Source organism: Pieris brassicae, chromosome Z (assembly GCF_905147105.1).
Source record: "Pieris brassicae chromosome Z, ilPieBrab1.1, whole genome shotgun sequence".
NCBI classification, from domain to species: Eukaryota; Metazoa; Arthropoda; class Insecta; order Lepidoptera; family Pieridae; genus Pieris; species Pieris brassicae.
Window position 1 is genome coordinate 10,485,458 of NC_059680.1, and position 67,284 is coordinate 10,552,741.

Sequence of the window (67,284 nt, forward strand, 5' to 3'; positions counted from 1 at the left end):
GCTGAGATGTTTGGATAAAATCCAGAACAAATTCGACGGTTTATTTTCATAATCTGAAAAATCGATGATAAACTGAAAAGTACAATTCGAAATTCAAATTAGATTCGAAAAAAAATCAATGATTATTTAAGTTGAGTTTAACTGTCTAATGATGCCTCATTCAGTGGGCGAATAAATGCCTTTTAAATCTGATGAAGAGAGCACTTCATCCAACGTTAAGTACGTTGCAGTTTCAGCAGTTTCAAATCTGATTTCCAACGCTAAAAGTCTAGTTTTAATAATTTCTTTTGATTGTGTAAATTATGTTCTACGTAGTGGCAATAAGGTTCAGGTTAGAAATACGATACAAATCCGCAGACTACAGCCGTGAAGGGTATACTTGTAGGGATAATTCTAAAAGCTTGTAGTGCGCTACAAGTGTTGCCCTAAAATAAAAATGGAACACTTTGTGGTAAGTATCTACTAATGTTTATTTATAAATTGAAATTTTAGTTCCATAGTATGTTGTGTAAACATCAACTTGTAATGTAACTTTTTTATCACTTCATTGACACAAAAATAGGTTATTTCTGAAATTTCATTTGCACTTATACCCCTTGTTTGCGCAGAAAATGTTTTGACAAGAATTGGGAATTTGTGTGACATTGAAGCTGGCAACATCATTCTTAGTCAACAGCAGTAGCATTTAGTTGTCGTCGCGAAGCATCGTTCGTATTATATACAATATTCGGGTACATTTACGCTTTTATATCCACGTAACTATTTTACGACAGTTTTAAACTTTATTACCACGTTCACATGATTGAAATACGCCACTATAATGTTGCAAATAGTTTAAAGGCTTTAACCCACAGTTTTAAGCTTATATGATATACTTTGAAATGCGATATTAAGACTTGTTTTTATTTCTTTATTTATGACTATTGAGTTTTACATGTCATTTTCGTTTATATTATGATAATTATTGTAGTATGATTTTTTATCTCTTGGTAAATATAGTGTTATTACCATATTAAAACATCTGAATTAAAACTACTTTCTAAATTTTGTTTCTTCAAATAATATTCAGTTAAATATAACTAATATTTGAAAATAAATATTTAATTAATTATAACACCATACTATGCGACCTAAAATTAATTATAGAGAACTATAAATGTCCCCTGTGCCTAATGCTTAATTATTTCGAATAATTAAAAATATGATAGGAAATGAAAAATAAACGTTACCACAACATACGTGCGTCAAGGTCACGGCTTACGTCGCGAGGAATTGGCACCGGCGCGTGCGCGTCGCTTGTGACGCTGGCTGGGACGAGACGTCCAGTTACTCAGTAACCGCTGGACATGACCAAATTATGGATTATCAGTGCGTCGTCGTATATACGGTCATCAATATCGCGCCGCCCAAACTTGCAGCCCAAACCTCCGAGTTGGGCGGCTGCGTCGACTGGATTAAAAACAAGATTAAAAGGTATTTTTTTATAGTAATCGCATTTTTTAATGTATTATTTCTCTTAGTTGCTGAAAGAGGTTCGATATTATTGCCTACCGTTGAGAGTAATTTTGTCTTTTAGTTTATTATTGAATTAAAATGAAACACACGAGGTGTTTCATTTTAATTAGTTGGAAAAATACCGAATATTAACAAGTGAATTTGCCGATTACAAAAGTTTTTAATAATTTCGCTTTGTTGTTGATTTATATATAAAATATATGATTAGACTATACTTTAAAGCGACTTATCCAAATCAATAAGTTAATGTTATGCATGTATCTGTCCAACTAAAGCTAATTCAATAAAAAATATATTACGAACTCCATCGAACTTATTATGACCTAAACATAAAGAATAATAATTCAAGGCTTTTTGAGCTTAAGACTAATACATGATTCGATATCAGCTGTCGTTAATGTTATACGATACTCTAGAAAACGATTTTATACATATTTAATGCTAATCAGCCATCATTCGTAAATGCTACAATTGATAAAGAAAGAAAATTATTCAACAGCATTTTTGTTTACAATATAAATTTTTAGAAAGATTCATAGCTTCAAGTCTTATTAAAATGTATATTTAAATAATACCTTCATTTTCTCTTGACATTACTGCACTCATGTGCAGTGGATCATTGTTAAAGAAACAGCTAAGTAATTTATATTAAATTCATTAAATTATACCAAGAAAATTATAATTAATAATTTATTTACAACAGTTACTTGATTCATATCGATAATATTTTGCTAACAGTTAATTATTTTTATTAATAATTTTACTTTATCTGAAAGCTTTCAGATATTGAGATGTTGAAAATTATAAATTTGCACATTTTAAGTTCCTGAGCGAAAATGATTATAATATTCGTTTAATATTTCGTTACTCTATAAAACATCATAAAATACATATAATACTAGAATAATTAATTTAATAAATTAATCTTAGGAATAATTAAAGTAATGCAATATTTATGACGTACCTACCTACGCATAGATAAAAAATCAATGTGAATCAAAATTTGTAAAGTAGATCAACTATAAAATACGCCCTTCGCACCTAACATGACACTTGTTAATACTAACACATCAAATCATGTAAAATTTGTTTATAATTCCAGAGCGGTAGCAGTATATCTTCAATCTTTGAAGTTAACGCCAAACAATGGTATCATACACGGCAATCTGGCATGTTTATACTATAAACAAGGCTTCATAGATCTCGCTATAGAAACGTATAGGAAAGCTATTGAACTTCATCCGAATTTCCCTGACGCCTACTGTAATTTAGCTAATGCTCTGAAAGAAAAGGGTCTCGTGATTGAGGCTGAGGAATGCTACTCGAAGGCATTGATTTTGTGTCCCACGCACGTTGACTCACTCAATAATCTTGGAAATGTAAAGAGAGAACAGGGAAAAATAGAAGAAGCCACAAATTTGTACACAAAGGCTTTGGAAGTTTTCCCTGACTTTGCAGTTACACATAGTAATCTCGCATCGCTTTTACAGCAACAAGGTAACTTTTTCTTTTTTTAAACTAACATTGGTTTAACACGATTGTATAGGTTTTAACCTTGTAAAGTAATAATTAATGTAATAAATGTTTAAACATGCGAGCTCAACGTCAGTTTGACCTTTTTAAATTTTTTATTACAATAGCTTAACTTGCGACGGTTATATATTTAAGTTGTGCAACTACAAAATATCCTTTAAACATCTATAAATTAGCTCTGCGAAATATTATTTTATGTTAGTCATACAAAACTAACTGTAAGTCCCCAATAATCGATAACAGTTCACTAATTAGAGACGCACTCAGCCGTAGTAAGCACTTTGATTAATCGATTTCAGGTAAACACGGCGAGGCGTTAATGCATTATCAAGAAGCTATTGCTATTCAACCGCAGTTTGCTGATGCCTATAGTAATATGGGAAACACGTTCAGGGAATTACAACAGACCGAAGGAGCTGTTATATGTTTTAAAAAAGCAATAGAAATTAATCCTTTATTTGCTGATGCGCATTGTAATTTAGCTAGTATTTACAAAGACATAGGTGATATAGTAGAAGCTATAAAATCCTATCAAAATGCTCTTTTGATTAGAGAAGATTTTCCTGATGCTTATTGTAACTTAACACATTGCCTTCAAATAATCTGTGATTGGGATGATTACGAGCAACGGATGAGGACAGTTATAAAAATTGTTGAAGAGCAGTTACAAAGCGATAAATTAACATCAGTACACCCACATCATTCCATATTATATCCGTTAACTAATCAATGTAGAAAAGAAATTGCTGCAAGGCATGCCAGATTATATATAGAAAAGGTAGAGGTGTTTAACAAGGCAAATAATTTTATTAAAAAAGACAAAAACCGTTTACGCATCGGTTACGTAAGTAGCGACTTCGGTAATCACCCGACATCGCATTTAATGCAATCCATTCCCGGGCTTCATGATAATTCGAAGACAGAGATTTTTTGCTATGCGTTAAATCCGAATGATGGTTCAACATTCCGTAATAAAATAGAAAATGACTCAGAACATTTTATTGATATATCCAATATAAAGTCTAATGATGAGGCGGCAAATATTATACGAAACGATGGTATTAATATATTAGTAAATATGAATGGATATACAAAAGGTTCAAGAAATGAAATTTTTGCTTTGAAATCGGCACCAATTCAGACAATGTGGCTTGGATATCCAGGAACAAGTGGAGCCACATATATGGATTATATAATTTGTGACAATGTCTCGTGTCCAATGGATGCTGAAAACGATTTTACCGAAAAGTTTGCTTATATGCCATATACATACTTTATCGGCGATCACATGCGAATGTTTCCACATCTAAAGAATCGATATAAACTGAGGACCAATAATGATAGTATATTAAATGAAAATGTAGCTATAATTAATTATATTGAAGATTTGGATGAGTGTTGTATTGATAAAACAAAAGAAGTACTAGTTTTCAGCAACTGTGAACCAATAGAAGTATTAGAAAAAATTATTAACATTCCTAAGTGTGCCATTGAGTTTGCGTCAGACTCTAACCAAACACAGGTAAAACCGTTCGATATACTATAAATACGTTTTGAAATTAAGCAGATGCATTAATTTATTTTTAATCTACTTTTCAGATGAATATCGATAATATATCTATATTAAATGGATTATCAGTGTTGACATATGATTCTAAAATAGCAAGTGGAGAAAAAATTTGTGATAAAGTTGTTATAACTACAAGATCTCAATATGGTTTGCCAGATGATGCAATAGTGTATTGTAATTTTAATCAATTATATAAAACCGATCCCAGCACTTTAAAAACTTGGATCAAGATTTTACAAAGCGTGGCTAATAGTCTGCTCTGGCTGGTGAGTTTTCCAGAGGCAGGAGAACCTAATATTCACAAGTTTGCCCAAAAATTAGGTAAATATTTAAAAAAATACTTTTTTTATTATTTCCTATAGGAATATCTAGTGACTTCATGTTTATCAATACTCTGCTTATTAATTCCTCTATACAACATTTTCATTTTAGGTTTAGACCCAAAACGAATAGTTTTTTCAAGAATAGCATCCAAGGAAGAACATGTACGGCGAGGGCAATTGGCAGACGTCTGCTTAGACACTCCATTATGTAATGGACACACAACCACTATGGATATGCTATGGGCTGGGACGCCTGTTCTTACCCACCCGGGTGAGACTTTAGCTTCAAGGTAATTATCTTATTTTCATCCATGTTTATTTCTCGATGATATTAATAAATCACGTGTAATTTTTATACAACTGAACTAAGATATGACAATCCATTTACTCCGTCAAAGGCCTGTTACGTATCTAGAGCGGTAGAAGCTGTTTATGATCCAATGTTTCCTCACAAGATATTCCTTAACCATACAAGAGGAAGTAAATGCCGACATAGAAAGAAAGGTTCATAAGTGCACAACCATGATTCGAAACCGAGACTTGACATCCACCGCTCACATGTCATAATTTTTATAAAATGTTTCTTTTTATGTTTGAATCTTAAACGAATTAACCTTTTTACAGATTACCTATAAGTAATTGAAAACTGTTGTAGAGCTAAGGCAGTAATCTTCTCCTTTATTGGTTACAGAGTAGCTGCATCACAGCTTGCTGCACTTAATTGCCCGGAACTTATAGCTCGCGATATAAATCATTATGAACAAATGGCTATAAAAATGGGAACAGATGTCAACTAGTAAGCATTTAATCAATTTGGGTAAACGCGAGACGTTTAAAACTTACGGAAAACTAGAGTAATACAGTGTTAAATAATAATTAACAAATTAATCTTAAAAAGTTTACAATTAATTTTTTAAAACTTTAGCGTCTAACTTTTTACGTCGTAGATTATTAATATTCGATTTCTTCCAACCGAGAATCTTAACCTAAATTAATGAGAAATAATTATTGATACAATGCATCTAAAAGCTGGAAAAACCTGCCCAAACCACGACTTTCGATGACTTTCGATGTTTGTTAAACCTTGACTTATTTAAGCTATCCCGGAAATTGCTTATGTAGTATTAAGAATATCCATAGCTCTATATTACCTGCATCAAGAGCACATTCACACCCTCACGTATATACCATCACTTTTAGACCAAAACTACACACAGCCTATTACTACTTAGTTAAATATATTAGTTACTTAGTTACTTTTTGTAAATATATGCATCTTTGGCTATATAGTTAGTGCAATTTGTTTTTTATTATGTTAGCAGTGGAAGATAAAGAAATAATAAATACAATTTTTATTTTGAGATGTCAGTCGGCTGGTCTGTGAATTTAGATGTATTGTCTCATATTTTAAATTATATGTGTGTTTGTGCTTATAATTAGACTTTATTATTCCGTTTTTAAATTGTAAAATTTTTGTTTTGTTCAGTTTATATAGCTGTCACTTCAAGAAAGTATGGGTCCACTGAATATCAATGTTTCTGGTGACAGCAACTTAACTCTGAGTTTGACCCATTTTTGATTAGAGTGATTGTGTTTGTATTCCTTATGTATGTATGTAAAGTAACTTTGCACATATGATGGTAGCTGAAAAAAGTCTTAAAGAACGTTGCATATGAAGTATGAAGTGATGAACACGGTTTTGGTGAATTCATCTTTATTTGGACACATTGTTACTTTCTGCTGTTCAAGTAATTTCGAATTTAAATTAGTTTGACTTTTCGAACGTTCTGAAAATTTTAATATTTTTAATACAATAATGGGAGTTTTTTGAATTTTCATTCCCCGTATCTACTTTTCAGTCGGAAATATATACGAGCTAAAGTGTACAAAGCCCGCGTGGAAAGCACACTCTTCGATTGTAAGCAATATACAAAAGGATTGGAAGCACTGTATGCGAAAATGTGGCAACTTCACGAAGACGGAAAAATACCTGAACATATTGGCGTATAAATGAAAGCTATTCAATAGGTATTTCAAAGGTCTTTTAGAAAGTATTTTTACAAAATTGGAATAGCATTGCAGTATAAAGAATGCATTTTCAAGAAACTGTATTAGCTTTACAGTATAAATATCATTTATATAGAATTGTTGGCACAGGCTTAAGCGTGCAACTCGGTCGTAGGTTTGATACCAGGCCGTGTACAAACGGATTTTTTGCCTATGTGTATTCGTACGTATGGTGAAGGAAACATCGTGAGGAAATTGACATGCCTCAAGTCATAAAAATTGTCAAGAAATATTTTACTACCCCGCAAATATTTATACATTTTTAAGAACACGTCCCGACAAACAAATTACTTCTATTAAAAAACAAATGCGAATCTATTACCTTCCTTATAATTGTTATATCTATAGTCTGGGCTCAACCTACCAGTATTTTTCTTTCCCAGGAAAATATATCGCATTATCACTATTTATTGAAAACAACCCTCGTACTAAACTTACAATTTTGCCGGAGAACAAAAGATGGCGTTAACGCCATTGTTTCACCAGTTATGGAACTAGAGCCATCTGTCTGTATTACGTTATCAACATCACTACTGGAGTGGAAATTAGGTTTATTTTTATTTGGAAACAATATTTCGATACAATTTTAAATTTATCTAAAATAAAAATTTCTACTACTGATATAATCAAACCAAGACAAGTTTATTTTAATTTGCTGACCACCACAGTCGAAACATCAAGTATTAATAAAAGTTTATAACAAGCCTTGACAATTAAAAAGTTAAATTTTTCAGATGTTTCCTGTCGAAGGCTTTCCAGAGTCCAGAGCTTTAGGAAGTCTGACTGGTCCAGTTAAGCCAGTAAGGCTTTATGGGCAAGGAAAAGTTATCACTTCTACTTTGTACCTAGTAAATATATTGAGAGTATATTTATATGTAGACAATTAAATAGAAAAAAGATAAGTATTTATTAGATATTAAGGTTTTTAAACGATATTTTAAAGTGTTGAAAAAATTATATTTTAAAAGCATAATTGAATTTTAATTTATTTATTAAAACATTTTATTACCCGCAGTCATACAGATTAAGTTTAATATTAATAAAGTATTATTTATAAACCAACTCCAACTAACAAATTCGGACACATCTAAGAACAGTAGTTTTTGTATTCACAACGCCAAAACGAAGGACTGTCGCTTCTTTGCATTTTGGGGCGTCTTCCTTTATAATAAAATTCCTAATCTACGGATTCTGAGATATTCAAACTATCAAGACATAAACTCGCAAAACACATAAAAATTACGTTAGCCAAATTGGATTTCGAATTTACACAGGCCTTACTGCGTAATTTGGCATGACTTTGAGGTTAAAAAAACTAACACAGACACAGTACACTCTCAAATACATGCGCATACTCACCCATTCATACTTGCATACTTAATGTCTTATAAGACTTAGTTGTAACACTAAAATTACAACTGTTTTAAAAATGTACCACGTAATAATAGTTACTCACAACAAAGGGTCCCTAGTGTGGGGACTAGCGATATATGAATTTTGTCAAAACCCATTTGTCATGAATAAAGTTTTTATTATATTATCATTAAATATAATTAAGGAAGGAAAACAAATATAAAATATGAGCTTTATAAGATTTAATATAAGTGTACTACAATTTAATATTAGTGGAACATTGATTGCTTTTAGTATTTTTAAACTATATAAAAGGGCTCAAAAAACATAGAATTATACTTAAAAATATGTACATGGAATAATGAAACCACGCACATTTCAAAATATACGACTGAGTACATAATTTTCACAAGTAAAATTACTTTAATCACAAAAAATTGTTTGAACACGAATTCAAGTAAAACCCAGTCATAACATCTCAAAATTAATTTTGTAGATACCTTCCGAGATCGTATACCCATAACACTCTCATTTTATCATAAGAATAAGCGGAAGTTCACATTTGCTGTGTGGTAATTTACGATCGAATATCAGCATTTGCCGCGATATGTAGTTAAAAACGTTTTACTTGTATTTCTGTTGAAATTCTAAATACATTTGCTTTACACGCGGTTAAAACGCTGTAATATTTAAACATAAGATCAAAAAGCTCATAATTAAGCTTAATTAATCACCACATCATTAGTGAACGGTTAAGATACCCCCTGACTACAGCAAATGACAATTATGTTGAAAATAATTTACCAGTAATATTAGGATACATGATCACGGTAGGTATTTGAGATAGGTTTTATAAATTAACAATATTCATTAAAATAATTATTTTTATAAGTATAGTCAACTAATTATTGGAGCTTACTTGAAACATTCTATATCATGTGAATCGGTTTTAAAGGCTTCTATTAATAGTGATTAAATTGTATTTGTTATATATAACTATATATAATAATTATTTTCTTAATATATATATATATATATAACAAATACAATTTGGAGAAGATCAATAAATAACTAATTATATACATTTTTATTTTCATAAGAACATTGATAATTGAAATATGGATATTTGAATACTATGTGAGATACAAAAATGTCAGGGCAACTAGAAACTATTACATATTTATTTTATTATGATAATATATGTGATTTTGACACGACCCAAACATGTGTTTAAAAAACGATAAAAATGTTTTCGTAATTTGTCTTTGATGGAGTCAAATTCGCATAATGTTGTTCCAAATAATAAAAAAAACATTTGAGCACAAATAAAGAGTTAACAATTCTTTAAAATTATTCAACATCAATCTGGAATATTCTGGCCCAAAACTGTCCTTTTAATTTAATATAACATTTGAATATTTAAAAATACGTACAAGCAATGAAAAAACACGTTTTCATATATTGTGAAGACAGATAAACCTGTATATGACACTGGTTTAGTTCCTAGAAATACGGCATACGGCAACTGAGAGATAAACCCGCCTTTCACTATGCTAAAATTATATCGTTATTCATAAACGGAAGACAGGAATTTATAACATATTACAGTAATAACTATATTTTAATTTGTTATACTACAATAAAAAATACAAGTTATATAAAAATAAATACAAGTTATAATTATAGAAGTGTCCTTAAATAACTTCACAGATATATTATTTAAAAGAATAACAACTGTAATTATCAGAGTAACATCCAAAGTCGAGACTTAACATCGACGAAAGCTCACGTATGTCAAAAACGATTTGACATTCGGGAGTCATTGTTGCTGTCATAGTCGCAAATGGTACAACGATCCATGGACACTTCTCCACTTGTATTTGCAAGCTTATTGGTCTTTGGTCTCTGTCTATTACAGCGTATTTACTATTTGACAGAAATCGACGAAATGGAGATTCTATGAGTAAGAGGATAATAATTAAATAAACTATATTGGCGGGTTAACCTTTCATCGGCCTACTTATGACAAAGCGTGAAAGTATAGATTTAAAAATCATTTTTAGAACAGTTTTATGAACGAAACAATTGCACAATATTTAAGAGCCTGATATCACCCATCAGTGATAAAGCTTTCCTCACAACACTTTTTTTTTTTAAATTTAAACATCTTTCTTTATGCTCTATGTATTTTATGGGTTCGATTAAAGAAAAATCAACTTTTTCCCAGTTCAAGTATACTCTTAATTTACGAGTCCGATGAACACAAAAATAATCAAGATTATAAAGAAGCCTCATTACGCCTCAGGCATTTTTTACCAGTTTTTATCTACGCAAGCACTAACTACCTCCATTTTCGTATGCCCTAATAGGTCTGAATTCAACGGTGTTCCTCAGGCTCTTAAATCAGCAGATATGAAATTGTTTGTACTAAAAATATTATATAAAAAAATATTACATTTTATTTATATATGAAGTAATCGATTCTGCTAACATTTTATAAATAAAACGAACGTAATTCTACAGTATTTCATCATTAATCACTAGGTATTGTAAAATTTATATATTTTAACGCAAATATAAATATTTTCCATAATTTAACATATATAACAAAACGATCATTATGTAACTTTTAGCATTATATCATGTATATAATGTTAGTATGTTGGATGACATATAACTTACGATAGTACTTAAAATCGTTCATTAACAGTTATTATAGTTCCGAAATCCGTGAAACTAAAACCAAGCCGTATAATGATTATGATCATAAATGAATAATTTTCATCTCTTTAGATATACTATATATAATAATCAGTATTAAAGCATAATTATAACAAGCTTAATGATCGACTTTAAGTAGAATAAAAATAATAACATTCAATTCACTAAGTATAATAAAACATATTGTTAAGTAAATGTAAAATTATGTATGATTATTTGTAATATTATATCTAACTATAGGTTTTGACTAGAATCAATCTTAATTAAATAATTTATTTTTACATTGCCTAAATGGTTCACTGGATTTAGACAGATTCTTAATTTAATCTAAGTATGACTTTGATCTTTATACATCAGTCTATAATATTTAGTGTATGTCGCTATTTATCACGACCTCAGAAAAAAGTACATTAGTATAATCATAATGATGAATAATTCTCCATTAATTGAATATTAAAGCTTGCCCTAAGTATTTAGTACGATTATTTATGTTTAAAATTAGAACGGATTTTACTTCGATGACAACACAGGTGAGGGTAACTAGAAAGTAATCATTTTCTAAGGTCGTGACGAGCTAAATCTAATTTCCCGTCTTGGAATGTAAAGTATAAAACTGTTCTACCGTTCTCTATATAATGAAGGCACCCTTGACGCTATATTGAATAATAATGGATTAAAATGGGTGCCGCATAACATAAAATTTCGTTTTGTGCGTGAGTTTGTCGTGAGCTTATCTAAGTGTAAATTTCGATCCTTATGACTAATTACTACACATATTTTAGAATTTCGTTTCAGAGAGACGCATTAATTATAATAATTCTATATAGACCTACGCTAACCTATACTGTAACTAAAAGCGATAGAGGTGCCGATACAATACGAGGTGTAGTTTTTACATATCCAAACAATATCAAAATTAATTTTATTTATATACATTATCCTATGAAGTTTTATAAATGTTTCACTTTGAAATACTTGTATTGCTATTTTTATTATAATTTAGGCTCGGTTGGTTGAGCTTCAGTAAAACTATCCACCATCTTTATTAGCTTTTCATCATTATATGCTCAAAATTAGTTGCGTATCAATCATTATTGGTTAATTTAATAAAAATTGTTCTAACCGGCGATCGTGGCAACCATCTTATATTTATGATTATGACGATTTAAAAGAACCAATGTAACATTTAACTTACGTCTTTCGACTGCAGAGTATTCGAACCAACCTTACCTAAACTGTACTGCTAAATATTGCTTATTATAACTTTAAAATTGTCTAAAAAATATAGTATCTCTTGTTTGTGCAGAGACACTTCTAGATAAGTTAATACATATGATTTTATTGCGGCATTTTATAAGGCATAGTTTACAATCAGGTTGTTTCTATCCCTATTTTTTTGGCTTATAATATAGTGTCTATAACTATTTTGAACAATCTAGTCATTTTCTACTTATTGCAATGTATTACGCCATATACTTAGGCATTACTAAGGCTTGTTGATTGATAAACTGTAACAGGCTGTTATAAAATAGACACTATTCTAATCTTTGTCTATTTTAACACTTTATCAAACTTCATATGATTTGATTTTAACTTTTATCAAATATTTACATTGCTATATCTATAAAATTATTACAACCAAAACGTATCTAGCAGCTCTTCGACGCATAGAAGACGGCGATTTTGTTTGTATTTCATACCGTGATAGGGACATTGGATAATCGCGTCTAAAGTTACTATATGGCTAAAACATTTTTGTGTAATTTTGAGTAATTTGGATAAATTTAAGATCCACTTTCATCTTTATTGTATAAATGTTGTCTTAACAATGTAAATAAAAATTGTTTTGTGCCTATTAACAATGTATTGATTACATAGTAGTAACATGATTATCTTATTCAATTTAATAATGTCTAGCAAAAATCTAGCAAATGTCAAATAAAAACTTTCTACATACGCTATCAATAATAGAACAGAAAATCACGAGCTTAAACGTTAATGCTATTCCGCAAATTGTATATATAATTTAATGAAGCCTATTTGGTGTTCATTTATTGCACTTTATTTCTTATCTGTAAACGAAAATCTAGCGACGACAATAATTAAACATTATAAAATTGTTATTGCATATTTGTATATTATCAACGTTCCAACAGCTATAAGGCATCTATTATAATTACGTAAAAGCACACATTATAATTATATAACAGTGCTATATATAATATTGCTTTTCCGTTGAGGATATATTGGTGTTTGCGTTGGGCAGTGACATTTCTAAACTCTACAATAACAGCCGAACGGGGAGAAAGGAAAACGAACGACTACACGATAGCGCATTTCATTTGATAGTGATTGACGAGGGTGTGTTAACACCGCTCGATTCCATCACATATCCAATCACAATCGAACAAAACGCCGTTATTCCGTCTTTTGTTTTACATTCACACCCAGCTTGAGAAACGCATCGGTCTTTTTCGATCTCCGCTTGTGACGTAACTGATGATAGGGATTCTGCGTTTCAGATAATCGAAGGTAAAAGGGCTGATGGTGAGGGAGCCTCTAGCGAGGAAGACTAGACTCCCACACTATCAACATATCTAATGCTCAACCGCATATAGATTGCAGTATCCAAAGCGTTCTTTCTACAGTGCGACGAAAACAAAATATACACCTATGGCTACATCAGTAATTGCAGCAAGGCTATTTTCACTTTGAAAAGTACAGGTACCTTTTTAAATATTCTGTTTTGTTGTCTGAACACACTGTTCAGTGTCTTTGTCAACGGTTATATTTAATTCATATGAATGCAAACAGCGTCGCTGCAGACGTCACAACTCTTTTCAAATGTAACTACAATGCGAGCTCGTTATGATAAGAGCTTCATGTGATATTTCAATGCTTTGTGTAAGGCCTTAATAAAACATTCATAATTTTAAACGTACAACAAATGAGATATGGAGGTTCACCCAATATTTGAATTGCGGCTTGTCAATGTGTCGAGTGTCGCATTAATCTATAGAAAATGATTATTATGACTTTAATTTTCAGCGTAAATACCATACTAACTAGCCATTGGTATATGTAAACTGTAAGTATTGAAATAAAGTTTTGTAAATCTGATACTGTTGATAAAAATTGTTCAGAAAATCAAAACATTAAAAATGTTGAGTTCTAAAATCTTATTCAATTAAACAAATGTAAGACACGATAAACGAGGTTATTTCATTCACTGATGCTTAGTTTTAACTGTGTCTCATTACAAAGTTAAGATAAAACACACATTTTATAAACTGTTTACTGTTTACAAAATAGATTGTTACTGTATAACTTAGTCTTTTACTTTCTGATTGAACGAGGATGTTCGTAAGTGTATATTATGATTTTATTGTTTATTACCATTACATCGCCATTTCTCTTCTAGCATTAACTAACAAGAACACATTATAAATACTATGTATCTGCATTTATCACCATACAATGAGATCAATTGATTGAGATGCGATTTCATAGGTTACATGTAATGTTCGAATACTCACGTTCTTAATTGCTTGTCAGTAATTTAATAACACACACGGTTCGATGTGTTTGTGGAAGCAACAATGCCAAGTAACGAAACAACGCTTTTATTTAAAATACTGTCATACCTAAAGATTGATTGTTGATGTGTAAATTTGGTTAATTTAATTCCATTTCAAGTCATATCATGCCAAGAATCATGCAGTTTCGATCACATTTATGAAATGTTAATAAAAATAACATTACTGCAAATTAAGTTTTCACTCTAAAAGTTATAGATGATACATAATTATTACTACATTATCCAACTTATAACTAAAAATTCATGCAATTTAAAGCTGGTACTTAAAACAAACTAGAAATATACAATAAAGCCATGAGAGACTATAAAGAATTATTTTATGATATATGCAACTACAATTAAAACTTACTTATCACATGGTTAAAAAACAAATGTTTTACATAAGAAAAAATAAAAGATAAAGCTAATTTGAGCATTAGAATAAATTACTAAATTGTAATTTATATTCCACTCATTTTGCCACGAAATAATAATTTGAAAGTTAATAAAAAGGCTCTTTCAACGTTACAACGTTTTCAATCCTATTTGAACAGATTCAGTCATTTCTAGCTCCCGAAGGAATACTTACAAAATCCTATCCACTATTTAATACAATTCGTTAATGTCGTGTAGATTGAAGATCGTTTTATATACAATTAATCTAAAGCGATATTCTAGCATCTATGCTACGAGCGTTAACTTCTAGAAGTTTTTATCATTGAAATGATATCGCATTTCAAATTATTATTTAATGTGTGCGAGTGGAAAAATAAGTGGCGATAGCTTAGACCCCTCTATTTATCCTCTTCCAGAAGTACCAGATCGTCAGCTACGACATCGGAAACGTGGAGGTATATAATCCAGTACATTAGATTGAAGCAGACAAAGCATACAGGGAAAACGATACGCGAATATTTGTCGATGTCTGACGGAGTCATTCCAAGTAACTTGCTGATGTCCTGAAAATGTAGAACCAACATCTAAGACATTAGAAGGGACCATAAGAGTAACATTCGCAAAGACAACAGGACATTGAAAATCAACAAGAGCAATACATAAATTAACATATATCATTCGCAATACAAACGCTTTGCCGCTTATGTTAAAGAAAAAATATAATTACTGCTTTTACCTTGCCAGGTGGTAATAGCTGAGGGGCCGGCGGATTTTCCTCTTCTGTATTTCTTCCGCCATTTATGGTGTTCTCCAATATGCCACCCTTCGAATGTACTTTGGGATCATGCACTTTGAATCGGACTTCCTAAAATATGCAAATTACAATAATTAATTTAAAAAAAATCTATAATAAAGTTCACGAACTGTAAGAAGATCGTCGTATAAAAGAGTGAAGTATAGTGGTTGTGTATGTTAGTAACGTTACGTAAGGAAGTCATAAGTATGGTGTGAGTTAGATAGTTTAAGTATTATTTTATGCAAAAAGACTACTTAAACTATAATGTTATTAATTTTTTTATTAACTATTACCTATATTACTTATGAGTTCAACTTACTGATGGTCGACCGGGGTTACATCTTCCAATCGTATTCATTTTCGAAAGCGTGTGGGTATCTGGTGGACAGTCAACTGGCATTTTCTTCTCTGATGCAATCTTTTGAATCGTCATAAATCTCTGTTTTCTCATTTGTATCCTTTTTGCCATATATCCAACCGTAGCATATTCTGTAACGATACAAACGGTTCTTCATCCCTCAATGTCGATCACTAAATGAATTTACAGATAACGGAAATCGCTTTTGCATTAAAAAGTGTCGCTTTGCAATCGCTTATAGTTTTAATTATTAATAAGCATCTAATTACCTAATAAACTGGCGAAGACCATCACGAAGCAAGTGCCCAGGTACACGTCGATGGATTTGACGTATGATATCTTTGGTAGAGCAGCGTTTGTTGAGGACATGAGTGTGGTCATCGTCAATACCGTGGTAACACCTAGCGCCACGCGAGCAGGTGTCGCGTTACGATTTAACCAAAATGATACCCATGATATGATAACAATTAGACCAGATGGAATATAAATTTGAATTAAATAGTATCCCATTGAACGCACAAATTGGATCTCACAAGCCAATCTTGAGTAGTTTCCTGTAAAAATTTTTGCTCGATTATTTTATAGATATATGAATTTATAATAATTATTAACTGTGCGATAAATAAAAAACCTCCTTCCTTTAGAGTTATTAAGTTTTTATTGGCTTATTATGATTTTGTGTTGCTAACACAAATTCTGTGTTTTTAGTGCAATAATACAAAAGCAGGACGTGAACAGATTCGTGGTTGTTATGCCCAGTGTTTCATGTTAAGTAATGGTATCATTATTCCTTCTCGATCGATGTTTTCTCCAGTCAAGTACCTGTTGTAAGCGAGATCTCCATAGCTCGTTGTCGATGGCCGAGCACCTTGAATTGCGGCAGGGACACCTCACTGGAAACGCCCACAGAATTGGGCCCCTCGTTCCATTTGTAACGGATGTCTCGCATGGTGTAGCCGACTGTGCGCAGCGGATACATAAATGAATGACCCTCTAACCCATTGCAGTGGGTGTTCCGACTCGAATCGTCTTTCGGTCGGGTCAAAGCCGAGGACTTGCGTCAATTTTACGCGTTCTCATGCTAATATTGTGTCATGTATACATGTGTGCACGTGCCGCGGCTTGCACACGGGCAGAGGGAGACGAGGTCGCTAGCGGAGCATGGATGGATAATGCGGAGGTTGCTAATAATGCAATCTATTGGTTACCTGTCGTTAGTGTTACAACTGTGGCGCGTTGTCGATGTCCAAGAACCCGGAATTGAGGTAACTGCACCTCGTTACTCATCCCGACACTGGCTAAGCCGTCCTTCCAATGATACCGAATGTCTCTCATTGTGTACCCGACTCCGGAGACATGCCAAACACACAAAACGCTATCACTTACGCTGCGTAGCATCGCGCTTCCCACTCGTTGCCAACTGATGGGACTCGCGGGTAAAGATACTACCACAGAACTAAGCTGATTCGAGTCAAATTCAACTCGAGTTGGCTCATAGAGAATGATAGAAAAATATGATGACTACATTGCTTTAAAAAATAGACTATTGGCTAAGGCATGCAGTGCTAAAATACAATCTAGGTGCACGTAAGCGAATGTGCAAGGAGTGAAAGCATTGAGTTTGCGTAGGTTTGCGAAGGTTTGCGCGTGGTACGGTTGTTGGTACTGGTTGCGTGCGGTACGTCTGCACCCGGCTCTGGGTGATTAGCAGACTCTGCTGCCGCGTACCCCGCCTCCTTCGGCCCACAGCGATGTCTCAAAATCAGTTTAGCATAATGCTCGTGAGGACACAGGCTTACAATGCCTTCCTTCTGCGGGTGCTGTATGCGAGAAGGAGACATCCAACATGACAACACGAGGGAGTCAAACGTGTCGACGTTACGCTGTGCTCACATATCCCTGAATAGCATCTGTGATAAGAAAGTGGTCACAACACATTGGGAAGCCCAGTGAGAGATTGCACAGTGGTAAGAATTAAAGAAATGATTGCGTTATCGTGAACACGCTATCAAAAAAATCAAGTATAACTTCATTTTCTACCATCGTCACGTATGTATAAATACGTTAATTTTATATGCTGTTTTTGTGTTATATTAAGCGTGAAATTCTTTATGTGATACATTTACATTTTCATTTGCTATTGTAAATTTACAAGTGTTAATTGAGGTATAGGATTTCTGTGATACTTACAACTCTCTATCTCAATGTGACATAATTGACGGTCCATTGGGAAATATTGGAGATTCATAGGGCAAGATGCTGTAATGGTTAATCTGGAAGATGATATATTAGTTCTATAACGAAGAAAAAAAATAAAATTTGAGTTAGATATCATCGGCATCGATAGGCATCGGTCAGGTTTTAAATTAAGTTTGAGTACATAATCCCTGTTCGAGTTAAATGCCGCACGAGTAACAGCTTTTGCTGAGGTAATAAAAAAACATATTTTAACGAAATATGTTTTTAAGTTTTAACAATGCAAATGGTTATGAAAGAGATTTATTTATATGTATTACACGTTAAGACGTATTTTTTCTTTGCAAATTCGTTCTTCACGTAATAAAATAGAAAATACAAGACCAAAGTATACAAATAATTAAATTAATGTTATCTCATTTACGAAAGAGACACATTAAAAAATGCAGACGTCTGCTGAATTTGTATGGATTTGGTTTTAGGTTTGATTAAATAGCTTTGTCCGTTGAACTTGAAACTTTTGTAGATTTGGGCTCACAATTACTATTGCGTCATAGCAGAGATATATAATAGTTAGTTACAAATTAATAGAAAGTAAATTGCAACTATGAAAACGGTAAATAGAACTGTAATTATCAAAACTGCCGTATAATGGCTTACTACTTTACTTACTATATTAATTTAATAATTTTATTTGCAAAAAGTTTGTATAAATTTCAATTTGTTTTAGAAATGCATGTGCAAGAGATCAAGATCGCTCTAAAGCGATAAGGCCGAAATTTTACCTGCCTTTTATTAAATTATGTCAATTGTATTATATTTCTGTACATGCAACGAAGTGTTATAAATAAACAACTTAATTAACCTTATTTAATGATTACCGAATTTTAGCATATCAACTGTACCTTATACTTCTTGTAATAGATCCTGAATAATGTATCCTTATAAATTCGTTACTAGTAGTGGCTATATGAAAATAAGATTGCTTTTCATTAACAAAAAATGTATCGGGCACCCATATATTCTTAATAAATTCGGACCCTACTGATAGAGTCTCAACCCCAGCTCTTTTCTTATATGCTAGTCGTGGATCTGTCCAAAATTGTCGAAAATAAAAGTCCAATGTAAAGTCCTGGAATAGAAAGATCGAATACAACGAAAGTATGATTTTTATATTAGATATATAACGAGTTTTCTCGTAAAAACATCTAACAATGCATGCCGTGATTAATATTATAGTGGTTATGAAACTATTAGATAACAAGCTGGAACTTTTAATCACAATTATTTTGTTCTAATTTCGTATTCATGAACGACACTTGAGTGAGAATTTAATAGGTATGGTATGGCATGGTTCATAAATACGCAACATTTATGTGCAGAGTGAGGAAAAGCTATGCGCAAGAGTGTATCGAAGTGAAGTCTACAAAATGAAGAAGTTGCTGTTCACATCGACGTATGTAGGTGGGTGTTCGCCAAGCTGGCACCCACGGCTCGATAAAGCAGTTAAATGAAGCTAAGGCCAATGCTTGCACGGGAATATAATTTTGAAATTAAGTTATCCCGCACTTAGTCCTTTATAAAGTCACGCTCAATGTAACCTTATGTATTTGATTTGGTTTCCACTTCAGTATTTATTGGAAATGTTGATTTCCGTAGCTTGCAACTAACATAAATTAATAAGCAATCGAAATAAACTAGAGCTATACACATAAATTCCGGTGTTCCAATAAACTGAGGAGCGTGAAAAGTAACGATTACGTTGGCAGATTTCCAGTAGATACGGTACCACAGACACAAACACAACGAACTACGAAATGACGGACAGATAAAATTGTACAGTCGTCGCAAGTCCACCCAGTGCAAGGCTGGTATTCATAGCTCCAACAGTTTACTAATATGAACATGAGCCAGAGTATTGATTGTATAAACAAAATACGACAGACCCTGGAGGCCTAACTAATAAAAGATTCTCTAGTGGGCTTGAAAGTAATGCATTTGTTGGAGTTACGAGAACTGATAAACACATCAGACATTTTATAATATACATTATTGCTTTTCTTATCTCGAGTTCCATAAATGTATAATTTTTAAATAGATTTGAACAATATTGCGTTAAAACCGACAAACCACTATGAATTATTTGTAAACGCAATACGTGTAAAAAAATGTTTTAATATCTGATTTTCTTTAATTAGCAACGTTGTTATTTTTTTATTATCATCAACATGCTTTTTAAATTAAATAATAATGCCAATTTTTTCTTTCTTATTTATGTATTTATATAGTTTGGGTTTGGAATTGGCAATTAAGCAGTGGTATAAGCTCCAGATACACGATATAGTGGTTTGTCAAACTCCGATAAGAAAGCAACTGTGGACAGGGAATTCTGCTCGACAAAACGAAGACATGCTCGCAGCCTCGTGTCTAGGGCTGCTCGGTCGCTCGGCGCTTAGCCGAAGCGGCCGAGACAAGCGTGAGCTGACAGTTAGGAGTACCATGAGCACTTCGGAGACGGAGCTGATAGACAGCACATACATGGTGACGCCAACCTCCACTGGCGGACCTGCAATCAAGCCCAATTGTGAGTACCGCTCGCGCCTCGCGTCGTGAAAACCAAACCAAAGGTCTGAAACGTAATGGGACGAGTTCCCGAAGGACGTCGATCGAACCGTGGTCACGGGTGCTACGATGAACAATGCTGGTGATTGTCTAATGCATGTCTATATTCTTTGAATAAGGTACCATTTTCACTTCAGACAGAGAGCTGATGGAGAGCACGTACATGGTAACCCCCACTTCCACGGGTGGTCCTGAAAACGATAATATATGATACTTTTGTATCAGTTTTGTACGGCTAAAATCCGCACCGCTAGGATCTACTCCTTTAAATTTATATTTCTATCCCTTAAATAGAAGACCAGCTTCGGGTGTCTTTTCTTCTTCTATCTTTCTTCTCATTCTTCATAAAAACTGCCGGTCAAAATGTTAATGAACTAATATACCTATATAAATGAAAAAGGCGTTTAAGTAATCAAACAATCTGCAATTAAACATAAAAATTAAACGTACTCTGCTATTGTGGTGTGAAATACCAAACAATAACAAGACGTGAAATTTACAATTTTATCTCGGAGAGTGCCGGCTTATCTCTTAAGTGGAAGTTTTTGAGGCGTGAAATTCGAAGGTAAGTACTTTGCTTCAATTTGTTTTTCGAACATTTATTATTTAGTTTTAATGTCTAATAATAAATACGAATAAAAAGCAATGTACATTGAGGTATTCTATGTTGCCTCAGCGTCCATATGAGGTTTATTCCGGCTTTGGTTTAGGCCGGTTTAAACAACTTATTTTCCAAGTCTCTGTTCTCTTACGTTGTTCAGTTTAATCCCAATAATTCTATTAGGTTAGGGCATTTTATACTCTCTATCTCTTTCTCTTTACTCTCTCTTCTAACACACTTTTTTCTTGACACGTTAAATTGGATTGTTAAAAAAACAATGATGATCACTCCAAGGATTTGTAATGTAATTATAAAAGTATTTTAGTAGTAAATTTATTAAAACAAAGAAACGTGTTATCAAAACTACAATTGCAATTTATTGCTCCAACTTTGTTGTAAGTATGGCGCCAGGACACTTAAATTCAAATACCGATAATGCCTTTTTATCATTATTTAATTGCATTGAGCGGATTAATCAATGATAATGGGTAATGATACTCAGTTTAATGAGAATTGTTGTTATGATGAACAATTATGTTAGGTTAATGGAAGCATAAATGGGTAGTGTAATAATTAAGCCTCCTGTTTCCGGTGGGCTTTCTATTTCAAATTGTTTAGAAAAATTAATTCAACAGAGTTTCATAAGCAATATTATTAAGATATTAAGTTTAGATTGAAGAATATTAGTCAATATATCAATAAACAAATTATCCATTTATGATACTTTTTTGACAGCGTGCAGACCAAATATACGAAATACATTGCCAATCGTGTTACTTTTATTGAAATCTAGTGACGATATGGTCATTCCAATATCAGAAATATCGAATATTAGAAATACGTAGTATCTTTATGGGAATCGTTACTGGATATTACCGTAAGGCTTCTTTTATAAATCGCTTGTTTAGCAAACGCGTATAAATAACAAGAGAATTTAAATGTACGTATATATTTGAACAGAGATTAATAATAAGACTAATAATAGATAATACAACATTTTTATCTCACTGTATATATAACTAGAATAGTGAAAATTTAAAATGACATATGATTGACAAGTATATAAAGTATACAATGCATAGTGAAAAGTAAGTATTGACCTGTTATTAGTAGTGATGCTGTTGGAAATCTATTCTGTCGGTATTGTATTCAAAATTTAAACAAAATTAACTTACCACCATAATTTGGCCTTACTCTTTTGTCATAACTTATACTAAAAGAGTCTAAAATAGCTGATATATTAACATCTCCGAACATGCCACCCCCGCCGGAGCCTCTGTAACAGAGAAGAAATGCATTTATATAATTAAACGTACATTAAATACCAAACGGAATATAAATTATAAATGAATTTTAGCATTTATAATTTATATTATGTTTGTAAATTAAATACTGCTATTTCCATGTGCTATTGAGATTACTACGCTAGCTAAGTGTCAGCACTGCGGTATCCAGTACTTGTATTTTTTAACCAGGTTAAAGGCGCACAAAAGTTTGTTGTTACAAAAAACGATTTTCAGGGGAAAAGGGGCAAGAGGCTCACTTAACGTTAAATGATACCGATCAACAGCAGAGGGCTCGCAAATGCATTTCCGGCCTTTTAAGAATTAGTTCACTCTTAGGGTGTGCCTGTATACTAACACAACTTGCAGATGCCAATATAAAATCTTTATATGAAAAGAAAATAACCTTTTAATAATAAACAAGAAAAGCCCATACTAAGAAAACCCCAAATTAAAACCTATCCGCTTTGCTTAAGGTTCATTTTATAATGCAAAAATTTTTCGTTATTCCTGTTCCGAATTATATTTGTGTTCAGTCCCTGTTGAAATTGATTATCTGTTTAATTAACAGAAACTTGTTTGTGTATTTATCGTGTGTTAATGTAAATTTGAACGAGTTTTCGTTTAACTTAATCGAATTAAATGGATATTTGCCAATGAAACGAATCATAATTACAGGATTCGTTTAGTTTTCGCCTATATCAACTTAGATAAAAAGTCCTGCTAAAATCCTTAGTCATTGCTTTCATTACAATGTTTACCTAAATAAAAAATATTGATTTTGTTTTTCATAGATGATTAATAGATTCGTTAACTAATTAATTATTCCAATTGCTGTATTTCTCTGCATAGAACCTATTTTGAAAGAAAACACTTTTTATCTGGATTGAAGCTATATATTGTTATAAACTTATAATTATTTTACATAATTTTAAACTTAAATTTTACCGACCATGACCGTGCTTTACAGCGTGCGTGGTCACGGTGACATAAATATAAGTTTATAATAATACATAGCTCCAATCCGATTAAAAAGTGTTTTCTTTTAATGTGTAAAAGCTATGTTAACAAAAGACAATACTAAGAACTTATTTTCTTTTATCCATTTAGCCCACAGTTAAGGTCTAAAGTCACTGTTTCAAGACATAATCACATGGCACCCTTTATTTTCGCGGCATGTTTGCTTGCCTATATTTATATACAAATATGTAAACCCGGTATGGGTCAATCCCTGGCGAATATAATCATTTCAGACGATCACGAGCAAAACCAACCAATAAAACAGAAATTTAATTGTGTTACATCCAATTTACTATTTATTCTTCGATTAAAAGTAAAATATAATTAATATTATTTACATCTGCTGTCTAATATATGCCTGTCAAACATGGAAATTTACAAAAAAGAAACAATATATTTATATTGTACATGTATTTACATGTCAACGAGGCATGGAAATGAGCATGCCACACATTAAAAAGGTAGACAAGATAAGACACATAAAAATAAGATCAGAGAACAAAGCAATTGATGCTCTAAGCCACGCCAAAAAACTGAAGTGGAATTGGGCGGGTCATGTAGCGCGCCTTACAGATCAGAGGTGAACGAAAGTAGTACATACATGGAGAGGCCCACCAGGCAAACAGTACAGAGGCAGACCTTACGCTCGATGGGTTGATGATATCAAAAAAATCGCAGTTCCTCAATGGATGCAAATAGCTCGAGATAGAGAAAGGTGGCAAGCCTTGGAAGAGACCTTTACCGGAGAGAGTTCCTGATACATACCAACTGTTACAAATATTTACTAGCACATAAGATAACCAGGTATTAGTGGATCGGGAAATAATTTAAGCTTTAAAATAAATAAATAAAATAACATCTGTATTAATTTAAAATATACTCAGTGTTGAAGATATATATCATAAGCATAAAGAGGCAGATATAGCTTTATTTAGACTATATTAGCAGCCCGTTGGACTGCGTTTTTTTTTAAATTTTATACCTTGGATTATGCAACAATTTCCTTCATTTCTACATGAATAAATAAATTATGCAATAGCTATCTAATAGCTTTAATCGTAGTACAAGCGAGTTCCTTTATTATTAATAAAGTTCAAACAATTCAACGCGCTATGCATTCTTAATTTCGTTCACAATTCGTATTGTATTGATGAAATCTATTTGGAATTCACTATTGAACCAATATTGTATTTTATTCAAATGATTAGAGATTAAAGATATTTTATTCAAAATTATTGTATTTAAATAAGCGTCTGTGATTGATAGTCAAACAGATTAAACATTATGCAATTAACTTAAATATTCATAATTATGTATTTAAGGTAGGTATGTAAGATAATTTTACTATAGAAATACGTTACTTTTTTTTAAACCAATTACAATACAGATAAAGCAATATGCAAACAAGTTATATTTAATTAATAATTTTTGTTGGAATCAAAATGTATTTTTGGATACAGTAATCAATCATATTTTTCAAATGACTCGTCAAAGAAATGTTTGTTGACTGAATAGTAAGGAGTATAATGGGCAGCCGATCATCGCTTTCGAGCGACATATTCAACGCAACCTCTGTAAGTAATAAAAAAATTAAGTGTTAAAAGTGTAAAACCGTATAAAATATAAAATAACTTATACATAAAGACTAGAACAAAATAAAATTATTAAAACACTCCGCGATAATTTGTATATTACGCTAGAGAGATACGATGTGGATTGATAATGCTTATATATATTTAAAGGAAGATAGAGAAGGAGCTAGAAGATAGCAGCGTAGTCTAAAGCTATGGGAATAACGAGTCTTTAGCATTCAAGAGGATGAAATATAAGAGATGGAGAGCATAAGCATGACGCTGCTGACGAATGGATCACCACGCCAAGCCTATTTCGTAGACCGAAAAATAATAATCGATTTCCACGCATTTGTTATGTGCACGAATCTCATATTGAAGGTATATAATCATAATAATGCCACACAAGCTTATTCTTGTGTAAATAAAATTGCGCTAACTATTTACGTGAGTATTAAATAAAATTTAAATAACTTGACTTTTCGAGTGCTTATCGGTAACTGTGGTAAGGCAGTACTGCAATATCAAGTTGGGAGAGAACTAATTCATATTATGATGAGATTGTTAAAATATACCTATGTTAACATTCTCTATTGGTGCAAAATTGTTATGAAATATTCCGGTCATTTTCTATGATTTTCGAAATTGCATACTTTATAATTCAGACATAACGAGATTCCTTGTCGACTCTCGACATTTAGTCGGAAATGTTCAACTTGCAATGCTAATGGGGAACTCGACGTCCGGCTCTTTCCGAAGAGTCATTACATTACTACTTTTCAACCACTTTTCTCGAATATTCTACATTTCTTGAATAAGATGTAACAAATGCAGTTTTTATAGTACAGGATGCTAACGGGCAGGAGGCTCACCTGATGTCCTACTGCCCAAGAACTTTACTCAACCAGAAGGCTCGCAATTGCGTTGCCAGCCTTTTAGGAATTGGTACGCTTATATCTTAAAGCAGGAGAAACGACCGTCCCTCAGCGAAACACGGAAGGCTCATCTATTGATCATTGGGTGGGTGAGCACTCGAAGACTCATTGTCCCCATTAAACCGACGCGTATAGCTTGTAATGGCCTTCTCTCAACAGTTCTACGCAACGTAGCTTTGTCGACGCGTAACTTAGAGGTGCTTCACGAATTACATACTGACCACCTCTCGATTAACTTTGAAATCGGTCCAGGAGCATTGAGTTAGGATAGCACCCAAGAGAAGAGGTTTTTAATTGTTGATTAAAAGAAGCTAGACGAAGCCCTCAACCCCGCCGAAACCTCTGCAACTTCCCCGACCATCTAGTCTAGTCCTATCGCGTTAAACGCGGTCTCCTTCCAAATCAAAGTCAGATTACGTTAAAAACCGTGGCGTGGTCCTTTACTACATACTTCGCTTACTTCCGTCCTGCCCTCCGGCGATTGTACACAACGCGACAGCCCATGTCTGAGGTCTGAGTCTCGCTGGAGACGCTCTTGCGCTAGTCGCGGGAAAAAGCCCTTTCCGGGTGAGGTACACTCGCAAAAAGAGCTAAGCTGTCAAGGACCTTAAGGCCAACAGCGAAATTCAATTCTCAAAATACAATACAAATATATATTATATAATGTATAATTGAACGATTGTGAGACATAACCATTATTCCTATTCAACAATAAGAAGAAGCGAAATATTCATTTTTTATCATAACTTATTGCTTGAATGGCTTGTAATATAAAATTGTCGCAACATCTTGTAAGCACATTAAAAAAAATTGCTCGAATGATGCAGAGTAACTTGCCTTATCTGGTCCGTTACGTTTTTATACAGATACCGACAAACTTCTTGAGCTTTAAACAAGCGAGTGGGGGTAATTTTGCGCATCATAATTTATGTATGAGTAAATAATACCATGGATTTTTTTCTATGTATGTATTTTACACTCGCTCGAACGGTAAAGGAAATCATTGTGAGGATACGGGCGTCAACCACTGGTAAAATCTGAGGCCAAGACCAAGAGTTGTAGTGTTATTGATTTAATAATGTGATATGTATACTACACATGTTATGAGAAGATAAAATCTCCTCTTTTAAATAAGTAACGTAACAAATATTATATAAATTAAATAAAATCACAATAAACGAATTTTCACGCCAAAAATTTACGTATCGGTTTTCCCGTCCGTTGAAAGTTTAATAAATTTAAGCTGTTGTAATTATAATAAATTGTATTCATTGTGGGAATGTTTCACATTTTGATTTGATATTATGAATTCCGTTTTATTTATATAATTAAAGGAGTAATGTTGGCTTTTGGTACCTATATATATTTTTCGCAAGAGCTATCATGTGCTACGAGGAATAAGCTTAACAATTTACTTTTTAAAATATTTGTGTCACATATATACTGGGATTTTTTTTTATTCGGTTTAGTAGTTTGCGTTACAAATACACAAAACACATTACTTTAGAACTTTAATTACGCTCGCTGTTTTATGTACTATGAAAGCATTCAAAAATTACTTTTGTTTTTTTATTCAATACCGTTCGAGATTGCATTTTGCGGAGTACAAACAAAACAAAACCTATCGAATTATATTCAGTCTCATTTTTGCATTCTTTTACTTCGGTTTATAATACTTATAGGTTTCTATAACTAGAACTACAATACACTTTAGTATTTTATTTCAAACCAATGGATCATATTAAAATTGGTCTTAGGTAGATTTTTTATTATTTGACTAGCCGAGTCCAATTATCAACCATTTTGTAAAAGCAGGAACACAGTGTTTAAACGGCCTTATAAACTAGAGAAAAATAATCCTAAAGGTGTTAACACGGTAGTTGTTAAAAATAGAGCCTTCTCGTCCCTAAAAAGCCGGCAACGCATGGGCTGCGTTAGCTTGCTTTTGCGCTCGTTTTATACTTAATATGAAAATCTATTTTTAAACCTTTTACAACATTTATGAACATTAGAAGGATTTTATTATGTTTGTGAATAAGACTAAAGTTAAATTAAAACGTAGAAATGAAACTAGTTTTAACCTCAACTTGGAAGCTCTTTTGATTTAAACTTAACTGTAAACGCAATTTTGCTTCTTCGAAACGAAGGAAACTTCCATAGACTTAGCGGTAAAGAAACTTGCAACGAACAAGGTATTAAAATATTACTCTATATATTTTATTCTGCCTCGCTGTTTTGTATATCAACATGAATTTCGATGGTTGTGTAAATAATTAATATATTGTATGAAATTGCCACTTAAACAACGATTTAATGAAATGTATTAGTCAGATAAAAAAATTCGTTTCTAAAAAAAAGGAATGACAAAGTATGGGTCAGCAGCACCAAAGCATATCCATTTGACACGTTCAGAAGGTGGACGTTGTCGTCTATACCTTACAAAGAATTCCCAATCCAATTCAGATATTTAATGAAAATACCCATTTTCTTTAAATACGGTAGACCTTAAATAATATAAACCCTTAGAGTGGCTCCTCAGGCTTTGCTCGATGCATTCTTCCCTGTGATAAGTGCCGATATCCTCTGGGTACTTGATAACGTAGATGTCATATAAAGAGGATTTGATGCCTGAGTTACCTTTATTAATATATTATTAGCTACTAGCTGGCAAACGTCGTTGTAACGTATATTATTTCCAGGAAAAAAAATAGTTTAATAAAAATAACCTACCTACTATAATAAAAAATAGGGGTTGATCCTAGAGGGGGGACAATTAAGGATTGTGTGTATTTTTATCATAAAAAAATAAAAACAAAAAAATCGTCTAAATATTTAAAAAAAAATGGTGTGGACACCCCTTATCACTTAGGGGTTTGAAATATAGATAGTAGCCGATTCTCAGACTTACTTAATATACATAAAAAAAATTCATAAGCATCGGTCGAGCCGTTTCGGAGAAGTACGGGAACAAACATTGTGACTCGAGAATTTTATATCGTCGGTCAGTCTTCTAATGGTTATTCTATAAAATGCAACAGACACGTAATTGCGTCATATAAGAAATTTAGGGGACTACAAACAAACAATGGGATAATTTTTATAAACTAAGTCCATTAAGTTCAGTTAATTATTTTAAAATCTAGTGAAAACTAAATACATTAGAGGTAACGTAACATACATTATAATAACTAATTCATGGCCTTTATTAACATAGCCTCCAAAGCTAAACCTTTTGCTCCCCGTCTAATATAATATGAATGACTTTCATTACAACCGTGAAACCGCACTCTGAGCTTTCTAAAAATAGATGTGCCGACAGAACGAAATCCGTAAATGGCATCCTGTATCTCCGACATAAATTTGTTAAAATATTTAATGCAGACGTAAAATAGTATTATGTAATAGCGTCCTTGCGATAGCGTGGTGAGTAAATAATTTCAAATTGCATGTTAAATAAAAGCCACTCGCTACAGCCAATAATTGTATACATTACACGAATGTTCAGTACTGGGAAATAAATTACGGTACATCAAAATTATTTTTAAACATGGCAAGTGAATACAAGTGGGTTTGGCTTGTTCTAGAACTTGCCTTTATTTTAGTTTTCAAGGGACGATCTCGAACGATTAATAAGTGTATAATCTTTTGGTTTCTTTAAAAATTTAAAAAAGGCAATCAGTGGTACTACAACCTCTTTAGGTCTGGGCCTCAGATTTCTGTATCTCTTTCATGATCATTTGTTAATCTAAAAGGCAAGTAGGTGATCAGCCTTCTGTGGCAAGCCGGTTTCCTCACAAGTTTTTCCTTCTCCGCTCGAGCGAATGTTAAATGCACACATAGAAAGGAAGTGCATTGATACACAGACGGGGATTGAATCTACGACCTCAGGGATGAGAGTCACACGTTGAAGGAATTAGGCCAACACTGCTTGGATATTTAACATTGAATTAAATCTAGTTCCGATGATCCAGTATCGTATTGTAAAATAAGAAGCGAAATGTATAACAAACTTACTAAAAGAAATCAATAAACAATGAGACTGAACATAATTCGATAGGTTTGGTTTTCAAAAATGCAATATCGAACCATATTGAAGAAAAAATAACAAAAGAATCATTAAATGCTTCAATTCTTTAATAAAAGCAGTAACATTTTAAGTTTTAAGTGAATTGTCTCTTTACTGAGACATCATTGATCATTGCTATATAGCCTGATTAAGAATATATATTTGATGTAAATAATGTTATAACGATTAAAGTTAATGTCGCAAATCCCGCATAAATATACAAAATCCAGGGTCGGAAGGCTGTAGATGGACGCTAGTATACAACAATTCCCATCTCAATAGTTTCTCCATAGTTTTAGTATTTATGTATCCCTGCCATAAGCAGATTTCGAAAGTTGGTCCATAACATGTTACAAGTCTCAAAACGGGCTTCCAGTATTAGACCTAACCTAACCTTTTCTGGTATAAACCGTGCTTGTTCAAGACTGATAAAAATATATAATCTCGCCTACACAAATATAGTCAATATTTATTATTCAAAGAATACGTCTCACGTCTCACCGTTTTCTAACAGACCAGACATCTAGACGTCTATGTTATTTTGGAACACGTTTATTCGCATGAGAGCAGTTATTTGTACATTGTCTGGGAAAATACCCACAGCTAGACATTAAATATTTTAGTTTAAATAAATTCTTACACGCAATTAAAAAATACCTTTAAATAGTAAATTAATTCGAGAATATGCTTTTGCTGAATTTCTAGATTAACGATTATCAGTACGGTGTAACTAAGCAAAGTTCAATAACCCGTTAGGAACTCAATTAAGCGCAAGCCTGGAGCAGGGGTAATGAGAGTTCCTATAACCTGCCATTCGGATCTATATAATCTTGTTTGAAATTTACTTCTTCTATGCTGACTTCTATGACCTTGGGTGGTTCTAAGTATCGCTGTTAGTATAAGATTTAGAGGTGGTGCAGGGGTAGTGCAATCTGTTGTTTTCATATGTCTAAATTTTGATATAAGGGACTTATATGAAACCAACTGCATCTTTGGAGATAGGCTGCCGTCAGGCTTATGGTATTGGATCTATGGGACAAAAATCACTACAGCACACACACAGCTATTCTCAACCAAGCGATACAGTACCAACCTCTAATAGCCGCTCCATGTGATAGGATCGCAAATCAATACATGCTCAATAGAAGATACCATGTGCAAATGAGAGAACAGGAATGTGATAGATCAGCCCTGAATGAGCTGCGCATATATACCGATGTCTTAAAAACAGGGTGTGGCTCCGGCGCTGGCATATTCTCTCTTGATCTCAACATCAACACACACCTACCCTTGGGCACATACAGCTCGATCTTTTAATGAGAGTGTCGCTCTAACCAAAGCAGCCAGAGCCGTGCAGCGGTTAGGAATTAATAATTTTTGTATTACGTTCATATCCAACAGTGCGTCTGTGCTGATGACGTGAGTAAACAAAAAGTAAATTGATACTGGAATGTCACAATGCACTGGAGGCAATAACCCTGACAAACAGAGCTACCCTCGGACTGCAGACTGCAGACAGTCCAAAATGGCTCTGCCACAACTTACAAAACAACTTCTAAACTTAAACAGAACCAATCTAAAAACAATTATAGGGACAAGTACGGGCCATTGTCTCCTTAACAAACATCTTTTTGTCCTAGGTGTGACGGACAGCCCTCTGTGCAGAGGCTGTTTCAGCGCAGAGGAATCAGTCACCCACGTAGTCCTGGAATGCAAGACTGTGGCTAAACAACGTGCAGAAATCCTCCTAACAGTGAGGTCGCACCGTGAAGCCTGCGAAGTACCCAGGAGGCTTCTGTGCTTTTGGAAGGAGTTAGGCTGGCTTAGTTAGCCAGGACTTTACGCACAACGGACCTATTGAGAGTCGAAGCGCGGAAACTGAGTCTACAAACCATACCATGCCATAAGGGACTTATAAGGGCTATGTTTTGAATAAAAATCTTAGGTAGATAAATTATCTAAATATATAATTCCTTTATAATATTAACCGCTCACTATAACAGAACATTTAATGCTACTTAATAAAATTGAACTGCATACAAAACAAAAGATAAAATATAAAGATAAAGGTAATGAGAAAATATATGTATTATAATATTATGTCTATAACACCATATTAATATTGCCAAAGCAGCTCGAATGGTATTCAATAACGAGACTTTTTTAGCTTAACTTGTGCTTACCAGATTAAAACAAACACTTGTATGATGTTCTCAGATTTCTGTATCTGGTCCATGTTCATTTGTTAATCTAATAGGCAAGTAGGTAATTGTAGCCTTCTGTGCCTGACGCACGCCGTCGATTTTTTGGGTCTAAGGCAAGCCGGTTTCCTCACGATGTTTTCCTTCACCGTTCGAGCGAATGTTAAATGCGCACATAGAAAGAAAGTCCATTGGTGCACGGCCGAGGATCGAAACTACGATCCCAGGAATGAGAGTCACCCACTGAAGCCTCTAGTCCAACACTGCTCATCGCTATATACAGTATAAATAATAGAAGTAGTTTGTCTATATGCGCTGTAATTAAAGTGCTCAAACAGAATAATATAATAGTTTTAAATAGGTACTAACATTTCCAAGGATAAATACAGTGTACACAGAGCTTGTGGGTGCGGTCAAGGCCGGCGCCACCCACTCTATACAAGCGAAGTAATTGGCAACATAACGTACTAGCCTTCGCCTGTGATTTCGGCTTTAAATATTTCTGAAATTTCGCAGTTTACGGTGGCAAATTCAATGGTGTACTGTTCGTGGCTATGCGACCCATAGTACAATCATGTCTTAAGATACGTGTTAGGTAAAGAAGGATATACTTACTTATAAAGAAAAACGTTAGATGAAAATATACAGCAACTTATGCTCCATAATATAAGATATGAGGGATTGGTCATTTCTATTTAAAAATCCCAGGTTTTCTGTCCAATCAGATTATTATTATAGTAATGTATATACAATGCAGTACTTACAATTAATATAAGTGATTAAACAAAACAATCAGTTTAACTAAAATTAATCTGTTGATGTCTCTTTTTATCACAGCGTAAGTACAATTTAATAGAAAGAGACTTCACGGAAATAGACTGAAGCTTTGGAAAAACGCTAAAGCAATTGAATTTGACGCGTTTTAGTGTCGTTACTGTAATTATCTAGCATAAGCAATAATATATTCTTGAAGCCTTGTTGTATCTACAAAAAAATATATATATGACTTTAAAACAAATGGTAACTTTTACCAGTATAATACTCGAAACAGAACTAATTTAAGCGTATGTCCAACCAGGCTCCAGAAGATAAACTACTCCAGATATGGAAATTGTATTTGTTTTTACAACAAACTCCCAAACGAAATTAGAGAATTATCAATAAAGCTTTTTATAAATTTGACCAATATTTAAATGATAATAGATCTTAGTCTTGAATTCTCCAGTTCAAACAATTTGCATGACTCGAAACTTAGCGATTAAAAAGAGTGGTAGAGTTTCTTGCCCATTCTTCTTGTCTGCTCTACGCCCTTGACTTGCGAACTAGTAGAAAATGTTAATTTAGAATTAATTTATTTTCTGACGTTTATAAGTGAACTTGTCTACCTATATGAATATAGTTATAAGGAGTTTGACTTTCACTCGGCTCAGTACTATTTTGTTTTTAAAGAATTTAACAAATTAATAAATCGAATTGCAAGGTTCGTAAATACTTCACCGCATCGAATCGAGTTTATTTGAGAAACATTTACAATTATTATATTTTATTTTATGGAATTTGAATAACTTTATGTTAATGTATTTATTTAGTATCTTATTCTCCTGTGGAAGAAATGTTTTGTTTATTTGTTTGGGCCCAATGAAAATTAGTTTCACTTAGAGCTGAGTTACGCCCGTTTTTGGTTAAAGCGTTATACAAAATTTTGCTTTTCTTCTTCTTTTTTCTATTGCATTATGGCTATATTCTGTATTATTAACTAGATTTTTTTTATAAAATAGGGGGCAAACGGGCAGGAGGCATATTTGCAACAACAATAAATTCATATAATTAAAATTAACATCAATTTACTGCACGAACACTGTGATAGTTCTTGTTTGTTCAAAACTTCACTAACCTCTTGCAGTAATTAGATCTTACATCCTACTTGTGTCAATTAATAGTTCTCAATAGTGTAGGAATGCTGTGTTCCATGTCTGGAATTTAGTTAATTAATTATACTGGTTAGTTTACAATAACATTGTTTCACGTTCGAAGTTAGCTTTGAATGATTTCTCCAATAAGCCAGCGAACCCGCAAGAATTAATTACACGTTTTTTAAAAAAAATTGACAGATATAACAAGATTCTGAGACGAAACTAAGTCATACATTCAGAGTCTAATGAGAATTAAGTCGCTAATTCACGACTCTGCAATCTTCTATATATTTCGCACTAAATATTTGGTTACTGTTGATAAATGTGTGGCAAATGTTTTTTTTAAAGATAAATATCTTTATGATAAATACGAATTACAAAGAATTGCCGATCACAAATAGTCATATTTACGTTAAACTTTTGAAACTTGATTCTTGACTGCGTAATTCTCACAGCCTCACATCAATTTAACTTCGCATCCAAAGTTCAATAATACAGTACCTAAGGGGTTAATTGCAGAGGTCAGAAATAAATAATGCCCAGGCATAGTGACTGGTACCACTCACAATAAATAATTAATTAAACTAGATATTAAATGTATTTTTCGTTTTAATTACAAACAACGTCGAAAAAAAAATCATGAATGTACGTGTGTTAAATATGTACTGCACGGAGACCAGACCTCCAAACTTTTAGGTATTTTTTAGATCTTGCTTATAACCAGCCAAGATAAAATAAATAATGATATTTATTCTATAACAAAATATTTTCACAACTAAGTATAGAGTTTGTTAATTATTTTTTACCGTACGCTCTCTGCAACACTTAAAAACAAAGCATAATGAAATATGGAACGAAGTCAAGGGGATAGAGCGGATCCTGCATTTGTTTTAACATTGCTTTTATTAGCTAAACCGCTAATGAAGTAACTGATGTTTTTTATTACTCAGTACGTATATTCCTAGCAATTATTAGTCGAAAGCATTATTACCCCGCAAATTTTGCTACAGAAGTGATTATGTTGATCGATTACAGAAGTTCAATTTGCTAACTCTCGAGGATCGTCGTATGATTGTGGACCTGGTGTTTTTGTACAAATTGATGCACGGCACGATTATTTGTCCAGATATGTTAAAAAAGATTTACTTCGTAGTGCCTAGAATCAACGCAAGAAGAAGACAGACTGATACTTTTGTCGTTCCACAGTCCTTAACCAATCTAGGTAAACATGCAATATAATGTAATATAATTGTAGATATGGTCTTGACGTGTATTATGACTCACTTCCTAGTTTTAAGAAAAAAATTCAGTCATCTCAGCCATAAGTCATGTAATATTTTCCACGTTTCAATTTATTTATGTTTAAAGATAGAAATACTTAAGTAAACTCTGTCCGCTATCATTTATTAGTGTCAATGTTGTGTACACCTATTATTAGATTGCATGCTAGAATAAAACCCAATATTGTTAATTAGAAAATGTATACATGTAATCTGTTGGTGTTCCTTAGTAAATAAATAAATTATTAGGTTAATTTAAAACGTTTGTTAGCGATAAAAGAAAATAAACGATTGCACAAACGAACGGAATAGGTATCATACCATATCATGTCTTCCTAAGTGGATATAAATGCATCCATATCTGCAGTACTCGTGTCGCTTTACAGTGAGAACAATAAGAATGAAACGATACAGCGTTCCGTTTGATTGTGATTGGTGAACAATGTATCTATTCCGCCACGCGACACGATACGTCAAAAGTTTCCGTTCGTAATTCCAATCGCTCATCTTTCCATTTACATGCCATGCAGATTCCAAGCGTTGAACTTATTTAGTACGAGTTGTACGTGGGTAAAACTGAAAATGCTTAGAACGGGCCAGTTAGTAACATTGTCAATGAAAACGTTTTTTTAAATTTAAATTTTAGAACTCTTTGGTAACCTAATGTAATATATTGCATTAATTTGTCATGTTTTTGTGAATTGGCGGCACATCTAAAACTCTTGTTACACGTGAAAATGAACGTAACGCAAAATTTTCGGTCAATGATTTTTTATGACTTTCGTTGTGGGCTTACTCAACAACAAAGCTATGGTAGACTGCGATTAAGATTTCTTAATGTAATGTTAATCGCAGTCTACCGCAACCCCATCTCGTGCCACTTTTTTACAATTGGTTTAACGAGTTCAAGCGTGGACGTAGCAATATCAATGTAGATCCACGTGACGGACGTCCTTTAACAGCGACTACTTAAGATAACATCAGACGCATGATAGAGGAACATAAGAGAGTGACCTATCAACGGATACGGGCAAGCCTAGGCATTGGTATCAGTCAGGTTCAAACAATAGAACATGAACATTAAGGCGTCAGGAAGCTTTGTATCAGAAGGATTCCCCATACTTTAACCGACGACCAGAAACACCTTCGCATGGACTGGTGAATATTTGACTATGGCAGGTGTCGAGATAATGAGTCATCCGCTATACAGTCCTTTTTTTTGTATGAGGTGAAAATGCGCTTGCGCAGGCCCGCGCCAAGGATATCGAGCTTGACGCGGGGACTGTGGGGCTGGGTCTACACTCAAATCCCTCTGCTATTCATAGGGGTACCACCCGACCCACTAAAAACACCTCAGCCCTTCACACGCCCTTAAGATGGGCCCTCGGGGTTCGCCCGCTATACAGTCCTGACCTGGCGTCCTGTGACTTTCTTTATACCCAAGAACTAAATATAAAATTCAAAGTATTCGCTTTACGAGCCCTGCAAAATGCGGTTAAAGCGTACGAAAACGCCATAGAAGATACCCCTAAGGAAGAATGGGTCCACTGCTTTTCTTATTGGTTCCATCGAACGCGATGTGTAGAGAGGAACGGAGATTACTTCGAAAAACAGTAAAAGTATACAACTTTCTACATTAAGCCGTTTTTCATTTTCAGTGTTACCTTGGTAAAAGCAGGCTAACTCAAATTATTCATAATACAAGTGTATTTTCAAAATTGAATTGAATAACGAAATCCAACATTATTGTAACTGAGTATTATAAAATTATGTCAATCAATCTTGCATATTAAATTCACACGCTAGAAAATTCCATACCAATTTGTAAGAACATTGATAGCTGCATTCATGTTCTGTAATAATGTTGTTGTTGGTCTATTGTAATGGAATATGCACATTTTATAGCATCGATTTCTTAATGTCCGTTATTTAATAAGAGTTTTAAATTGTATAGTATTGAGTTGTATTTATTAATTTCAGGTTTAGCTTTATAGATTTTTTTTAAGTCGATTTTGTAATTATAATTGAGTTTTCGACTCTATTATCTAAGAATTATAAATTGAAATTTCGAATATTTCGCAATGTTACTGTTTTAAGACACTTCATATACTTTGTTCACTTCTCATATTTAAATGTTACAAATTACAGTCCACTCATTCAATAACCGTTTTCGCTTTTAAAGTACGTGAAAAATATTTACTCGACAAAAAATCACATCTGAATGACAGATCCATCAATGCAATAAAATTCCTCACCCTTTGAATATCCAGTTATTGGCTGAAAATCACGAATATTGATAATATTTCGGCGTTGAGGCTATTCCACTTAAAATGGATGAAACGACTTAATTTTTATTTACACTTTTGACGCGGGAATATTTTATTCCAGTTACGAGAAATTCGTTAAATCCTCTATTTATTTGTAAATATATTTATTAATAGTTTATACATAAGTAAAAGAATTGCATAAAATCATGCATTGTTTTAGTAATTGAATAATATTAGAAATTTTACAGTTTTTGCTTGTTGAAGGTCTGTTGTAGGTATTTGCATACACGAATACATTTTTGAGGTCAGACCGACACGCGAATCCACACTTTATTTGGGAATAAAATAGGCGAGGTCATTGTACATATCGTGTATTATATAACTTAATTTATTCAATAGTAAAATGTAATCAATTGCTTATGGATATGAAATCAGAATAAGAAAAATCCATACTCTTTAATTTATTTTTCAACACTGCTGCAAAATATTCTGCAGCAGTGTTGGCCTAGTGGCTTGAGCATGCGACTCTCATCCCTGGGGTCGTAGGTTCGATCCCCGGTTGTACACCAATGGGCTTTCTTTCTATATGCGATTTTAACATTCGCTCGAATGGTGAAGGAACACATTAACTTTTAACATCACAATTAACAAATGATCCTGAAACTAGACCTAAAAAGGTTATTATTTTATGTGTTTACTATAGAGCTTGTGTGTAGTTGACGTTTAACGCGCTGATCCTGTCTTCACTTCCCGGTAAATATTTCTCGGGTTATAATGCACCCAACGTACACACACCGACAAAACAGCAGAATGCCCCATTTTATATGATGTATGCATGTATAATGCAAATTTTTAATTTCAACGTTATTTAGGCTGAAAGGAACGTGATACACTGTGATAATTATATAATGATTAATTTTGTTGTTTAGCTACACAATTGTGAATTAATTTCTCCATGTGTTTTATTGAAAAATTTTCTTTATAAGAAAGCTCGGTTACCGGAAAACCGGTTTCTTGACCATCCGCCGAAAATGGTAACTTTAACCACCATACAAACACCGCTTTATATTAATAAAGTTATACGGCTAAACTTAGATCATAAACTTTGTATTGTGAGGCATTGTTCATGGCTGGCAGTATTTCGATAGTAAAGTTCGTTGTTCGCGGAAGCTGTCAGCTTCAGGCTCTCTAATTGTGTCAACCAGAAGCTTGCCAAGATGTCTAAGCGCCTGCGCACTTTAGCTTTGGTAATAATTACCGTGTTAACAAAAGATTTTAACTAAAGTTTAAAAACCTTCAAGGATTTAATTTCACATTATATTATGAAATGAAAATTTCAATATTTCGTTTCATTCTATCGTTAGTATTTTTAAAATATTTCTAAATTAAAATTAATATCTTAATAATAATATAGCCTTCATATTCCGAAACTCTGTGATCTTTAAGGTATTTTCACTTCCGTATAGCTCGGAGCTCGGCGTGCCTCTTGAAAAACACCTCCTAAACTAAGGTGATCAAGGAGTTCCTAATGTCCTCGTATTGAGAGATGCTATATGTTTATTATGTTTTTTTTTGTTAGAGGTCTCATCTTTCCGCGACGACCAACCGTGGTGGGAAGGCTTCTTGATTAGGTAGTTTTAGAATGTGTATTTTGTCATATTTGTTTTAGTGGTTGACGGGTTTCGACAGGTTTCTCGAGTGTGTTTATGAGTTTTTTGATCCTGGTCGGATCCCTGATCCCTTTTCCTGGTCGAAAAGGATCTATCATTTCCTATATATTGTAGTATGTTTGGTTTTAATATTTCCTTTTGTCACGCATTGTTTGTTTTAGTCGATTATATTATATCGTCGTTGTTTTCAAACTAGTTAAATGTGTTCTGTATTTTCTATGTAGACAAGTTGGGAGACACAGTTTTTTCTCTTTCTTTTTTCGTGCTCGTTATCTTATAGTTTGTTTTAGTAACAATTGGTTTATCAAATTTCCCGGGAATTTTGTGTGTTCTAAAATCCCCTTTCATGACTAACATATTTTGTGTCTGTTGCTTAATGTATTGCTGTAAATTTAGTAACATTTCATGAATTTCTTCAATTTCTTCAGTGCTCCGAAATTTGTATTTTTCGAATCCTAGAAATAGTTTTAAGGAATTTGTCCTATAATCTCTTTTTTGTAGGAGCATATAAATTCCATAAATAGTGCAAGTCCTGTTCATTCGAACTTGGGCCACTTAACACTTTTATCGATACCCATTTGTTAGTCTGAAACTATGATGTTTTGTACAAATGTTTAGTATAACTTTGTGACCAGTTCGTATGGATGACTAATGTCTGTTTATTATTTGTATTACGTTTTGCACTAAGATTTTTCATTCATTTCATTCAGAAGCATTTCATTTACATTTAGCCCTAAACGTCACAACTTCACGAAAATTCAATAGTGTTATGAATCCGTTTGATTGTTAAAATCGTAGCACGTCAGTTGGAGTCTAGTCTACTTAAAATTATGTAGTTTGTTCTCTTAACCACTAACTTTACATTTAACTATTACTTAGTAGTATTACTAGATGTTTTAACTGTTATTCAATTAATATTTTAATCTTTAATTTCACTGATAACTTCTAACAAGGGATTAGGCGACGAGATGGTGCTGTTCATCAGAGTTGAAAACTTTGAGCATGTTTTGCTTTTTAAAGTATTTTAAACCATCCCATACTACCGAGCTTGGACGCCAACTGGACAACAACTTACGCCAACTATCTTATAAATATTATTTTTATAAACTGTTATGTCTTGTAATAGAGGTTAACAGTGTAATTAAAAGTAATGGAACGAAATTTGGCTCTCTGGGTTTTGGCAAACGAACTGTAAGATAAAAGATTTGGTGCATTCGTTGCATGCGAGCGGAGGATAACTTAATTAGATTAACCTAAATACAAAGATTTTTTTATTCCGCTAATAGCTATTAGGCAATTGGAGACTGGGTTTGAAGTATGAAAGGTGTGTTATATCGACAGGCGCACTTTTCATTACTAATTTTTTGTTACTTAATTTAGTGAACGTTGTTATTAAAATAGAGAAAAATGAATTTTGTTGTCTAATATTATTTTATTAAAATTACTGGTAAAGTTTATTAAAAGCCTAGGTTAAGATTCTCTAATGTACACATTACTAAAGACTTCTTATAATTCATTAATATACAAATGGAGGTGGACTTATGTGTCTCTGGCTTCACAAAGGTGTTTTTATAAAAAGTATATATATATATATATATATATATATATATATTTAATATCTATATATTATTTATAAGTAGTCTAGGTGTATACCTATATGTTAAAACAAATGATGAATGACAATGACTTTATTGTTCTACGTCATATTGGTAGAGCTCTAGTTTCTAGCTAACACTCATATCGTGAAAACACATTTAAAAAGCTTTTAACGCCAAAACTATGCCCAATTTTTCCGACCACGAGCACTGATTTTTTTTACGAAAAGTTTGAAATTGAACGTGTTTGGAAAATAAACAGTTAGTGGTTGAAGGTTAACTGCCGGAGGGTTGAAAAGTATGCCACGAATACAATTTCCTTTTGATTTTAATTATTCGGAGTCAATCAGCGCGGGGCAGATGCATTACCGATACCAATTCGAGCCGTTTAAACTTTATAACCTATAAATGTAGGTGAAATATTTTTAGCAATAAAGCAAGATTAAGTAACAACTTTTTATGATATATGTGAATAAATATATCCATTCTTTACATTGAAAATTGTATTAGGGATGCAATATATTTGAAAACATATTAAAAAAAGAGATTAAGTTTTTAAACTTATGGGCTAGTTTAAATTGAAAATTATTATTTGGAAGTGAGAGCTCATTTATCAAATAAGGCTTTAACATAACGCTACTATTGAATTATCGCCAAAATCTCGGCACAGCTGGTTTCATATGTTTTAAAGATCATATGTTAATAAAAGGGGTAGACAACTTGACACTGTTTACAGTATGATATAAAACAAAATGCCTTTTTTATTTATACATATGATGAGTATATTAAATATCTAAAACATTGCATGGTTGGCTTATATAGAAGTCAGTAGGTATACCAAAGTTTCTAAAGAAAGTCGAAGAGAGGCACTACTGTAAAATACTGATCTAACAAGAAAATACATAATTCTTATAGAAAATATAACAAGAATATTATGAGTAAATTCCATTACCAATAATAAAAAAAAATCTTATTATTCTGCTATAAACATAAAATGTTAACTTATAAAAACTTTCCAATAATGAAGGAAGATAGCCCGGAGCGGACTTTATGAGATTTACATAAAGTTCCTACTTAAAACGACTGCACAAAATAAACTAGATGATAAAACTCAGAATATTATTTGCTGTGGAAAAAACTGAATGAAGTGGAAATTATATATTTGCTCCGATAATTTCCCAGCATCTAAGGAAAAAAATACGAGACGAGAAAAATTTAATATTTCTTAATGCGATTCACAATTATTAATTATTAATATTATTTGATTTTCCCGTAAACTAAATGCAGGTTTGATTTATAAGAACACGAGATTTTGTTACAGATCGCATTTTAAAGGTTATCGTTAAAAATGCTAAGCGTCCGCGATTATTAACGACGCTTAATAGTTTAATTAAAAACGATATATTACAAAAATGGCCGCGACTCGCTTTGAGTTGAAAGGTAATAGTAAAATATGCTGACCTTTAAGGCGTTCACTTTAATTATCTAATTGTATGTGTAAGGATTTATTAGTCGAATGAAGACCATAGCTTCCTTTGTCATTTGGTTCTCAAGTCATGTAATTGTTTTCTAGATTGTTGTTGCAGTGTTGGCCTTCGCTGGCGGGCTTCAGCGTGCGACTCTCATCCCTGAGGTCGTAGGTTCGATCCCCGGCTGTGTAACAATGAATTTTCTTTCTATGTGCGCATTTAACATTCGCTCGACGGTGAAGGAAAACATCTTGGGGTAACCGGCTTGTCTTTAGGCCCAAAAAAAATCGACGGTGTGCGTCAGGCACAGAAGGTTGATCACCTACTTGCCTATTCGATTAACAAATAACCATGTAACAGATACAGAAATCTGAGGCCCAGACCTAAAAACGGTTGTAGCGCCATTGATTTAGTTTTTTTTAGATTTGTCTGTACCGCGGAGACTTATAAAATTAGGTCCTCATATTCTCCTTCTCTTTTACCTTTAACAATGTGGCTGAATTGTGTTGCGTTACGATGTATGCCGTGAGAACAGCCAGAATGAACTGGTCAGGAACAAAAAATAAAAAAACGCACCAATGTTCTAAGCATGTTTATTTGGCGTATCCGTTTCATTGTATGTGTTATATATGGCATTGGATAAGTATGAATATTGATATATTTAGGCTAGGGTAAGTGGTATACACTTCCTGGAGGTATAGGTACAATTTTATTTTTCCTTTCCAGGCGATGAATTTAGTTTACTTTTTGCTTTCTCTAGCTTGCAGACTACACATTTCGTTTCTATAAACGGTAAAGAACGTTAAACGTTATTGAGTTAGTACTTGATGAATTTCAAAATTTGAACTCATAGTTTTTGATAGATAAAAAAGGTTTTAGAGTTTTAATTATGAATCAGACACTTAGGTTCGGACCGCTTGACTGAAAAGTAATGGCCCTCATGCTTCAAGCCTGCGCTTGTCAAGCACACTCTTCAGGTAATAAATGGATGCATTCCACGTTGCTATTTTATAGACATTTTACCGGTGATTTTTAGAAGTATTTGTAAAATATACGATGGTGATATACACAAAAAGAAAAATGATGAGCGCAATATAATTTTTTGTAGTCTTCTTTATAGGAGTTGGAAGGTTGTTTTGTGTATGTAATCCATAGTTATGGCCAATATATATGCATAAAAAAATTGCATAAGGAAATTTAAGCGGGCAGATGTATATATCTTACAATGTGTTATATCTTACAAATATAAAACAATGCCTTTTCTTATAAATCTGTCAGTTCCAATTCGGAGAGGTTTTTGAGTTTTACACTGTGCTGCGACTGTGAACGTTTGTGATGGCCAAACTAAGATAAACTACCTTACCTAGTAACTATCGGCTCGCAATTCTGGTCAAAAATACGGAGGAGAATTTAAATATTGTGGAGATTGCTTTTAAATCAAATATCCGTTTATGTTGAGAAAATAAAAGCCATACACAGTTTTGCACTAAAGAGATTTAATATTTTATCTAACGTAAATTGTCGCTTACAGTATTTCTTCTCCTTATTCTTTCAACGGTTATTTTAGTTTTTTTTTTAATTTAAAAACACGACTAAGTCAGTGTTAATAAGTCTGTGTTTGATTTACGCGACACTGAACGGAAAGTAAAGCCAAAGATATACATGAACGCTCATTGATAGCTAGAATACAATTAACTTCAAGATTACTTCCCCCGTTCGTGCGATTATTCCTAATTACTTTGGAGTCACGGTTTACTAAGTCAGGCTAGGCCTTGACATATTCGGTAGTGGGCTGATCAATTTTAAAAAAACTATTGTTACGCAGAAAAAATAAACGTAAAATCTAAAATTTTAACATGAATGTTACAAAAATTTGACCCTTCCAGGGTTAAATTTCATTTGTTGAATTGTTATTTTAGAAGTATATATTTATTAAATATTATTAAACGTGATTAACTTATATACATAAATAAAGCTTTTAGAATTATCAAGCAAAATAGAGTAAATTAACAGACAGCTTAAAGTTATACGTATTACAGAGCAGACGAAATGTTATAAAAATACTAAAATTTAATATGAGGGTTGCATTTGTAGCATATATTGTTTTCCATTGCATAGAAATTAAAAATAGTTCGCTGAAATTTCAAAAGCTCGAAATAATATTATTTTACTTCACTAAGGTAAAGAAAGTTCTCTTTTCATACTACACAAAAATATGACACAGTTAACACGTGGCTTCTAAGAAACTTGCTACTAATCTATATAGCCACACAGAGGCTTACAATCAAAGGCTACTATCGAGGACATTAAACGTTTTTTAATCGAACAAACACGCATGTGTTGTTTAGCGCACTATATTAACATCTACATAATGATACTTGCTTCTTTCTCTGTAGCACTCTTGTACGTGAGATTACATCCGCGGAAAGCTAATTCCACAATTCATTCGAGCGTGGAATTGAGTTACTTTCAAGCAAGCTATTGAAATATGGTACCATGTTACATATATGTAATTTTATAACTTAAATGTATGGTTATATAAGTTATTATAATTCTAGTTAAGTTGCCCTAGTGTCTTCAGTTCAAGCATGCGAGGTGGTAGGTTCGAATTCAGGCTGAGCACCTTGTTATGTAGGTGAAGTGAGGAAACTGGCACCTTAGACAAAAAGACTTTGGCGTGGATGGATTCACCAACTGATGGACGTTAAAAAAAGCGCATGAAACCTTTAAACCTTAAAAGTTTGTAGTGCCACTGTTATAATTTGAGTTTATTAAATCTTTCGTTTTAACGCTATTTATAATTTTGGAATACCGTTTAATAAATACTATTGTTATATGAAGGTGTTACATAAACTATACTCCGTACCTATTACAAAAAATATCTTCAAACACTTTCAAGTATAAAGACTTAAAATGAAACCCTTTCTATCTTCTATATCTTGTTTATTTAGTAAAGTAGGGTCTTTCAGAACGCCGTAAGGAGATCATATAAACAATTTTCCACGCTAGAAAATTCTATTAATATTAAAGGGAAAGAGGCTTTGACGGTAAATTTTCTCAGCGATATTGTGAAGCTCGCTTAGTTGTTAAGATCAAAGAGATTCAATAATTGTATTATTTTAATACATTTAGTAAATTGCTTAATGTGTTTACGCAGTGGTGAAATATAACATTTAAATGAGTGATAAAAAGCAATGCTAGTGGTTGAAGTGAGACTTTTAAAACTGAGGTTGGAATCCCAGCTGAGTAAAAGTCACCGTGTATTGTTCTTAATATGTGCATTAATTAGTTGCTGATATGTTGAAGAATCGCTGAAAATCTGGCTTGTCGTATACTCAAAATAACCGCATAAGTTTAGAACTAGTACTTAAAAACAGATGCAGAAATGTGAACGCCCCTTTGAATTAATAATCCGTTTCGTAATGATAATCGTGAAACTAGCTTATCATAAAATATTACTGCAATTTATAATATAATTTCACATAATAGCTTGTCCTCAAGCGTATTACGGTATTGTTTACTATAATGGCGGTGATATTGTATTAGCCGATGTCAATTTAGCGTTAACCTAGTTATCTAAAAATAACTTATATCGTTCTATTAATATTTTCGAAAAACCGGGGTTAAAAAGACCTTTTTAACTAATATTAAGGGAGATTTTGAAAAAGGGTTTTCTTCATAAAATAGTTGGCAGGAAAATATCATGCCTTTCAGGTTATATTTTTAAATATTAAAAATTTGGCAAAAGTCCTCTAAATATGGTACGAAATTCAAGTTATTATAAAGTTCGGTGATGAAAGGGTGTTGATGTAATTGAAAGTCTATTAAAGTCATTGAAACATACTAAAGTAACAAGAACGTAGGTATGTTCTCCATGTATGTTTTCTACAAAAAAATCAATGGCGCTACAACCTTTTAGGTCTGGGCCTCAGATTACTCTATCTCTTTCATGATCATTTGTTAATCTAATAGGCAAGCAGGTGATCAGCCTTCTGTGCCTGACGCACGTCGTTGACTTTTTGGGTCTAAGGCAAGCCGATGTTTTCATTCACCGTGCGAGCGAATGTTAACTACACACATAGAAAGAAAGTGAATTGGTGCACAGCCGAGGATCGAACCTACGACCTCAGGGATGAGAGTCGCTCGAAGCCACTAGGCCAACACTGTTTGTTTTATATATAAAACTAAAAACAGTTATACTTAATAAATGAATAAAAATAAATTATTGTAGTATGCAATTTTCTTAACCTTCATAGTAATAATAAAAATTAGTAAAGAAATTTAAAAAGTTAGGTCCCTGTTGCATTGTACCTTTAACGCTGGCAGCATTTCTTCGCTGTATTTTATTTTTATATACAAATATGTGTAAAAGAGAAAATATATTTTTATATAAATAGTCATCTTCTTAGTAAAATGTTTCTGTAAAACTGTTTTTAATTATTATTACGTACCCCGTACGTTTTATATATATATCATTTTATACAGGCATCATAGCAAATGTAAAAAATACCTGTGAAGTCAGATGAAGCTTTGAAAAGATTGATGATTTACATACATAATTTAAAAAAATAGTGTGCTTAAATAAAGAATATTATTATTTTATTTAAATCAATGTTTTATGTTACTCGAATTCAAACTTTAATCATTATAGTTAGGAATATAAATGTAATTACTACAAATCCCTAAGTTATGCATTTACGAACCTTATTTTGAAGATATAACATGGTATATTTATTTGTGTGTATATCATATCTCCTATGTTTTGTACCTAAATGTGGTAAATGTGTCGTTCTTAAAGCTAATTAAATAAACAATAAAGGTTATTTCTATTTCAAATTGAGATCAAGGTACTTAAAATTAAAAAAAGCGGTCGTTGTACTCTTTAAAGAGCTTTCGACGTCAGCCCAAATCTTTGTCGAATCAATTAATTCTACCACATATTACAACTAATTTTATCATTCATAAACCTTATTTTAAATCACATTTCACATAAATATAAAATTACTTTTCATGAAAATAAATTCCAAATTAAGCGTTGTTTGAAATTAATGCATTTCCGTAGGCGTAAACTTTGCAAGTTGTAGACTAAATATCAAAGTGCAACTACCAATCATGTTCGAGAGACTCGCGCAACATTGCATTTCCCGCTAAGTTTAACTATCACTGGCAAAAGTTTTTAAAACATTAAAAACTAAGGTAAAAGTAGTCAAACACTGTTTAACTATTAAACATATGGTCCCAGAGCAACTTTTGGCAACTTTTAAAAGTTTTCGAAAAAATTAAAGTTCTTTCGAAAGTTGCGTAAATAATCGAGTTTGAATATACTACAAAAAAAATATTTTCGCGCTCAGTACTCACTCGACTTGACTGGCATGTGGCAGCACAGCGATCGCGAACGCCAAGTAAAGCGCTTCGCTACGCCAGCGTGCGCTCATTTCGCGTATTGTTGAACCATTTACAGTAGCACGGACACTCTACAGCCGCCGAGGTTCCTCGGCGGACTGGCACTGGGGTTCGGAATCCGAGACTGCTTACTGAGTGTTTTCTATCGATCCATGCGTGACCCGGACACCGCCTGTCCCAATATCGACCATAGCGCCACCATACGGCGACGCGTACTCAACTCTAAATTACGCTTCGATACCGTCGCATTAAAACTTCACGTGCGCGGAAAAAGCATCGCTTATATATTTTTCAGAAAAAAAAAAGAATATGCCGCCGACTTGCACTACGAATGTCAGGATGATCTGTCATCCAAGCCCGTGTAGACAAAACAATCCGGTTGGGACGTTATCCTATTTAAGCCATGCATAAGGGATTATCAGTCACTTTCATCTGTCAAAATGTTATCGAGTATTTACACAGATATAAAAGCATTAGAAAAGTTTTAAATTTATACATTCACATGAATAACTTAATTACATATTAATTAATGTTGAGATGTATGCATTTCATATGCGAGTTGCACATTTTGCTGTTTGTTTATTAAGTAATAGCTTCTACAGTTTGTAAACGGATTCTAGGAAATATTGCTGTGAGTACAATTTGTTTAATAAGTACAACATTGAAACAGCGAATAAATAATTTCTCGGTATTCAGAAAACTTACGACTTTAATGGAATTAGAAGACTCTCACAGTGTTGAATGAACATCTAGTAAATACAGCATTTCAAGTTTATTTAAATAACTCGACGTAGATTGAAATAAAATTATAGCAGATAAAATTGGAATATAATTTTAGATATGCTTGCTTCGATGTATAAGAGCGACTATTGCAAATTTAAATTCTCATTAAGCGATTCAAAACACTTTACTTTTTAATTCTTACCTACATATTACGTTCATATATAACTAAACCTAAAAAAGTAGGACTCAATCGTTTCTTTTCTATTGCGGTTTGTTCCTTGATAACTCGAAGACTGAAGTGATGAAATGATTTGTTTGATTAACAACCCACTAAATATCCATTTTAAACCTCATTCACATCCTAATGACTTGAAAAAACGTGGTAATAAAAGCACGAAAAAGTGAATTGGGCATTTCTTATGAAAAAAATTTCGTGCTTCTAGAAATGGTCTATGATATTTTGAAGAAGTAGCAGTGTTATTCGTATAACATAATTAGTTAAGCGATACTTTGCTTATAAACTTGCAAAGAGGTTTATGAATATCTGTAAGAAGAAAATCAAAAACGAATCAGTGAGAGAATTATCTTGTCAAAGACGGACTTAAAATATCCATTCTCAAGCGCCTTTTTCTCATGCAAATATGAAGAGCCGTTGAGTGGCCGTATCTACTTATTAAGGTGTCTCACGCTTATGAAAGAGAAATAACTGTGAGGGCTCTTTCATAGAAGAATGGAGCACTACTTGAAGATGACTTAATTTTGGAGACCACTGAAGTTTTAAGGGGACTGCACTATAAAAACTAAATATTAAGCTGAATATATGTTTAAATTAATTTAAAAAATCAAAATAACGCCGCAATATTAACAATTAGGCCATCAACCTTTACCACGTCTCATCGAGATATGCCAATGCCGAATTTCTTACCATTTTTTTCCTTCATAAAAAGACAAATGTGTAAGTAATAAATAACTTAAATACTTAGATGAAACACGATGTTGATCGTTACACGGCCGATAAAAACTCATTCAATAAACAAAGGGAATTAATAAAATTCTCTCGCAATTTTCGAGCAGCGCTAGATTTTTTCTTATTGTCGTTTCACTTTGGTAAAACATTTGATTTTACTCCAGTTATTTTACTTTTGTGCCAGCTTTTACACATTTAGATGGAACGGATACGAATAGAATAATCGTCGAATTCATGTGATTGTGATAGGAACCTGTTTCTGTCGAATTATTTTAATACCTTACATAAATAATAACAGTGCTTATTCATCAAAGAATTAAATACGTACGTATATATTATTATTAAAAAATAATTCATTCAAAAGATTTTTAAACTTGATTGCTTTTATTTTATTATTTAATATTTAATATTTATAGCTAAGTGCCTGACATTGTGGTCGATTTGGGTCTTCTCCTTCAATTTCAGAACAAATGTTAATTGCGCGTTTATAAAGAAAAACATGGTCCAAAGTCGTAATTGGCATGCCCACCCTGAACGACTTAAGAGTCACACGCTGAACCCAACTGGCCCAACACTTATTTTATCTTGCTCTGGTGACTTTATCATATTCCTATATGATAAAGGTTTTTCTAACAAGTCTATACTGTATTTTTCTCAAATTTAATTTTTAATTAGATGTATCAAGAGAAAACGGACCCTTTGGAGACATTCCGAGAGGTGGCATAAAAAAGGTACTATAGTTAAAATAAGGTACTCATATGCTCTCTTTAAGTATGTTTTGATAGTTTAGGTACTCAACATTTCTTTTGACTGTTCTCTACTAAACCTCGGTTCCATTTTCATTCATTATTTGTCCTGCGCAGCTTCACCAAGCTTCATACATATAAATTTATTGAACTTAGCTTGATTAAAAATTCAAGGGGATTAAATTAACAAGAATAGATAATACCATTGATATACAGGTTCATCTTAGTAATTCTGTGTATCAATTTAATTTAATTCAATGATGCAATGATTTAATTTAAATCATTTAATGATTGTGGTTTTCTTATATTATATATACCATAACTATACATTATTAGGTCAAAGTTTAAATATATTTAATTTATACGTTATTTGTTGTATTCAGGTTATTAACTACTTAAAATAACGCTGGATTCGGTTATGGTACACCATCATAGTTTTAGCGACTTGTCATAAAAATAACTATGAAACAATATGTAGCGCTCCTAACTACGTTATTGCAATTAAAATTAATACCTAAGAGTTTTATGGTCATTGCTTATCAAATAAAATATTTTAGTAATAATAATAACACGTTATTTTGATCGCAACAACACAAAACATGAGAATAAAGAAGACAGCTTTTAGCACAGCCCATTCACATTTCCCAGACAAATGGTGTGCATTTGTGTGTGTTAAAATCGGCTTGATTCAGACATCTGATAGTGTTCTAAGGATATCTTTTTTGAACGAGTTGAGAAGGTACCGAATGTGTGTAGTGTAACTGATTAAATAAAAAGTGTAGTTATGAAATGAAGATGGAACTAAAAGCCTTCGGGTATTACAGGTCCTTGTCAGAGGAGTGTCGAGGATTATATTAAATTACTAATAGCTTCTTAAATGTATATTTACTTTAGTACGAATTTCAAAATTGAAAAGGAGTGACTGTGAAGGAGGTTTGAAAACGTATCTTCGCTAATGGAATCAAAGAATATGTATCATAAACCAAGTGGCACGTTATTGCTGTGCTGACTGTTTGTAGGGAAGGGTACTAGGAAAGTAAGCCTCGTGGGACGTACTCAACACCTACATAAAACGCTTTAGATCCTAAGCAATAACTATTGGAAAAATGAGAAACTCTTTAAAAACTAAATATTTATTTTAATTTTATTTAAGTATTAGTGAATTACGCGATATATATCTTTATGTTATGTTAAATGCTTATTAACGAATTGTATGTAATTATTTGGGACGTGTATTTGTTTTTCGCCGCATGTTGACAAATATACTAATAATGTTGACACTATAAACAGTGCGAGCTTGTTAATTATTCCCATAAAATAACATTGTAATAGCTCTATCGATTTTAGTTATATCTTCGGGTTTTATTTGAATACAAATACAATAATGAACAGTGTATGTAAGGATTAAAAAGAAAGAAAAATATGATGTCTTCAATTCTTCAACAAAAACTGGTCTATATAATAATTAAAGAATATATGATATCTAGCGAAAATTTTATTAGAACTATTAGAGAGTAACCGAGAAATGAGAGCTTGTTGACGCTGGCGATTCGAATGCACAGCAAAAAGGTTGTTTCCGGCAGCGGTCATAATTGTCCGGAACGTACAGTCATAATCCCTCCCAGTACGCTCTTTCCGTTTCGTTATTAATTATGCTTTAACAAAATTTGTTCAAAGCTAAATCCCTACAAAATTCTACTGAATCGTAGATTAAAATGGATGGGGGTAGCCTAAATTGAGCCAGAACTTAGTAGAACTAATTTAAGGAAAGAAGTTGAACCATTTTTTATAAATTAAATTCTTTTGCACCCTTTCAATAATTATCCTTAAATTCCTTTTTCAAGAGCACCATATCTTACAGCTGGTTTCAAGAATTGATAATAATAGCGAATATAACACCCTAGTGGCAGTGACCGAGAGACCGGCTGAAATCCGCAAGACAAACCCTAACAAAGGCAGTCGATTAGGCCTTAGAAGATAATTATGGGCTTCAGTAAGGACTAAGAAGAATAACCTACATAATATTAATAAAAAAGGATAAACAGAAAACTAAAAGTAGCCTACATTTTATATATATTTGGTTCTGCACTTCTTGCAATCATATTTTTTTTAGTTTTTCTCTTACTAGGATTGCCTGTAAGAAATCCCTTATTAGCGATAAGGCCACCCGTTGCATACCTTCTAATTTTTATGTATTAAATAAAATAAGTTTCAACAGTTTTCTAGATACATTCATGACGTCATAAAAACTATCTACGACTTTTCTTAGAATTTTAAACGCTCTAGCGATAATACACTTAAAATAGTGCAAAAAAATTAATGCATTTGCTTTTAGTACACTCCGCCTTGCCAACTCTTGAAAATATATTCTTACATAAATACTAGGTCGCTGACTCTGGCTTCGCTTAGAAACTATATTTTGCGTTTTATGTAAAAACTTACTTACAAATTATTGTAGGTGTTTTCTTCAAATCTGAATTTTAAATTATAATGCTGAAGAAGAAGAAGCTTCTTTGGTTTAATTTATAAAAGAAACTATTGGTTTGGTCGAACTGTATTTGGATAGTCTGTATATTGGAAAAGGCAGACGCTATGACAGATATATTTCGGGTGAAACCGGAGTTAAGTAAAAATAATTAAATGGTAATGTTCCTTCAGCGTAATAATTTTAATAAAACTTTATACATTTATTTTTTATGAAACGAAATGGAAGTAATCAACTGAAATGGGTAACAAAACACCTCATGCACTATCAAAAATGACTACCAATCACCTACAGTACACAATATTCAATAAACCTAGATAAGGAAATTGCCGTAAGTTACTAAATGTATTGACGAACATAAATAAATACACATTTTTTAATTGGTTAAGCGTAGGAAATAAAAACCTACATACGCTGATTGTCGTGAATTTGAAGTTCTTAATTATTAATTGTTTTATTGTAAAGTTGTATCAAATTTTGTAATTTATTGTAACTTTGTAAGAGTTAGATTTTATTATTAGTTTAGAATTGAGTTTTAAATTTTCAAAGTTATTTAAAATGATTTTTTATATATTTTTAAGGTGCATCATCTATATGGTAATAGAAATATAGTTTATTTACGTGGTAAACATTAGCACATAAGAAGGTTTGGTCGGAGAGTCACACAATTCTCCTGGCCTTTATCTATCTAATTTATTTAATTTTACATAATTAAACCATTATAATTTTTCCATTGACCCTTTCTATCACAACGTCAAGTTTCTATATAATTTAGCCTCTGCTTTGAGGAATACAATTTATAGAAAAATCCTTTTTGAATTTCGTAATATACGTATAATCTTACGACCTAGCGTAGCTAACTAACATTGTTTTGCGTTGATTACTATGACTATGACAAAATTCTGGATATAATTTATAACGACCTAATTATGTAATTTCTAATAATTAAAATCTCAGTATGTCATAAGAGCACAGATGTTTCAAAGTACCCACTTAAACATTAAAGCAGTAACCAAATGCATTGGATTTCCACGAGTTTTGGTGCATAGAATTCCAATACATTGAAAGTTACGTGTATTTGTAATATTTATGATGCGGAGCTCCAACTTGGCTGTATGCACTGCATTGCGACTTTTTAATGGCCTAGTCGTCCCTCTAAATCATATGAGACTTCTACCTGTCTCTTTTGATACAAGAAATGTAAAATATTTCTTACGGAAAACTTAGATACGCTTTTTCTAGTTGTTTATGATATTAAAGCACCGTATTACTATTAAATGTTTTGTTATATGTACGTACTATGTGATGCAATTTTTGGTTTTCGAAATATTGTAGCAGCCTAATGATGGGGCATGACATATTTCTATGCATACATTGTCTATTTATATTCATCGAAAATAAGATCAAGTAAATTGTGGTCGATGTAGGTTCCGTTAACCTTCGTGCACCTTACGAGCAAGTACATAGCCGTAATTTGAACACACGAACTGAAGGAAATGACTTGCATGCTTGACAAGGATAACATGTCTAAATATTGTATTCATAGAAATTTATTTCGATCCCTTACATTTTCCTAGGCAGTTGACGTCTCCAGGGAAGGAGATGGAAAATTACAGATTTCATATTTTTTTCTATATCTTCAACCTGATAAAAAATTAAAACTAAACTCACAATATATATCGCATAGCGCCGAATTATAAACAACCATTCAGTTAACACTTTGGGCATATTTCGAAAAACTAAAAAATAAGACGAGCAGCCCCCTCTCTACCTGCTACCGTTTGGACGGATCGACGACTTTATCGTGGTAATAAAGTAGAAGTCGGAGGCTGGGAAACCAGTGCTGCACGACCGAATAGAAGACGCCTTGCAAAACTACAAGTTTGTAGCTTGTTTGTGAACCCTTGCTTCGCCACAAACCAGTTCTTGATTCAAAATCGCTCACCGATCCGATCAGTAAAACCCTATGCTCAAACTAACAGGCAAAATAATTAAGAAAAACACTTTTTGAACGGATTAAAGCTATGTATTATAATTAAAACATATAATTATTGACATAATTCTAAATTTTAAATTTTTTTACCGACGTTTAGAATTATATAATTATTAGCATAATTTCAATGGTGTATATACGTCTGCAGTACCACGGTTAGCAAGAATAGATTTGTGTATTTAATAACAACAACAATACTAAGAAATACCTAATTCCAACCACATAACTATGTCATAATCATCTCAGTGAACACAATAGGATACTAGCTGTTACCACGTCCAGTGTATATACATCAGAATATATAGCATACATCATCAATCTACATGCAACGTTGTGGTTATGTGGTCTGTGGTTAGATGACGTCCACTAGCGAAATAGTAACAATATCATCCTAATCTGATCCAATATTAATATGTTTATTTAATGTAAAACTAGCCGTGCTCAGTACGATACTATTAATTTGTTTAACATGATATGTAAATAGTTAGAGGCTAATTTAGCGCAGACGAAACAGTCACCCACGTAGTCCTGGAAGGCGTGGCCGCTGCTAACCAACGTGCAGAAATCCTCGGAGCAGTGTGGGCTCCTTGCGAAGTGCCAGAAGACTTCTGTGGTACTGGAAGGAGCTAGACTGATTTAGTTAGCCAGGAATTGAAGCGGAAACTGAGTCCACCAACCACTATGTAAATAGTTTGTTGTGTGCATGGCATGTCTTTAATCGCTTCTGTACTACATCGATTTTGTAAATTTACGGTGAACTAATACTGAATTCCATGCACATACTGAAACCTACAGCTATTAACCTACTTAATTGTAACTTTTTATACAGATATATACTAGAGGACGTACCGACAGACGTTGTACTGTATGATATTTCAAGTGATTAAGATATTAAAAAAGTATTAAAATACTGACTGCGCCATCTGCCGGGCGAATTTGTGAATGTAAACCATCAAGGGCTTCATCCAAACGCCTACAAAAAGCCATTCAAATTGGTCCAGCTGTTTAAGAGAAGTTCAGTGACATACACACGTACAATATAATTATATATATATGTAAGCTAAGTCTCTCTTACATCAAACTGCACAGTGTGAAAATTTGATTGAAATCGGTCAGGTGTCCATAACGGACAAACAAAAGAGCGTACAAGTTCTTGAAAGACGGCAACCCACAGTGTGAGTGTCCATGGGCGGCGGTATCACTTGCCTCCTGCCCATTTACAAAAAAAAGTTTTAATAGTATAAGTGTGGAACTTTGATGAAATGTAGTCGTTTTGCGCGAAATAAATTTGGAATATATATTTTAATACGACAAATACCTTCAATATTATAATTTTTCTTTATCGTAAAATATATATATATATATATATATGTGTGTGTAAAGTACAAAAACTTTATGTTGCTAGCATTTTAAGAAACACTCAATATATTTTTTTTTTACTTGGAGACTTGATAGTTACCGCACTGCTACCAGCTAATAAAATAATTATTAGACTTAAAAACATAACAACAATAATAATACAACACGACAAATGTTAGTCCCTATATCGAATCGACAAGGCTTCAAATACTAGTGAAAATGCTAAAAATTTGAAATTAAAAAATACTTTAAACTTTTACACATTCAATACAATTTATAATAATTATAACAGCGTTTTTATTGGATAACTGTCGGGAGCGCCGATCTATTTAATTTCTGACGTGAAATTCTCCGCTATATGAAATTAATATTTTGGAATTTAAGTTATTACTTTACGATAGTTGAGTTAATTTCATTAAATTGCTTAAAATGAGTATATTTCCAGAACGGCATTGTTAACATTAAACCTGCAGTTTCGTCTAAAGATCTAAATTATGTTAGTATATATGGAAAGCCTAATAAATTTTAATAGTGTGTTTTAACTACTAAATGTGTACTACAAAACCCTTATTCCTACTAGCCTAAAACAATATAAATTCACGCAAAAATCGCACCATTACGCCAGTACTTCTATTAATGTAGAACTCTCTAAAGTATTTTATAAAATAATGCAGATTAAGTGTCAAGCGTCTGTAATAAGAATTAACGATTAGCGAAACCGACGGGTGCATTAGCCTCGCTTTATTAGGGCTGTCAATTTAGTCTGGAAATATATCTTACTACCTTTATAACCTAACGCGAGAAAATTTTCGGTCAATGATTTATTATGACTTTCGTTGTGGGCTTACTCAACAACAAATCTAGGTAGGCTGCGATTAACATTTCTTAATGAAATTTAAATCGCAGCCCCATCTCGTGCCACTTTTTACAAGAGGAAGATAAGAGGGTGACCATATCAACAGATACGGGCAAGCCTAGGAATGCCTAATACCAATGGGTATGAGTCAGTCATGAGGCGTCAGGAAGCTTTGTATCAGATGAATACCCCATACTTTAACCGCTTACCAGAACACCTTCTCATGGACTGGTGAATATTTGACTATAGCAGGTGTTGAAATAATGAGTCATCTGCTATACAGTCCTGACCTGGCGCCCTGTGACTTACATTTATACCCAAGAGCTAAAGATACAATTCGAGGGCTTTACGAGCCCTGAAGATGCGGTATAAGCGTACGAAAATGCCATAGAAGAGAAGGAAGCCTTAAGGAAGAATGGGCCCACTGCTTTTCTCAGTGGTTCCATTGAATGCTAGGATGTGTAGAGAGGAACGGTGATTACTTTGAAAAACAATAAAAGTATTGGCAACTTTCTACATTAAGCCGTTTTTCATTTTATAAACATTTTTAGTGTAACCTTACCACTGTAAAAAATATGAATAGCCCAACGAAGTAGATAATACATACAATAATAATAGTACGTAATGAATGGTGTATTGTAACAATGGAAAACTAAAGGGGTTATAAATTTTTGGAACGTTTGGAAGGTCGTATAGTATTGTTATAAAACATATCATTTATAAAAATAATTGCGTTACTGTTATTTCGTCAATACACTTTAAAAACTATACACCGACGATTTTCGTTCCGCTTAACAGTCAATAAATGAAGAGATTTATTATTTTAAATAAATTAATTAAAAATTAGTAAGTTTAATTTCAATAAACACATCGACCGGTCAGCTTCAACTTCAACGTTTGCGGTATTTTAATACTAACAAATACGTGAGCAGTATTTTGCTTTTCGTATATTTATAACAAATATTTTTTTATCGATGAATATTTTATTTTAATACTTAATCCATATGAAGATGTATCTAAGTAAATTAATATCATAATTGGTCCAGCCATTACCGAGTTATAAATGGGGACACCCCAATTTTGTCTTATACAATAAAACACATTAGAATAACTAACATGTACAAATACTCAACAAGTGAAAGTGTATTAAGTGATTCATCGCCAAAGGGTTTAATAGGTACTTCTCCCACAATACTATAATAGACTAGCTATTTATTAATTATAACTTAATAAAAGAGACCTTGTCCGTATTTATAAATGTAATTCAATATTTGTACTACAAGTTTAAAGTCCTCTTAAACAGTTTCCATGATGAAATTACGGCGCTTTGTGTACTTAAGCGGTTGCTTGTTTGGCTTAGATGAACTAGTTGACCCTTTGGCATTACAGTCAAGCTAGATTTCACCTGTTAGTACACATGTGTAATGTATATTGAATTTTATACCTTATTCCGTTGTCTAGACGAGTTATATTCGATCAGGTTTCAGTTATGTAATTAAAATCATTGGTACGCTATAAAGGAATCTCAATATCCACAATGTTTCCCTGAGGGTGGGTGAGGAATGCTTCGGTGCTTTACGGGTGAGAGGATCCATCCGTTAAATTCAGCTACTAGATTTATTAGTTTGTGTATAAGTGTAAAAAATCCCTGGAGTCAAGCTATGCGGGAAATGCCGTAACTCACCACCCACCTCATAAATGTGGCAATTATCCTAAGATTGTGGTGATAGTGCTAATTTAGAATTATTTATATATATAGTATAAACTATCAAAAATCCGTTTTATACCGTACTACACAAATAATAAGTTTTTTCAGTGGCTATAGAAAAAAAGAAGTAAGAATGGAAGAAGTTGAAGAACGTAAAGCATTATTATTAGACTTATTATTTTTATGTAATTGTAAACAGTTTTTGTGGAAATTGTAAGAAATAAAACCGTAGGGGTTCATTATATATACCACTAACATTAGGTAATTAATTGTGTTCAATTGAAAACGCTTCGATGAAATACTGTGTAATGACTTAATGATCAATACAGATTGCACATTTCAATTTGTGGCTCAGCAATCACACTAATGACGATCATTGGTACGTCAATCCCAGGAATTGGTTAATCGGTCCGTGACAGCGCTTTTTGCCATAAATTAAATGCTGCCACAAAGGCCGATACGCCGTCTTAATATTCAATCCAGCAAAATTACTGACTAAATGCGAACCTACTATGCTTGGATTAGTTGGAGTTAGTGCTTGCTTGGCGAGAGTATATCTGTAAGTCTTTCAACTTTTTGTTACGGACATTTTTGAATACACTTAAAGTATACGGGATTTTTATTTCAAATTGATTTAAAAATTAACTGAGAATATATAAATCATTATAAAATTAAAATCGAATCTTAAATAATAATGTGTAAAATTTTGTATCGATTGGTTTTGTATTAAATGTTACTAACGTTTGCTTGCTGTGCGAACCAAAAAGCGTATTGGCCTCCAATGAAAAACTTCCAGCGCTTCCTGTCCTGTAGAATCTCCCGCCAACCACTGCATCAAATTCGTTAAGCGATAATTTTTGTATGGGATATGAAGATCCTATGAAGTTAAACTTTGGAAGCCAGATAGAGAAGCTATGATACAACATGCACAAAAGAAACAAATTGAATTTATTACTAACTTCAAATAATTTATAAACGGGCACTATATATCTGATATTATATATGTATACATATATTGAATAAATATTGTTGTAACAAAATTTATTCATAATATTAGACCATAGCGGTCAACATTCTTTCATTGATTCTATATTATGTAGTTTGAATAGAGTTAGCACGAGTATGAGTTTAAAATATATATATTAAATTTATAAACTGATTAAAATGTAAAGTTAAAATTTTATAATAAAAGTTTTATTTCGTCGCAACGTGAAAGTTAATTAAAATTTAGGTAGAAATCGCGTGTGTTAACTGATTAGTACGAAACAGGGGTCTTGTAACCAAATGTATTTAGAACACCAAACAACCGTATTACTGACATTTATATTAAAATAAAAACACAAAATCATAATTATCAAATTTCTTGGAAGATTATTAATTCATAAAAACTAAATCATCCATATAATACTGTTTCAACTAAAGGGATTTGTCTCTTTGTCAAATTACGCTGCAACGTAGTACGTTGAAAATGGATGAATTATAAATATGGCAGTATCCTAAAATATTAATGCTACTTGGTCTTGACAGATTTCGCCTTCAGTGTTGCGATAATTTTTATATGTGATCACATATCAAAACTAGTGTGTGACCCACGCTGACGTGTGTGGGTTTCCCCACAATCTTTTTTTTTACCATACGAGCCAGTGAAAATAGACTGTATGTTGTCTAATAATATGTTCTAGTAACTGTATTCTTGTCATAACTATTTTTTAAGGGATATATAATTAAATTGGCTGAAATCTTAAAAATTAATATTGTTATCTTATATAATTTACGATTTACGAGCGTCAGGGGTGAAACATCTAATAACTATTTCAGATAAGTACCCCGGTTAACTTTAACTATACAAATGCTTAACTAGTTATTACTCCTCTGAACTAATCCTCCCTCAACACCATCAATATGATTGAAGTGGTATGCAAATCAATATACTATAATGTTCAAAAAAATATAATCACCGTGGTTATCACACACATGGATCCGTCTGGATGGTCCATTAGTTTGTGTATGAATAAGGGGAATCTTTTTTATTAAATTCTTAATATATTTATATAAAATTATATTTTAGAATAAATGACTCACTTGAATACGTAACCCTATACTTTGAAGTAATTTGTATAAGTGTTAGAAAACATGGCTGGAAAATTTATTAAACTAATGTTGCGTGCAAAGTATCTTGAAGTTTATTAGACGCAGTTGTTGATTAATAGGTATTGATTATAGTCGCTTTTTATATACTTTCATCGTTAAAAAATTACTATACCTCAGTTCCAAAGAGGATGTTATACGATACACTATGAGCATGCTGAAGGGATTTGAAGAGTCAAGTGGCAATGAGCAAGTAATAGTGGAGTCGGGACCTTTGCTCGAAATAAGAAATATGTCCTGACCAAATTAAGAGTTTGGTAGACATTTGATATGGGGTAATAACTATAAATCCGGTTGTATATTATTAGTTCTGAAGGAAGTTCACCAAACCTTTCAAAGACAAAACCACATATATTCACCTCTATAAGACGCTTGTGCAGTCTCAGTTGGAATACGCTAGTCCAATCTGGAATCCCTACTACGCTATATATGTCACACAACTGGAGGCTGTACAAAAGAAATTTTTACGTATTTTAAATTGTCGCATGAGCGGTGGTAGGGCTAAATACAACGAACTTTAAAAAAAATATAATTTACTTTCTTTGAGTACTAGGCGTAGTTTGATAGATTGTGTCATTATAAGAAAAATATGCGTACATGAATTAACTTGTTCAAATCTTCTCGAACTCATAAGATTCAATATTCCTGGCAGATCTCTACGCTCGTACAGAACCTTCCGACTCCCAGAACCAACATTGGGTTCCGTGAGCCTCTTCACAGGATGTGTTCTACTTTTGATTCTACTACTAATATCGATCTTTTTTCGCACTCCTCTACTGCTTCATTTAAGAATAGGTTAAAACAACTATTCGAGTAGTAAACCTTGTATCTTTCTTCTTATTTTGGCTACTAGTATGTGTTTTGTTGTCGTTCTACCGATCTATAAACTTTGTATTGTCTACTTAAATATTTTGTTCTCTGTCATGTCACGTTTTGTTTTGCTTTATATCCTTTTTTTATCAGTGAAACTTTTTGTGGATATATCCAATGCTTTAATTCTTATGTTTATATTTCTTTTCTGACTTCTACTTTTAGAGATGTATCTGTTTGTTTCCCAAATGAATAAATAAATAAGTTAAAGCAGCAAAGCCTCCAAGAACACCAAAAGATATAAGAAAAAAAATCTTATTACCTAATACTTTTGCGTTATTAATTATTAGAATGGTAAGTAATAATAATAATATAAACTTTATTCATGACAAATAGGTTGTGACAATATTCATATGTCGCTTGTCCCCAAACTAGGGAGTCCCCGTGGTAATGATTAGTCAGTGGTGTATGGTACATGATTAAAACAGTTTTTTGAGAAAAAGGAGGGTTGGTTTCAACTAATCAAACACTAGTCTTATAAGACAATGTGTGAATGTGTGAATGGCATGTCAACGTTGTAAGCCAGATTCAAAATCCAGTTAGCGTATTTTTTATGTGATTTGTGAGTTTGTATCTGTATAGTTTGACTAACCCATAGTTAGATCCATAGAGAAATTGTATTATATATTATATTTATAAAGAAATATAGGATAAATTCTTTTTCATAAAAATCTTCATATTTTGCAACATTCTTCAGTCAATATTTGTAAAAATTAAAAAAAATCGGTCTAGACATTGGAACTTCACAGTTTCTATTACATCTATTCAATGTCTAGGCAAAACAGTTAAAACATATGCCAGAACTTATCATCAGAAATCTCTAAGCTTAAACGTCCAGAACTCTTTCTAAAACTAACAGAAACTATGTAACTATTGTGTGTGCTGCGACAATTTTTTTTGTGGTCTTTTCTTTTTTTAGTTGCCAATAGGGTTTATTATAATCTTAATAAAAATACTTAATAACCCAAGTAGCCGTTAAACGTGACCAAACTACACCGAGTAAATGAAACACCATATTTGATAAAGTATCTTTTAGAAGTTTTGTACATCAGGCTACCGTATTACGTTTGCCTAAGTTTCCCGAAGAGGAATTCCCTGAAGACCTTTGCCTGTATAAATTATTTATAATATGACATGAGAAATATGAATTTATAATGCGGTAAAATATTCCTAATGTATTGAGTAATACTTTTTACTGCCCGTATGTAATAGATTAATGAAACACTTTTCGTATTTATTACCACACCTAAACTCCTATATGTCTATACTAATGTTATAAAGATATGTGTAAAGAATAAATAAACAACTGGACCAATATCTAAAATTTCACAATTAAAAATTCTTTGTTATACAGATTCCATTGCTGACCGGTTGGGACTTTTGGTTTACCTTACCTTTGCGACCCTGAGTATTGCATTGTTATTATGTTCAGAGTATTAGTTATGGCTGTTCAGACGGTAAAGCTGTGTTTCTAAAAGCACTCTTATGGGTTGCGCCAGGTAATTCAGGCTGTTTCCTATAGTTTTCGAAGACATATAAACACAATATAACGGATATTTATTTACAATGATCTTGGCCTAGTTCAGACGAAGCAAATAACCAAAGGAATTAATTTGCATGCTCGCGTGTTAGCTAAATGGAATTACTTGAAAAAGGGAAATTTTTATACTAAAGTTTTTATAAAAACCTTGCGCACGCTTTAGTCATAAGTATTTCATGCTTAAAGGACACATAAAACATTACTTAACCGATTTCATTAAATTACAAGATTGAGCCGATATTCTCGATGGGTCAACCCGCACTTTAGCCGACGTTGACAATTATTGTGAGTATACCATACCAGTACTCAAGCAATTCTAATCCAAATCAATGCCAGGATAGCAATCGTTGAACCTAGCAAATGCTGTCTTAGACTTTATCCATACTTGATAGTGGTTGAAATTTAAAAAAAAAAACTTTGATCATGAAATAGTGTCGAAAAGTTGCCAGTTGTTCTCGTCCGTTTAACGTCTAATTTGAAAACATTCAGTAAATGTAAATTTGGAACCATTGTGTGTACCTACATTAAGTTACCAATTACCTACATGAATAAACGGTGCTATCAAAAACAAGACTCGTTACGCAGTCACGCAGTCGGTTAATTTATTCAGTCCTTACTTAAGGGACCTGATGTCTGTAGTCTTATTACGTAGTTAGCTAACCTAAGAACCTCTTATAGAGACTATATCAATATTACAAATCTTTATGTTTTTCCATATTCGAAATTTAAAACATCTATGTCTGCTAGAAGTGCCTTAGAGTTTTGTTGATCGGTGTCAGTCAGTGACAAAATTGAAAAATTATACTAATTATAAAGTTTAAACTACTGGTTCAAATTACATGAAATTTGAAATATACCGTGTTTATACAGTCCCTGCTTGGTAAACAAAAAAATAGGGGATCGAAATTGGCTTCAACTGCTTCGATAAAAGTATGATTTTTTGCTCGACTTGGCGGGCGCACTGTCAGACCACCAAATAACTTGATGACCAATGATAGCACTGGGTATACTCAAATCACTAGCCGGGCAGGTAATCCTCGGGCTTACGTTTTAAATCATACTGATTGATAACGTTATCGGAACACTTGTGTCTGAAGTCGAATCTTTAGAATCTGGGACTGGGGTTGACTTATCTGGACTGGATTCGAATTCGAATAAAAAAAAAAAGGTTTGCCACTACTCCTTTCTTCGAAGACACTCTCCTGAAACACTATCGAACGACGTACAGTTTTGTGTTCATTTGGAAGTCAAGACTTAATTAACCTCCAATAAGCTTATTGTGCTCAGCAAGGCGAGACGGTACGTAATTTTGGCCCACCGCTTGCAACTCTATTATGCACAAATTGGGCCTACTGTTCTCACATTTGGGAGGGAGCTCCCCAGTGCCAGCTCCTACCACTTGACCGTATTCAACGAAGTGCGATTCGAATTGTCGACGACCAGTAACTTTCTGAGTGCATTGATTCCTTGCCCTTGCGTAGATATGGGTTGTCGCTGCATCTTCTACCAGATTTACCATGGAGAGTGTTGTGAGGAATTGTTTGGATTAATGTCTGTAGCAAATTTTCATCAGCAGACGTCAAGAAAGAACACAACATACCATCGGTATCAGTTCGACATCCGTCGGTCCGCAAATGAGCGTTACGTAAAGCATTTTTCGCCGCGCATTACCACTATGTGGTACCAGCTGCCCACTGAAGTATTTTAATAAAAAAGCGTACAAATTCATAAAAGGCCGGCCACGCATTTGCAAGCCTTCTAACAATGTCAGTCATCTATCCATAGGCGGTATCGTTGATCATCAGATGAGCCTCCTGCGCGTTTGATGCCTATTATATCAAAAAAAATATATGCCGTTGTATATGTTAATATAATATAAAAAATATATTTTTCTGGGTAAAAAAGACTTATGATATTTTATAGACTTTTTCTCGAAAAAATCATCGATATCAATTGTTAAAATAGCTATGTAGCGAATAGCTCTGAATTTCTATGAGAAATCTCAACAATGCGTAATATCGTATTTAGAAAAATTCATTCTGATAGCGTTCGTATTTCCACGACAACGTCGTTTCCACGACATATTTCTCCCGGTACAGTTTATATGAATACTATACTTTATCGTGTATCAGTTGATAATGCTTTATGACAGCTCTTACTTTACTTTTGAATAGAGTGTAAATAAATGTAGTAAGTTAAATGAATATTGCTAAATGGCGAAACGTTTTTAAGGAGTTTGCAAAGAGTGTAAGGGAGAGTCTTAGCACTTATCAGTAAAATAAAAAAAAACTAAAATCTTTAGTAAAGAAACCTACTCTATTGTTGTATTATTTTACAGATAAGATAATAAACTTGTATTGTATGTAACAAAACTCTTCCTAAAGTAGTAAAAATATACAGTAATAGTAAATACAACAAACCAATACAACAAATCAATCATTTTGATTAAGTTTAGTATGCGTGTTTGACATCGCCATAAACGAAGTTATCCTCTAAATCTCTAAGGCTATAAGGTTTTTCCTGACATTAAAATGCTTATATATAATGCAATCTAATCTAATCGTGAAAACAAATTATGTAGAAAAAATTATTTGATCACTAAGTAACAACTTCATTGTAGAGGCAAATACATTTAGCCATAAATTACTCTTTTTAATAATCTAAATGTAATTATTCCTTTTTTGTTATGGCATAGATAGTGACGTCAACGATACTCTCGAAGAACTGCAGGATTATATAATATTAGAAATAGCAAAGACAGTTAAACCAAATAGACAAACCATTGATTTGTAAAAGCCATAACTCTTATGGTGATTACACATTTTGACGAAGGATGTCACAAGCTGTATGGAAATATGGAAAAAAGATTTACGTAACAATTCGAAATGTTTTGAATACTACCGAGAGATGCCGCTTTAAAAATTATTTCCTACGGCCTGTTGAAAACATTGTTTTCTGTAGCTATTCTTATTTATTTATTTAAAATTTTATTAGATATAATAAAAATACTTATGTTTATACATTAAGCTAATAATATTATAGAGAAGCTGTACTAAACAAAAAAACATATTAAAGTTATTAGATTTTTGCGTATTAAGCGCTGAAGTATTTAGTATATCATCAAACCATAGTATTAATAATAGCGCTAGATCGCTAAGATACATTTTTCACGGAACCGAACAGTCGCCATGATACCTACATTTAAGTGTTGATGTTTTGATGTCGGTAGTAGTTTTCTAAAATGTTATTCCTATATACTAAATAGATCTCAAGAGAATTATCAAACAAAGCAGTTAATGTTGAGTTTTTATTTAATTTATCTATTTTATGTAAAAATGACGCAACAATAAAAATAACGCTTACGTTTCCTTCTTCTTCATATGTTAAATCTGCAATGTAGTTTAAGGTTATGTGGCGAGCAATAAACATAAATATCGATAAAATCATTCTTGTTCGTAGCGGATGTTTATAGTGTAATTTTCATATTCTATGATTTTCATACTGATAATATATAAAGGAATTATTTGTTTTAATTTTAAATTGTGTTTAACATTATTATTGTAATAGGTTTGAGTATTTTTTTCTTAA

At 32.7% G+C, this 67,284-nt stretch overlaps 2 protein-coding genes across 2 annotated transcripts; one reads left to right on the plus strand and one right to left on the minus strand.

The window, feature by feature from the left end:
• Nucleotides 1-673: 673 nt before the first annotated feature.
• LOC123718903 (UDP-N-acetylglucosamine--peptide N-acetylglucosaminyltransferase 110 kDa subunit-like) lies at nt 674-7,967 on the plus strand. The gene is made up of 9 exons (XM_045675881.1): nt 674-731; nt 1,209-1,473; nt 2,618-3,012; nt 3,348-4,570; nt 4,648-4,939; nt 5,051-5,231; nt 5,633-5,737; nt 6,801-6,969; nt 7,743-7,967. Exons 2-8 carry the CDS (start codon nt 1,358-1,360, stop codon nt 6,949-6,951), a joined length of 2,463 nt encoding a protein of 820 aa, XP_045531837.1. The 5' UTR covers nt 674-731; nt 1,209-1,357; the 3' UTR covers nt 6,952-6,969; nt 7,743-7,967.
• Nucleotides 7,968-15,143: 7,176 nt separating this feature from the next.
• Nucleotides 15,144-48,370, minus strand: LOC123718728 (gamma-aminobutyric acid receptor subunit beta-like). The gene is made up of 10 exons (XM_045675473.1): nt 48,257-48,370; nt 22,804-22,904; nt 21,151-21,218; nt 19,311-19,537; nt 18,400-18,482; nt 17,032-17,169; nt 16,479-16,763; nt 16,171-16,340; nt 15,792-15,920; nt 15,144-15,618 (listed from the first exon to the last, which is right to left on the minus strand). The coding sequence occupies exons 1-10, from the start codon at nt 48,331-48,333 to the stop codon at nt 15,454-15,456; spliced, it is 1,443 nt and encodes a 480-aa protein (XP_045531429.1). The 5' UTR covers nt 48,334-48,370; the 3' UTR covers nt 15,144-15,453.
• Between the last annotated feature and the right edge of the window lie 18,914 nt (nt 48,371-67,284).

Excerpts from the sequence above, each read along its gene's own strand:
- LOC123718903 (XM_045675881.1), top strand. The coding sequence starts at position 1,358 with ATGGATTATCAGTGCGTCGTCGTATATACGGTCATCAATATCGCGCCG. Across the intron at positions 3,013-3,347 it reads ATCGCTTTTACAGCAACAAG|GTAAACACGGCGAGGCGTTA; the intron begins GTAACTTTTTCT and ends AATCGATTTCAG. Across the intron at positions 4,571-4,647 it reads CAGACTCTAACCAAACACAG|ATGAATATCGATAATATATC; the intron begins GTAAAACCGTTC and ends TCTACTTTTCAG.
- LOC123718728 (XM_045675473.1), bottom strand. The coding sequence starts at position 48,333 with ATGAGCGCACGCTGGCGTAGCGAAGCGCTTTACTTGGCGTTCGCGATC. Across the intron at positions 16,341-16,478 it reads GGTCTTCGCCAGTTTATTAG|AATATGCTACGGTTGGATAT; the intron begins GTAATTAGATGC and ends GTATCGTTACAG. Across the intron at positions 15,921-16,170 it reads GTAACCCCGGTCGACCATCA|GAAGTCCGATTCAAAGTGCA; the intron begins GTAAGTTGAACT and ends TGCATATTTTAG.